We start from the raw sequence: 54,952 nt of genomic DNA on the forward strand, positions 1-54,952 counted from the left end.
TTATGCCAACTTTCAATGATATCTGACAAAGATTAATGCCAAAAGATAATACGTCACTGTCTATGCGCATGCATGAACATAAAATCTGTCAAAGTTAGCCGAAAATCGGCTAAAACGGTCACTGTGGACAGGATTTGACCTCAACAACACGTGCGTTGCAGGCTGACTGACATACGATGTATGTGCCTATGTACAACGTACAACGTACGTGCATGTACATGTACATGTACATTGTGGACGTCCTGTCCTGTGCATGTTTTGAAGCAGAGGTATTGTCAACGTGAAGTTTTAAGCGTGCGCAGGGTATGTTCGAGTTCGCTTATCGCCTCGAAACTTTAAAATGTTTTAGACCTACCCTTCAATCAACAATTAAAGTAAAAACAAATATAAAAACTGCCATGATTGATTTTTCAGGAATTTTCAAATGAAAAACGGTCTATTCATTATAACTTCCGGTCTGATGACGTCATTCGCCAAAAACTTTGCACACGTCTTAAGGTGGTCAAGGTTATTATATACACCAATATTTAGGCGATTCCGACAAACTTCGCCACAGACATCTATTCAAAATACATTTTTGCTAATTTTCAACCTGTCGCTAGAGGGCGCTCGAAGATTGCATGACGTCATTGGTAGATGATTTGAAAAATACTATTAGCCAAGAGACTAACACCGTTAAAAGCAAGTTCATATCTATTACCATTTTTAAATAATAAGACACTTCCGGTTTGGGCCTTTTTCGACCGGAAGCAAGGGTCACGTGATTTCACGCCCACTGAAAGAAATAAAGACCTTGACCTACTCTACCACTTGCCGGCAACAGAATGCTGCGGACGCGTACTGTTGATTTCTTATGCATTTTTAAATATTAAAAGTGTCACAATTTAATTGCCTATAAATAAACACCTGATGACGTCATCATGACGTCATCATTACACAATGTTGTTTGAATTAGGGACTTTGCTTTACCAAAGTTTGGTGTAAATGAATTACTGGCAAAGAGTCAAAAATGTCCTTTGAAAACCGACATTTTTTTTAAAATTTTGTGTACAAAGTCTATGGGAAAAATTAAATATTCAAAAATCTATAATAAATAAGTCGATGACGTCATCATGACGTCACTCTTCGGGGCACATCTCTGCTATAAGGACTATGACTATGCTAACTTTGAATGATGTATGACAAAGATTAATGCCAAAAGTGGCACTGAGAAAAAACGTGTACAAAGTCTATGGGATTTAGGCGACAAAAAGAAGAAGAAGAAAGAAAAACTAGAGGTCTATGTCTGTTTGCAACAGAACATAGGGCTTTTCCGCATTATGATTTTTTTGTAATCAATAATATGCCCTGAATATGCATGAACATAAAATCTGTCAAAGTTAGCCGAAAATCGGCTAAAACGGTCACTGTGGACAGGATTTGACCTCGGCAATACGATGTATGTGCGTGTGTACAAGGTCTTTGCTTGGACAAAGAGTCGAAAACGCACTTTGAAAATCGACAAATATTTTTTTAAAATTTGATGACGTCATCGTGACGTCACCTCGAACTTTGCATACTAGTATGATTAACTACCTACCCACCAAGTTTCATGACAATTGGACCTTTCCTGATATGAGTTTTGAAAAATCGCATTTTGATAAAGTCATGATGACGCCACACATTTTTCAAGTTTTGTGCGAATAGCTATTACATAACAGACCAAATGCAAAAAAGAATTTTGCATTTTGCATGTTGCGTTCGGGAGATATGGCTAAAAGGTCCAAAAAAATTAATATTCATATAAAATCTCAGGATGACGTCATCATGACGTCACCTCATTTTTAATCTATAACACATCCTGGTATAGCCACATACCAAGTTTCAACCCAATCGGACTTACATTTCTGTAGATATAAGACTTCACAATTATGTACGTAAATTTTCAAAAATCAATAAAAAAATTAGGTGATGACGTCATCGTGACGTCATAGTCTTGGCATAATTTTTGTATGAGGGTCTTTCTTGTCTGTAACTTTGATGACGATTCCAGATTGCCAAAATACGAAAATGGTGGCTTGAAAACGTGTACAAAGTCAATAGGTTAAAAATCACACAGCAGAAAAACTGCACCTTTAAATACGTGATTTTCCTTTAAACTGAAACATTTTTATAAAATATTACTTGCTATTCTAACTCTTGGGAATATTTTCAATCAAATGAAAGGCGTAAAAAAATACGATTTCTTTTTCCTTCTCATAGTAATTCTCAGCCGAAGTTCAGAACTACTCAGCAAGATATATCAGTGTTGTATAGGGAAAGACTTGTGGAGAGAGCTGTGTACAAAGTCTATGAGAAAAATTAATTATTCATAAATCCATAATAAATCACTTGATGACGTCACCATGACGTCACTCTTCGGGACACGTCTTGGCTATAGGGACTATGCTTATGGCAACTTGCAATGATATCTGAAAAAGATTAATGCCAAGAGTGCTATAATACGTCCCTGTCTATGCGCATGCATGAACATAAAATCTGTTAAAGTTAGCCGAAAATCGGCTAAAACGGTCACTGTGGACAGGATTTGACCTCAGCAACACGTGCGCTGCAGGCTGACTGACATACGATGTACGTGCCTATGTACAACGTACGTGCATGTACATACATGTACATTGTGGACGCCCTGTCCTGTGCATGTTTTGAGCAGAGGTATTGTCAACGTGAAGTTTTAAGCGTGCGCAGGGTATGTTCGAGTTTGCTTATCGCCTCGAAACTTTGAAATGTTTTAGACCTACCCTTAAATCGACAATTACAGTAAAAACAAATATAAAAACTGCCATGGTTGATTTTTCAGGAATTTTCAAATGAAAAAGGGTCTTTTTATTGTAACTTCCTGTCTGATGACGTCATTTGCCTAAAACTTCGCACACGTCTTAAGTGGGTCAAGGTCATTATATACACCAATATTTAGGCGATTACGACAAACTTCGCCACAGACATCTATTCAAAATACATTTTTGCTAATTTTCAACCTGTCGCTAGAGGGCGCTCGAAGATTGCATGACGTCATCGGTAGATGATTTGAAGAATACTATTGGCCAAGAGACTAACACCGTTAAAAGCAAGTTTATATCTATTACCACTTTCAAATGATAAGCCACTTCCGGTTTGGGCCTTTTTCGACCGGAAGCAAGGGTCACGTGATTTCACGCACACTGAATGAAATAAAGACCTCAACCTATTCTACCACTTGCCGGCAACAAAATGCTGCGGACGCGTACGGTTGATTTCTTATGCATTTTTGAATATTAAAAGTGTCACAATTTAATTGCCTATAAATACACACCTGATGACGTCATCATGACGTCATCATTACACAATGTTGTTTAAATTAGGGTCTTTGCTTAGACAAAGATTGGTGTAAATGAATTACTGGCAAAGAGTCAAAAATGCCCTTTGCAAATCGACAATTTTTTTAAAATTTCTGTGTACAAAGTCTATGGGAAAAATTAAATATTCAAAAATCTATAATAAATTAGTCGACGACGTCACCATGACGTCAATCTTCGGGACACATCTTTGCTATGGGGACTATGCTTATGCTAACTTTGAATGATGTATGACAAAGATTAATGCCAAAAGTGGCGTTGAGAAAAAACGTGCACAAAGTCTATGGGATTTAGGCGACAAAAAGAAGAAGCCAAAAAAAAAAAAAAAAAAATGAGAACAAAAACAAAGGCTTTTCCGCAACTTTGCGGAAAAGCCAAAAATGAGAACAAAAAGAAAGGCTTTTCCGCTTTTTGCGGAAAAGCCAAAATTCAAGACAAAAAGAATGCCTTTTTCGCAAAATTGCGAAAAAGCCAAAAAAGAAAAAAAAATCTTAACGAAAACAAGAGCTGTTTGTGGACAAACACAAGCTGTTTCGGATATTTGAAATACTCTGTGCACGTGATGAACACTTGATGAAGTCACTTCGAATGTCATCTGCCAAGTGAAAAGTCAATCAGACATATAGTGCCAAAGTATGATTTGAAGAAATACGTGTACAAAACCTATGGGGAAAAATGCATCTTTAATGTGAAGTAACCTTACACCTGATGATGTCAGGATCACGAACTTCTTCTAGGACCATCTGTGGGTGGTAGTCTAAGTGTGTACCAGGTCTAACGTCGATCGCATAATTTACAAAAGTGCCAAAGTGGAGTTTTTAAAACGTGTACAAAACCTACGGGGAAAAATCCATCTTTAATGTGACGTAACCCGACACCTGATGACGTCACGGTCACGAATTTCTTCTAGGACCATCTGTGGGTGGTGGTCTAAGTATGAATTAGGTTTAAAGTCGATCGGATTTACGAAGATGCCAAACTGGAGTGTTTTAAAACGTGTACAAAACATATGGGGAAAATGCATCTTCAATGTAACGTAACCTGACACCTGATGACGTCACGATCACAAATTTCTTCTAGGACCATCTGTGGGTGGTGGTCTAAGTATGTACCAAGTCTGAAATCAATCGGATTATAAAAAGTGGCAAAGTGGACTGGTGGAAGAAACGTGTGTTAAACCTATGGAGAAAAAGTCTGAAAAAGGAGAAGAAAAAAAAGGAAAAACTAGAAATGTGTTTGTGGACAAACACAAGCTGTTTCGGATATTTGAAATACTCTATGCACGTGATGAAAACTTGATGAAGTCACTTCGAATGTCATCTGCCAAGTGAAAAGTCAATCAGACATACAGTGCCAAAGTATGATTTGAAGAAAACATGTACAAACCCTATGGGGAAAAATGCATCTTTAATGTGAAGTAACCTTACACCTGATGATGTCACAATCACGAATTTCTTCTAGGACCATCTGTAGGTGGTAGTCTAAGTGTGTACCAAGTCTAACGTCGATCGGATTTACGAAAGTGCCAAAGTGGAGTGTTTTATAACGTGTACAAACCCTATGGGGAAAAATGCATCTTTAATGTGACGTAACCCAACACCTGATGACGTCACGATCACAAATTTCTTCTAGGACCATCTGTGGGTGGTAGTCTAAGTGTGTACCAAGTCTGACGTCGATCGGATTTACAAAAGTGCCAAAGTGGAGGGTTTTATAACGTGTACAAACCCTATGGGGAAAAATGCATCTTTAATGTGACGTAACCCAACACCAGATGACGTCACGATCACAAATTTCTTCTAGAACCATCTGTGGGTGGTGGTCTAAGTATGTATCAAGTCTGAGGTTGATCGGATTTACGAAGAGGCCAGAGTGGAGTGTTTTAAAACGTGTACAAAACATATGGGGAAAAACGCATCTTTAATGTGACGTAACCCGACACCTGATGACGTCACGGTCACGAATTTCTTCTAGGACCATCTGTGGGTGGTGGTCTAAGTATGTATCAAGTCTGAAATCAATCGGATTTGAAAAAGTGGCAAAGTGGACTGGTGGAAGAAACGTGTGTTAAACCTATGGAGAAAAAGGCTGAAAAAGGAGAAAAAAAAAACTAGAAATGTGTTTGTGGACAAACACAAGCTGTTTCGGATATTTGAAATACTCTGTGCACGTTATGAACACTTGATGAAGTCACTTCGAATGTCATCTGCCAAGAGAAAAGTCAATCAGACATATAGTGCCAAAGTATGATTTGAAGAAAAACGTGTACAAACCCTAGGGGAAAAATGCATCTTTAATGTGAAGTAACCTTACACCTGATGACGTCACGATCACAAATTTCTTCTAGGACCATCTGTAGGTGGTAGTCGAAGTGTGTACGAAGTCTAATGTCGATCGGACTTACGAAAGTGCCAAAGTAGAATGTTTTAAAACGTGTACAAACCCTATGGGGAAAAATGCATCTTTAATGTGACGTAACCCAACACCTGATGACATCACGATCACAAATTTCTTCTAGGACCATCTGTGGGTGGTAGTCTAAGTGTGTACCAAGTCTGACGTCGATCGGATTTACAAAAGTGCTAAAGTGGAGTGTTTTATAACGTGTACAAACCCTATGGGGAAAAATGCATCTTTAATGTGACGTAACCCAACACCAGATAACGTCACAATCACAAATTTCTTCTAGAACCATCTGTGGGTGGTGGTCTAAAAATGTATCAAGTCTGAGGTCGATCGGATTTACGAAGAGGCCAAAGTGGAGTGTTTTAAAACGTGTACAAAACATATGGGGAAAAAAGCATCTTTAATGTGACGTAACCTGACACATGATGAGGTCACGGTCACGAATTTCTTCTAGGACCATCTGTGGGTGGTGGTCTAAGTATGTATCAAGTCTGAAATCAATCGGATTTGAAAAAGTGGCAAAGTGGACTGGTGGAAAAAAAGGAGAAGAAAAAAAAAGAAAAAAAAATCTTAACGAAAACAAGAGCTGTTTCGGTGTGTACACCGAAACAGCTAAAAAAAAAAAAAAAATCTTAACGAAAACAAGAGCTGTTTCGGTGTGTCACCGAAACAGCTAAAAAGAAAAAACTAGAAATGTGTTTGTGGACAAACACAATCTGTTTCGGATATTTGAAATACTCTGAGCACGGGATGAACAATCAGTGACGTCACTATAAATGTCATCTATAACAGCACATTATACTATGTACATGTCAAGTCACAACCAAATCGAACATTTTAGTTTTGTAGATATAGACCTATAAAAGAATAAAATGCCCCTTTAAGGGACTTCACATGACATTGGATGATGATGTCGCTTCAATTTCCATCTATAACACATCCATGTGAATATGCATACCAAGTTTTAACCCAATCAGACTTGTACTTCCGAAGTTCAGTTTAAAGAAAAACGTGTACAAAACCAATAGGGAAACAATGCATCTTTAATGTGATGTAACCTAACACCTCATGACGCCACGATGACGAATTTCTTCTTGGACCATAAATGGGTAGTGGTCTAAGTGTGTACCAAGTATAAAGTTGATCAATTTTACGAAAGTGCCAAAGTGGAGCGTTTTAAAACGTGTGAAAAACCTATGGGGAAAATGTGCATCTTTAATGTGAAGTAACGTGACACCTTATGATGTCACGATCACGAATTTCTTCAAGGACAATCTGTGGGTGATGGTCTAAGTGTGTACCAAGTGTAACGTCGATCAGGTTTACGAAAGTGCCAAAATGGAGCGTTATAAAACCTGTACAAACCCTATGGTGAAAAATGCATCTTTAATGTGACGTAACCTGACACTTGATGACGTCATGATCACGAATTTCGTCTAGGACCATCTGTGGGTGGTGGTCTAAGTATGGAATAAGTTTAAAGTCGATCGGGTGTACGAAGATGCCAAACTGGAGTGTTTTAAAACGTGTACAAAACATATGGGGAAAAATGCATCTTTAATGTGTCGTAACCTGACACCTGATGACGTCACGATCACAAATTTCTTCTAGGACCATCTGTGGGTAGTGGTCTAAGTATGTATCGAGTCTAGGGTTGATCGGATTCACGAAGAGGCCAAAGTGGAGTGTTTTAAAACGTGTACAAAACATATGGGGAAAAATGCATCTCTAATGTGACGTAACCCGACACCTGATGACGTCACGGTCACGAATTACTTCTAGGACCATTTGTGGGTGGTGGTCTAAGTATGTACCAAGTTTGAAATCAATCGGATTTAAAAAAGTGGCAAAGTGGACTGGTGGAAGAAACGTGAGTTAAACCTATGGAGAAAAAGTCTGAAAAAGGAGAAAAAAAAAACTAGAAATGTGTTTGTGGAGTCTGAAAGTCTGAAATCAATCGGATTTGAAAAAGTGGCAAAGTGGATTGGTGGAAGAAACGTGTGTTTAACCTATGGAGAAAAAGTCTGAAAAAGGAGAGAGAAAAAAAAAAGCTAGAGATGTGTTTGTGGACAAACACAAGCTGTTTCGGATATTCGATATACTCTATGCACGTGATGAACAATCATTGACGTCACTAAAAATGTCATCTATAACAGCACATTATACGTACATGTCAAGTTATAACCAAATCGAACATATAGGTCTGTAAATATAGGCCTATAAAGAACAAAATGCCCCTTTAAGGGACTTCACATGACATTTGATGATGACATCACATGAATTTTCATCTATAACCCATCTCGGCATTGGTACGATCACGAATTTCTTCTAGGACCATCTGTGGGTGGTAGTCTAAGTGTGTACCAGGTCTAACGTCGATCGCATAATTTACAAAAGTGCCAATGTAGAGTGTTTTAAAACGTGTACAAAACATATGGGCAAAAATGCATCTTTAATGTGACGTAACCTGACACTTGATGACGTCACGATCACGAATTTCGTCTAGAACCATCTGTGGGTGGTGGTCTAGGTATGAATTAAGTTTAAAGTCGATCGGATTTACGAAGATGCCAAACTGGAGTGTTTTAAAACGTGTACAAAACATATGGGGAAAAAATGCATCTTTAATGTGACGTAATCTGACACCTGATGACGTCACGATCACAAATTTCTTTTAGGACCATCTGTGGGTGGTGTTCTAAGTATGTACCAAGTCTCAAATCAATCGGATTAAAAAAAGTGGCAAAGTGTACTGGTGGAAGAAACGTGTGTTAAACCTATGGAGAAAAAGTCTGAAAAAGGAGAAAAAAAAATCTTAACGACAACAAGAGCTGTTTCGGTGAGTCACCGAAACAGCTAAAAAAAAAAAAAAAAAAAATCTTAACGAAAACAAGAGCTGTTTCGGTGTGTCACCGAAACAGCTAAAGGCGGTGTGTCACCGAAACAGCTAAAAAAGACAAAAAAAATCTTAACGAAAACAAGAGCTGTTGCGGTGTGTACACCGAAACAGCTAAAAAAATCTTAACGAAAACAAGACCTGTTTCGGTGTGTCACCAAAACAGTTAAAAAAAACTTTAACGAAAACAATAGCTGTTTCGGCAGTTGCCGAAACAGCTAATGAAAACAAAATGGGCTGACCTTGTCTTGTTTCTGAGATATTTGGTAAACCTTTTCCATTTCCACCTATTTTATAGTGTATTTATTTTGTTCCTCTAAACATATAAACAGTTAAGTGGGCAGCAACACAAAGCTGATGGCCAAGTGTATAGAATACGTCTGCGTTGTCTACCAATCCCAAAGTCCAGAGAAAGACACACCCGCGGGCTTAGAGGTAAGGATCATTAAGTGCTTTCCATGCATTCTGTTCGTGTTCAGTAATAACGCCACTCACAATACAGAGAAGAATGTTCAAAGCCTGACCCTTTTTAAGTTCAAGCTCGGTGAATATTACACTTTTTGAGAAAACAGAGTGCATCCGTATACAACCTTTTGATACATGAAACATGATTTTGTCTACTGTTTCATTTCCGAAAAAAAATCAATCAATTGACTTCAATTGACTGATCGTTGCAAATCACCTATGCCTACTTGTCTTGAAATGACAGCAAGCTAGATGGAACAATTTCACAGGGTGGTTAGGCTAGTAGCAGTAGGGCCTACGATTTTTAATCCTGTTCTTAGCTTTTTTGATAGTAAATGGGTAGGTGACTTTTTTTAATAAAAGCAGTGGGCACCTTTAAAGGCAGGAAATAGCCTACGTGGCTACTGCAGTAGTGGATTATTCACGTAAGCCTCAAAACATCCTACTTTAAAGTGTTTCACTTTGTCATTTGGTCTTGTACAAACGACGGTCCTACATCCCTGCATGGTCCAGCACGTTCTAGGTTTGACATGACACGCCCTCAACCTCCGTTGGTTTTAGCTCCATGGTCACGCCCTTCTAAACCAACGGCTGCGCTTGCGTATGATTTTGTATGCCGATTGTTAGTGACTCAAATTATCCTTTTTCCCAACCGTACATATGAATCGAAAAATCAACTCTGAATGAAATATGTATTTACCAGTGGCGTCCGGAGTTGTTAGTGGAGAAAGGCAAGTGCTAGACCCACACTTTCCAATGCAGATTGTACCGCTATCTAATCGAACACAGCGCCCAAGCAGCAATTTAAGCACAGTTGATCACCCCAATACTAAACGTACATACCTCCCGCACCGTAGTGGATTCACAGCTAACCTATACCTTTATACCAGCGCAGCTTTGATAACCTTTTGGTTAATGATTAAAATAATTCATGTTCATCGTAATTGTGCGCACGCAAGGGTGTTTATTAAAGGACATTTTCGTCACAATCCTGTGTTTCCCCTAAAAGAATATCCGCAACATTGAACAGACCAAAAGACCAAAAGGTCAAAATGGAATGTATTCTGTACAATAACCGGGATATGCGAGTTTCCAAGCAACACGAGTAGGCCTATGACTTGTACTCATCACCGCCATATTTGTTTTCCTAATTGAGTCATTCTAATTTGGGGTCCACTTTCTTTTCTGTCCACGTTACATCATGGAAAACTATAGTTTTAGGATTCTGGTGCACTCCTATAGTTCAGTCGGAAAAGGGGGGTATCGTGCACCCTCGGAAATCAATTTCTAATCAACGTTTCTATGTCAGAAAAAAATGCGTAGAAAACGATTTGCTATGTTAAAAAATTCAAAAAATGTCCCACGAATTGTTTTTATGCAAATTAGTGCCGCCATTACCGAAAAATCTATTTTGAATTATATCTCAGCCAATATTGCAGATAACTGAACGAACTAGGTGTCTAAACCCATGTTTTCAAGGTCAGAGATCACAATAAAACTATTCTGGAAGTGACCACTTGTGTCTGTGGCATAGGAATATGCAAATTAGTGCTGCAAATACCGGAAAGTCATGTTTTTGGCATATAGCGGCCAATATAGCACATAACTACACCAGTAAGGTGTCTAAACCAATGTGTTGAGGGTCAGGTATCATTAAAGGATCATTCACGAAGTAACTATGTGTGTCTTTGGCAGAAAATATGTAAATTATTAAGTGTCAGTTTATCAGATATTTGATTTTTAGCCAATATCTCGGCCAATATTGCAAATAACTACACAAGTAAGGTGTCTAAACCCATGTGTTGAGGGTCAAGTATCATTAAAGGATCATTCACGAATTAACTATGTGTGCCCTTGGCAGGTAAATATGTAAATTCTAAAGTGTCAATTTATCAGAAATTGGATTTTTAGCCAATATCTTCGCCAATATTGCAGCTTATGTTGACAGAAAGGTTTTTGATAAGTAATAATTATCACAGTTTATTTTAAGCCATCATATTCAAAATAAACTGTACTATTGGCTGAAAATGAATATAATATTGGCTGAAAATCAATTTTTTGATAAACCGGCAAATTAAAATTTACATATTTTCATGCCAAAGACACACATAGTTACTTCGTGAATGGTCTTCTAATTATACCTGACCCTCAAAACATGGGTTTAGACACCTTACTGGTGTAGTTATGTGTTATATTGGCCGAGATATGCCAAAAAATGATTTCCCGGTATTAGTGGCACTAATTTGCATATTCCTTTGCCACAGACACATGTGGTGACTTCCATAATAGTTTTGTTGTGATCTCTGACCTTGAAAACATGGGTTTAGACACCTAGTTCATTCAGTTATCTGCAATATTGGCTGAGATATAATTCAAAATAGATTTTTCGGTAATGGCGGCACTAATTTGCATAAAAACAATACTTGGGACATTTTTTGAATTTTTTAACATAGCAAATCGTTTTCTACGCATTTTTTCTGACCTAGACACGTTGATTAGAAATTGATTTCCGAGGGTGCACGATACCCCCCTTTTCCGACTAAACTATTACTGCAATCGACCTTCAAGAGTGATTATGAATAGTAAACTAACTATACCCAAAAAATATAAACGTTAATTTGAAGTCATTCTTAATGATACTTTAGTGTATGGCAAAATGCAGACGTACCAATTCAACAGGGACAGATAAAGGTCACACTTTGGACCCTCATTAATTGATAAGAGTGACCTCATTAATTGATTAGTCAAAACATGGGTTTTTTCCCCCTCATGTTTGCTTTTTGGACTTACTATCATGATGTTATCATTGTTTACTTGATTTTTCATATAGTTTTATTAGGGTAAGTGTGTCAGTAAGTAACGTTGTGAATTTAAAGCTCATCAAAACTGAGGTTTGGCAAGACTACTTGATGATATCTGGGGAAAAGGTAAATGCACCTATGGGGTTGGAACTCGATAAATGCATTTACATAAACAAGACTATCATATAGGTAAAGATGTGACGTCATGATGACATCATCATCATCATTACCATCACCAGCCTTATTATTATAAAACAAACTCGAGGCAAAAAATGTATTAAGTTCTTAATATCCATATCCCCACATCATTCAATTTGTTACTTTGAATCCTTAATGGCTGCGCTCTTAGCAATCAACAACATTCAGTAATCATCACACATAAGAGAGGAACGGTATTTTGCTATGATGACAAGGTTGTATTCTTCTAATTTAAAATAATTGTTACCTAGAATTGAAATCGAAGAGTTTTAATAAAAATTGTTGTGAGTGCATGGGTTATATAATGTGTTTAAAACAAATAAAACTGCAACCTTGGAGCAGGTTACATGAACCCAAAAACCTTTTCTGTCCAGACACGTAAAAGGAAACAAACTTCTCTTTCAACATTGGTCAATTATTGATAATTGCTATCATCGACCTCCCATGACAATTTTAACAGCTTACTTTGTCAATTTGAAATGATGTAAAGCCTGAAATAAATGTGCATATAAACCAATTTAGCCAAAAGACATCTGAGTACAATAACAGTTTATGAAAGAGAAACATCGATAAAGAAATAGCACAAAAAGTAAATCAAAATAAAATTCATGTTAAACATTTTCGAGAAAGATCAGCCTGGCAATTTTGGTTCATACTGTCCAACTCAAAGGTTATTTATCCAGCTCTCATGTGTGTGCCTAGTAAAAGACAGCTTTTACTTAATAAGCCTAGTTTCCGTATCGACGTTCAGCTTATCGCGCAGACTACGCAGACTGCGCAGACAGTACGCGGAACAGTCGGCTGCGAGGTAGTTTGCGTCTGTCTGAGTTGTCGGCGACACTGAGTTGCATTTCACTTTGTGTTTCTTACGTCGAAATGGAAACTAGGCTTTACACTCGTGGGCTTGCTGTTGTACAATGAACGTTCTTAAAACAAAACATTATCTAGGTATACCACAGAAATGTCGAGGTACCACAGAAACATCCAGGTACCACAGTAACATCTAGGTACTATAGAAACATTTAGGTACTACATAATTGGAAGTAAATAATTCGTTGAAAAATTACCATTGCTGAACATCATTGACTATTAAAAACAACTTTCAAGTACCTTTTCAAATTTGATACGATTGAAAAGTGAAAGCATTAGCAGCTAGCAGGGGATGTTAAAAAAATGACATTTTATGACACACAAATAGACGTTAGTATCATAATCATAACGTTTTAGAAATACAAATTCAACTTATTTCAATTCAACTTATTTCAATTCATGTTAAGCATTGTCGGGGCAAAGCTTTTTTAAGTTGGGCCCAGGACACATTACACAGTGCTTAGTACTTTTGCTCTTGGGGTGGTGGGTACTGCCCCTGGGCCGGGCCTGGGTACTGCCCCTGGGCCGGTGGTCCTGGGTACTGCCCCTGGGCCGGGCCTGGGTACTGCCCCTGAACTGGCTGAGCTGGGTTCTGTATTTGGACCTGTGCTCCCGGGTTCTGCATTCCTGGGTTGGCTACCCCACCACCACTGTAAACCTGTGCATCATTGGAGAGATAACGAATAGATCAGTGTTGTTCCTAGAGTGTTGCAGTCGAGTCCATCACAATTAAGTCCGGTCACAAGTCCTGTCACAAGTAAATCCATAGTTAGACTGTAGGAATTTGACAAAATTTAAAGGTATATGGAACATTTGCTCATTAGCGAAGGCAGAGAAAACGCTTGTACAATTTGTGGGGTCTCATAACTGGATTTCGTTGCTATAATGCTAACGCTCATAGGCCTACATGGTAAAAAAATACCCGCGGGTACATTTTCTTAAACCAACTTCAATGATTGTTCCTTCTGAATGATACCATTACACTCGGAGTAATTTGATACCAGTCCTTTCTTCACTTTCAGAGGATTTTCTTGTTAAATTGGTAGGTACGTTTCCACGTAATTGCAAATGGTCCTGCGTGCCTTAAAGGGACATTTCGGTCTGGAATGCGCAAAATTGGGCTACAAAACGCGTTTTAAACCAAACGATATTAAACAAAAAGAGCATTTAAAAGTAGAATGTAGACGTCCACACAACTATCCTTTAAAAACTGGGACATTTGTTTCATTCTTGCAAGAAACATGCGAGAATGAATTTCGGGGGTCACATTGTTTTTGTCCCCCGAAAGAGCGAGCTGTTTAGTGCTATAGTTGTGATCCAGCCGCACAGTGGTTCTTGTTCTGCGGACGTGTATAAGAAACAACGTTTTTGTATTGGTGTTGTGTGTATTATGTACCACACACAACGTGTAGCGTACATTGAATAGACACGACTTGAAATACGTACAGTATTTTGCAGTGTAGCTGCACTGTATTGTAAACGAACTGAACTAATAAATTTGAGCAATACGAAGCTTTTGGTGAACTAGAAAAGTTTTTCAAAAAAAACCTTTTTGAGGTGCATACTGCAACGAAAAAAAAATTGGCGCTGAATATGTGAGGTATAGTAAAACAAATATAACATGGTTTGAGGGTGGACAGCCAATATAAGCTCCCCTCGGTATTCCCGAGGCGAAGCCGAGGGAACTAGTTTGTCAACTTCCAATACCTCGGGGAGCGAATATCGACGGTCCACTCTCAAACCATGTTATATTTGTATAGTGCTTTATAGGACTTTGACTGACTCGAACTGTTCCCCGCCATAGAGTGACTTTCCCGCCACCGCGCACTGCTTTATATAGCCGCGTGGTATGCATGCGTCACGGCATATATGAATATATTATATACAAGAGGGCGTCCTAACTTAGGGCCATAATTTCTCTACATTATGTTTGCGACGCTAATGATTGTATGTTACATGTTTGTGTAGTGCAATATTAACGTACCCCGCTGACGCAGGTAATGTCGCGGTTTGGTTTCGTTTTTCAAGCCCCAATGTGAGGATTTTAGTCATAGAGATTGGTTTTTAACCAATGCGGGGGGGGGGGGGGTTGGAGGGGAATCAGCTGATATGTACATAACCGCGACCAACATGACTTACCACAGTGCGAGCCTGCCTTGCAGTAGGTTTCTGGGTGATGCGCGCGGAGTACACAGTCCCAACGATACACAGTGAGAGCTCTAAGAGAGCGAGTAGAATGATAATGACGTCTAGAGCCACATCACCGACGTACTGCTCGGAACACAAACACACAAAACACAATACAGGGTGAGTCCAAAAAAAAGAGAGAAGGAAACCCAAATGGTACCCCCTACTTTTAAAGAAGTTCTGTCCATAGCGCATTCAAGATCTAGGATGTAAAAGCCCAATAAATATGTTTTGCTTAACAAAAGAATCGTTTATATCCCCCATGTACTTTTCAAGTTATGGACTTTAAAACTCGAACACAGTTTCGTAACTTTGTTCACGGATTAAAAAGGTAAGAGATATTTTAGCAAAAGGAAAATAATTTACACATACAAAAATTGATTAGTATCATTTTTAGTAATACCCCCTTTTTTGTTAGCATCATATAGCATACGTCACCGGCTGAACCGGGGGGGGGGAGGCCAACCCCCAACACCCATCTAGATCAGATACTTGATATTTGACCACAACTTTCCCAGATCTGTCTGCTCGACTTGAAATAATTTCAAAAACCCGTACCTGTAAATCAATTGGAAGTTCAACGGCAGAAACGTTTGATCTTTTGTTCTTATGACTTACATAATACTTCAGATACGTTAGATCCGCGTGGGTAATTATTGCACCGAAGATGATGACAATAATCGCGGCAACGATGCCAATAACGTTGAGCACCAGAGATGCGATCGCCTGTCAAAGGTGTAAAAGCATATACACGTATTTTACATACGCTAACATTTCAGCGCAGATTGCACCACAGAATGAAACATGCATAAAGTCTGTTGAATTTTGATAAAAGAACAAGAAGAATTGGAAAGAAAACTAGAGGTTTGAGTCTGTTCGACAGCATGATGATTTCTTTAATGAGTTTACACGTGAATGATAGTTTCGTGTCCGAAGTGCATCTCATGTAAAATTTTGCTAGTAGCAAAATATAAAATTTTAAGCATTTGTGACCAATCAGTCGATGACGTCATCTTGACATTATTTCCAATTTTGCACACTAGAAACAACGCTTAATTTTTGTCGAGACCGGCGTTCGAAAGTTACGCCGAACCAAATTGTTCCAAACATTTCAATTGCAGCACATAAAAATGTCGACGTTGCGTTAACTTGTTGCTAATATTTACCACTCCGCGGTTGCCAGTATTGCCCGCAATTATTCCAAGGATCCCGGCAGGAATGAAGAACTGAGGGTGAAAAAAAGTTTCCATTTTGAAGGGCATTCGGTGCGTTTTTGGTTTTTTGCTAATGCGAATTTCAATATTCATGAGCAAAAGTGTGATCTCACTTCAGGCAGAATTCTCAACGTTACAGCTATTTCAGCACCAACATTTGCTAGAATTTTGGATATTTTGATGACGTAAATGTTCTTTTCTTTGGTGATTAGTCGCTGTCAGTACACTGCAGTAAGCCTATGAGCCAAATTTTCTCACAGATGTTTTCAATGAGCATATTTTGGGATCAGAAAACCCCTAATAGTGTCGGCGTTTTTTCGCTAGGTAACATAGCTATTTTACCTAGGTTTGGGAAATCCGAAAGTGATGGACACCAAGCTGGATTGTGATTGGAAATTATGCCTAATTTGCATAAATCTTTAATACCTGTCGTGTAATATATTTGTTCCCATATTTGGGGTCGCCCCACAGGTCGGTTTAAGTACCGATTTTAGAATACTTACAAGGATACCACACCACACTGGTGCGGCGACTGCACTGTAGTAACCGGGAAAGGCGAGACCGCCGCCCCACAAAATAGGCAACAGTATTCCATCAACGATGTGAATGGCTCCGATCGTCTTCATCAAAGCTTTGTAGATGGCCATCTCGAACGTTTGAGCTCAGCACTCACCGTAATCCCAAGCTGTGTGTAAACTGCGGATTTTTCAAAACAAGACCCTATTGTTGGCAATCATTCGTCCATGAAAACAGTCCAACAGTAAAAAGCATTTGCTACCTGTTGACTAGTAAATGCTGAACAGTAAAGGAAAACTTTTATTCATAGGAAATCAAGCATTTGCTTTTCCTTAACGCTTGTACTCCAAAGTAAATGCTTTTACGTTTGGCTTAAATTTCCTAGCATTTACTAGTTTTTATTCATACGACCCATTGATTAACTGACTCACTCACTTTGAATAGTCACGCTTTAAAAAAATGGTACTTTAAAGTGTTTCACTTTTTCATTTGGTCATGCACACGCAACGGTCTTCCATTCCTGCATGGTCCTACGCGTAGGTTGGTCGCATGATCTGACACACCCTAAAGCCCGCCGCACACGAGAGTTACGTGCTGAGCAAAAAGTCATTCGAGGCCGTTTGCTCAGCACCTAGCTTATAAACTATCCCCGTGTGCGGTGAATTTGTGCAGAATTGTCTGCCTTGCAAGGCCCATGTTTGATTTCTCTCGCTTCGCGAGACGAGAAACTCAGCGTGTGCAGTCAAGTGGATCTACGTGCTGAGCTAAAAGGGTTAACTAAGCAATGAAAGCACATAACTCTTGTTTGTCGGTCGCGCGATTTAAAAAATATGGACAAACGCTAGTAGGCTTTTGAAGAGTTGCACAAAAATATCTTAAAATCACGTGTATAGAGTAGTACGGGATTTCATTGGCTAGTTCATCTTTTTAGCTCAGCACGTAGCTCAAGTTGTCCGCAAACGGTGAGTTTTTCGCCTCGCGAGGCGAAAGAAATCAATCAGGATAGATGTTTTCCTCACGGCCTCGCGAGGCAGAAAACTCAGCAAAAATTCACCGCACACGGGGATATTTCGTGAGCAACATGCTGAGCAAACGGCCTCGAGTGACTTTTTGCTTAGCACGTAGCTCTCGTGGGCGGCGGGCTTAAATCTCCTTTGTTTTAGCTCCATGAACACAGCCACGTATGATTTTACATTCCGATCGAGCTGCGTGCCCCGCTTTCATAGTGAAAAAGACTCAAAATATCCCAGGTGCCAACTGGACATAATAATGGATCAAAAAATCATCTGTAAATGAAATAGGCCTTTGTTTACCAATGGCGTCCGGAGTTGTTTGTGGAGGAATGCCAGTGCTGGACCACAACTTCCCAATGCTGGTGAAACCGCTATCTGATCGAACACAGCACCACACCAGCAATTTTGGCAAAGTTGATCGCCCCAATTCTAAACACACATACCTCCCTCACCGTAGTGGATTCTGCGTCACAGCTAACCTATACCTTTATACCAGCGCAGCTTTGATAACCTTTTGGTTAATGATTAAAATATTTCATGTTAATCGTTATTGTGCGCACGCAAGGGTGTTTAAAGGGAAGATACAACATTAGCAAACATCTCAAAACGAAATGATCAAATAATCACAAAATACCGTACTGGATAATTGTTAAATGACAGTCTAAAATGACAGTCTAAAAGCATCCTGTAAAATCGTGGCTCCTGGTGTGCCAACATTTTCAAGAAAAATTGTATTTTCCAACGTTGGTTGGCCGACCAGCGTTGGAGAAAACTGGCATTTTTTCAAAAACTGCTTGCAAACTCTTTGCTTCAAAAACTGCAAAAACTATTTGCATTTGATTACACACCTGTGAAGGGGTACAAGCCTGCTAGACTGATTCTCTGAACTTACCATTCCCCCAAAGTCTATAAATTCTCCGTTTCATCTTAAGTGGAGTTAGGGAACCAGACTACAAGAAAATGAATGATTTTCTTGGTTTTTCCAGCATCTACAAGCCCAAAACGTGAAACAAGTCATTTTAACAATTTTTGCTGTAACATACTAATCCTCCAACTTCATTTGTTTCTAAAAATTGAAGCAAAAGCAAATGTTGTACATCCCCTTTAAGGACATTTTCGTCACAATCCTGTGTTTCCCCTAAAAGAAGATCTGCAACATTACAACCGACGAAAAAGTAAAAATGCAATGTCTTCATTTCAATAAAAACCGGGATATGCGAGTTTCTAAGTAACACGAGTAGGCCTATGACTTTTACTCATCACCGCCATATTTGTTTTACTAATTGAGTCATTCTAATTTGGGGTCCACTTTCTTTTCTGTCCACGTTACATCATGGAAAACTATAGTTTTAGGATTCTGGTGCACTCCTTACTGCAATCGACCTTCCAGAGTGATTATGAATAGTAAACTACCTATACCCAAAAAATATCAACGTTAATTTGAAGTCATTCTTAAGGATACTTTAGTGAAAGCAAGGGCGGATCCAGGGGGGGGGGCCAAAGGGGGCCATGGCCCCCCAAAACGAAATCAATTTTTTTTTTTATGTGACATCGCAATAACGGCAGGCAATGAGTACACCACCATCTTTTCCTCAAACAAAAAAACATTGGTTAAAGTGGTCAGAAATTGCCTCGGATCGCACCACAGAACATCTAGAATCCAAAAATTTTTCGGGGCCCTTATGCGGGCCCCGAACCCCACGCCGTAATTTTTTTGGACCCACTTTTTGACATCGCAATAAAGGCAGGCAATGAGTACACCAGCATCTTTTCCTTAAAAAAAAATTGGTTAAAGTGGTCAGAAATTGCCTCAGATCGCACCACAGAGCATCTAGAATCCAACAATTTTTCGGGGCCCTTATGCGGGCCCCGAACCCTACGCCGTAATTTTTTTTACCCACTTTTTGACATCGCAATAAAGGCAGGCAATGAGTACACCACCATCTTTTCCTCAAAAAAAAACATTGGTTAAAGTGGTCAGAAATTGCCTCAGATCGCACCACAGAGCATCTAGAATCCAAAAAATTTTCGGGGCCCTTATGCGGGCCCCGAACCCCACGCCGTAATTTTTTTGGACCCACTTTTTGACATCGCAATAAAGGCAGGCAATGAGTACACCACCATCTTTTCCTTAAAAAAAAAATGGTTAAATTGGTCAGAAATTGCCTCAGATCGCACCACAGAGCATCTAGAATCCAACAATATTTCGGGGCCCTTATGCGGGCCCCGAACCCTAAGCCGTATTTTTTTTTACCCACTTTTTGACATCGCAATAAAGGCAGGCAATGAGTACACCACCATCTTTTCCTCAAAAAAAAAATTGGTTAAAGTGGTCAGAAATTGCCTCAGATCGCACCACAGAGCATCTAGAATCCAAAAAAAAATTTGGGGCCCTTATGCGGGCTCCGAACCCCACGCCGTAATTTTTTTGACCCACTTTTTGACATCTCAATAAAGGCAGGCAATGAGTACACCACCATCTTTTCCTCAAAAAAAAAATGGTTAAAGTGGTCAGAAATTGCCTCAGATCGCACCACAGAGCATCTAGAATCCAACAATTTTTCGGGGCCCTTAAGCGGGCCCCGAACCCCACGCCGTAATTTTTTTGACCCACTTTTTGGGGGGACCAACAATTTTTTTTTTTTGCCCCCCCCCAAAAAAATTGTGTTCTGGATCCGCCCTTGAGTGAAAGGCAAATTGCAAAGGCAAATGGGCTGACCTTGTCTTGTTACTGAGATATTTGGTACACTTTTACCATTTCCACCTATTTTATAGTGTCTTTATTTTGTTCCTCTAAACATATAAACAGTTAAAGTGGGCAGCAACCAAAAGCTGATGGCAATGTGTATAGAATACGTTTGCGTTGTCTACCAATACAAAGTCCAGGGAGAGACACACCCGCGGGCTTAGAGGTAAGAATCGTTAAGTGCTTTCCATGCATTCTGTTCGTGTTCAGTAATAACGCCACGCACAATACAGAGAAGAATGTTCAAAGCCTGACCTTTTTTTAAGTTCAAGCTCAGTGAATTTTACACTTTTTGAGAAAACAGTGTGCATCCGTATACAACCTTTTGATACATATAACACGAATTTGTCTACTGTTTCATTTCCGAAAAAAATCAATCAATTGACTTCAATTGACTGCAATTGACTGATCGTTGCAAATTACCTAGGCCTACTTTTCTTGAAATGACAGCAAGCTAGATGGAACAATTTCACAGGGCGCTTAGGCTAGTAGCAGTAGAGCCTACGATTTTACATTCTGTTATTAGCTTTTTGATAGTAAATGGGTATAGTAAAAGCAGTGTGCACCTTTAAAGGCTGGAAATACCCTGCGTGGCTACTGCAGTAGTGGATTATTCACGTAAGCCTCAAAACATCCTACTTTAAAGTGTTTCACTTTGTCATTTGGTCTTGTATAAACGACGGTCCTACATCCCTGCATGGTCCAGCGCGTACTAGGTTGGTCGCATGACACGCCCTCAACCTCCGTTGTTTTTAGCTCCATGGTCACGCCCACTATACCAACGGCTGAGCTTGCGTATGATTTTGTATTCCGATTGTTAGTGAACAAGACTCAAATTATCCGAAGGCCAAACCGGACATATGTATCGACAAATCAACTCTGAATGAAATATGTATTTACCAGTGGCGTCCGGAGTTGTTAGTGGAGGAAGGCCAGTGCTAGACCCACACTTCCCAATGCTGATTGTACCGCTATCTAATCGAACACAGCGCCCAAGCAGCAATTTATGCACAGTTGATCACCCCAATACTAAACACACATACCTCCCGCACCCGTAGTGGATTCTGCGTCACAGCTAACCTATACCTTTATACCAGCGCAGCTTTGATAACCTTTTGGTTAATGATTAAAATAATTCATGTTAATCGTTGTTGTGCGCACGCAAGGGTGTTTATTAAAGGACATTTTCGTCACAATCCTGTGTTTCCCCTAAAAGAAGATCCGCAACATTGAACAGACCAAAAGGTCAAAATGGAATGTATTCTGTACAATAATAACCGGGATATGCGAGTTTCCAAGCAACACGAGTAGGCCTATGTCTTCTACTCATCACCGCCATATTTGTTTTCCTAATTGAGTCATTCTACTTTGGGGTCCACTTTCTTTTCTGTCCACGTTACATCATGGAAAACTATAGTTTTAGGATTCTGGTGCACTCCTTACTGCAATCGACCTTCAAGAGTGATTATGAATAGTAAACTACCTATACCCAAAAACTATAAACGTTAATTTGAAGTCATTCTTAAGGATACTTTAGCGAAAGGCAAATTGCAGACGTACCAATTTAACATGGACAGATAAAGGTCACACTTTGGACCCTCATTAATTGATTAGAATGACCTCATTAATTGATTAGTAGAAACATGGGGTTGATATGCAGGGGTGCAGTTCACTATGATAACATCTATGGGTGTATGTGTTTGTGGCTGTGCTTTTAAATTGACAGTGTTTCATAATAGTCAGGTGGCTAATGGGCGGAATCGTTACCGACTACTCCAAAGCGCCAAATTTGCAGACTTGTATTCGAGTCACCAAACATCGAGTTCAAGTCCGAGTCACCTCTCCCGAGTTCGAGTCCCGAGTCATGCAGGGAGTCGGGTCCGAGTCACGAGTCACAAAGATCGAGTCCGAGTCACGAGTCACGAATCACATATAATATGTATTGGAAGTACCCTTGAGGCTTAAAACCTCAAGTGTAAATGTTTCCATTTTTTCAGAGTTTTTCTCTAATTTATTGAACTAGAAATACATGTATTATATAACAAGTCAAATAAGGCCAGGCAGGATAGTCTGATATCAAACACTATCAAGCTTGCATTTACGCAGTGTCAAGTGTGAACGCTGGGGTACCTGATTCAGTACATTGATTTCCCAATCAATATATCGGGGAAAAACTCAGAAGCACGCGCTGTGCATGCACAATACACCTACCTAGCTGCGTTTTTTCTGCACCGCACATAGTTATCGCTCGCTCAGGAGACGATCGTCTTCAAAAAAATATATTGTTGAAATAAATAAGTGATTTTGTGTTAATTTTGGTCGAGTCCCGAATCACGCTGTTAGAATCCGAGTCCAAATTCGAGACCGCAGGGTAGAGTCCAAATCATTTGTCATCGTGACTTGAGTCCGAGTCTGAGAACGGAAAAAAAGGAACTCGAGTCACATGTCGTACAAGTCTGTAAGTTCGGCATGCATGCATGCTTTGTGTGGGGAAATCTCCCAAGAGAAAAAAAGAAAAGATGTGTCCGTAAATTGGGCTAAAACAAGGCGAAGGCTTGCCTGATGTGGGGGCTTGAATAAGTTCAGAGCAATCCCTGTCAGAAAACTGTTGGCATTGACATCAGTATAAACAACCATAATCTCTTATTTGGGGGGATTTCTTTGAACTTGTTTAAGTCCCCCATGTTAGACAACCCTTCGTCTAATTTTTAGCCCAATTTACGGGAACTCTTTTTTCTCCTCATGTTTGCTTTTTTGGACTTACTATCATGATGTTATCATTGTTCACTTGATTTTTCATATAGTTTTATTAGGGTAAGTGTGTCAGTAAGTAACTTTGTGAATTTAAAGCTCATCAATACTGAGGTTTGGCAAGACTACTTGATGATATCTGGGGGAAAAGGTAAATGCACCGATGGGGTTGGAACTCGACAAATGTATTTACATAAACAGGAATATGTTATAGGTAAAAATAATGATGTAACGTCATGATGACATCATCATCATCATTACCATTACCACCCTTATTATTGTAAAACAAACTCGAGGCAAAAAATGTATTAAGTTCTTAATATCCATATCCCCACATCATTCAATGTGTTACTTTGAATCCTTAATGGCTGCGCTCTTAGCAATCAACAACATAATAATCACACATAACAGAGGAATGGTATTTTGCTATGATGACTAGGTTGTATTCTTCTTACATAATTGTTACATAGAATTGAAAACAAAGAGTTTTAATTAAAATTGTTGTGAGTGCATGGGTTATTTAACGTGTTTAAAACAAATAAAACTGCAACCTTGGAGCAGGTTACATGAACCCAAAAACCTTTTCTGTCCAGACACGTAAAAGGAAATAAACTTCTCGTTCAACATTGGTCAATTATTGATAATTGCTATCATCGACCTCTCATAACAATTTTAACAGCTTACTTTGTGAATTTGAAATGATGTAAGCCTGAAATTAATGTGCATATCAACCAATTTAGCAAATAGACATCTGAGTACAATAACAGTTTATGAAAGAGAAACATCGATAAAGAAATAGCACAAAAAGTAAATCAGAATCAAATGCATGTTAAACATTTTCGAGAAAGATCAGCCTAGCAATTTCGGTTCATACTGTCCAACTCAAAGGTTATTTATCCAGCTCTCATGTGTGTGCCTAGTAAAAGACAGCTTTTACTTAATAAGCCTAGTTTCCGTATCGACGTTCAGCTGATCGCGCAGACTACGCAGACTGCGCAGACAGTACGCGGAACAGTCGGCTGCGAGGTAGTTTGCGTCTGTCTGAGTTGTCGGCGACACTTCCGGATGAAATGCTTCCATATGCCTGTATTGTTGGTCCTGTTTGCATTTCACTTTGTGTTTCTTACGTCGAAATGGAAACTAGGCTTTACACTCGTGGGCTTGCTGTTGTACAATGAACGTTCTTACAACAAAACATTATCTAGGTATACCACAGAAATGTCCAGGTACCACAGAAACATCCAGGTACCACAGAAACATCCAGGTACCACAGAAACATCCAGGTACCATAGAAACATTTAGGTACCATAGAAACATTAAGGTACTACATAATTGGAAGTAAACAATTCGATGAATAATTACTATTGCTGCACATCATTGACTAAAAAAACTTTCAAGTAGCTTTTCAAATTTGATACGATTGAAAGGTGAAAACATTAGCAGCTAGCACGGGATGTTAACAAATGACATTTTATCACACAAAAATAGACGTTAGCATCAAAATCATAATAAATGTTCAGTTAGAAATACAAATTTAACTTATTTCAATTCATGCTTTCGAGTTGTTATTTAAGCATTGTCGGGGCAAATCTTTTATTTAAGTTGGGCCCAGGACTCATTACTCAGTGCTTAGTACTTCTGCTCTTGGGGTGGTGGGTACTGCCCCTGGGCCGGTGGGCCTGGGTACTGCCCCTGAACTGGCTGAGCTGGGTACTGTATTTGGACCTGTGCTCCCGGGTTCTGCATTCCTGGGTTGGCTACCCCACCACCACCGTAAACCTGTGTATCATTGGAGATATGAATAATACATTAATCTTGTTCCTTGTGTTTTAGACTGTTTCCCGCCCCCCCCCCCAAAAAAAAAAAAATAAGTGTGGGGACCGGTAGCTAGCTCCTATTTAAAGCCATTGATTAGATCACCACCTATGCGCACGCATCTTGATTGTTTGTTTTCAAACCGCTGTTTAGCTCTGTGCATGCACGGTAATTGAACACATGACTATCAAAAAGCCTCACTCTTGTCTTACCACAGAAAGTACACAAAATCATCAGTGTCTCCAGGGAGGTAACTTTCAAGGATTTCAACTGCATAGGTCTTAAATACTGAACAGTAATTTCCCTCTCTATATTGATATTTGCCAGAGACACTTTCGAATTCAGCAAAAATCGAAGCTCATCACCTCGGAAACTGTGGTGCGGCCTATTGCCATTTTGCGGGCAAACATGACCGTTGTGATTTTCAATTCAGGAGGCGGGATTCAGACCTGTTTACGTCATGCATTCATTTGCATACATCGGGAGGGATGCCTCATTATGTAAGGAAGATTAACCGCTAGCTACCTGTCCTCATATTTGAAGTCCGAATGACAATGGGGACAGGGAACCAGACTAAAGTGTTGTAGTCGAGTCCATCACAAATTCCCACATTAGAAAGTCCATTGTAAATTCTTGAGCCTAAAGTCACGTCACTAGCTATTCAAACGACTGTAACAAACGCATCCCTTTGATCATTGTTCATCCCGTTACTTGTGATTGACTTATGAAAAGACTTTGTGACTGGACATAAGGATTTTGTGACTGGACTTGTGACTTGACTAGTGAAAGGACTTGTGATTGACTTATGAAGGGATTTGTGACTGGACTTGTGAAAGGATTTATGAAAGGACTTTTGACTGGACTTGTGAAAGGACTTGTGATGGACTTGTAAGAGCACTTGTGATGGACTTGTAAGAGCACTTGCGATGGACTTGTAATGGACTTGTGAAAGGACTTGTGATGGACTTGTAAAAGCACTTGTGATGGGCTTGTGAAAGGACTTGTGATGGACTTATGAAGATACTTGTGATTGACTTATGAAGGGACTTGTGACTGGACTTGTAAAAGGATTTATGAAAGGACTTGTAATGGACTTGGGAAAGGACTTGTGATGGACTTGTAAAAGGACCTGTGATTGACTTATGAAGGGACTTGTGATTGACTTATGAAGGGACTTGTGACTGGACTTGTAAAAGGATTTATGAAAGGACTTGTACTGGACTTGTGAAAGGACTTGTGATGGACTTATGAAGGGACTTGCGACTTGACTTGTAAAAGGATTTATGAAAGGACTTGTGATGGACTTGTGAAAGGACTTGTGATAGGACTTGTGATGGACTTGTGAAGGGACTTGTGATGGACTTATGAAGGGACTTGTGAGGGACTTGTGAAAGGACTTGTGATTAACTTATGAAGGGACTTGTGACTGGACTTGTAAAAGGATTTATGAAAGGACTTGTAATGGACTTGTGAAAGGACTTGTGATGGACTTATGAAGGGACTTGCGACTTGACTTGTAAAAGGATTTGTGAAAGGACTTGTGATGGACTTGTGAAAGGACTCGTGATGGACTTGTGAAAGGACTTGTGATGGACTTGTAAAAGGACCTGTGATTGACTTATGAAGGGACTTGTGACTGGACTTGTAAAAGGATTTATGAAAGGACTGGTAGTGGACTTGGGAAAGGACTTGTGATGGACTTATGAAGGGACTTGCGACTTGACTTGTAAAACGATTAATGAAAGGACTTGTGATGGACTTGTGAAAGGACTTGTGATGGACTTGTGAAGGGACTTGTGATGGACTTATGAAGGGACTTGTGAGGGACTTGTGAAAGGACTTGTGATTAACTTATGAAGGGACTTGTGACTGGACTTGTAAAAGGATTTATGAAAGGACTTGTAATGGACTTGTGAAAGGACTTGTGATGGACTTATGAAGGGACTTGCGACTTGACTTGTAAAAGGATTTGTGAAAGGACTTGTGATGGACTTGTGAAAGGACTTGTGATGGACTTGTGAAAGGACTTGTGATGGACTTGTGAAAGGACTTGTGATGGACTTGTGAAAGGACTTGTGATGGACTTGTGAAAGGACCTGTGATTGACTTATGAAGGGACTTGTGACTGGACTTGTAAAAGGATTTATGGAAGGACTTGTAGCGGACTTGGGAAAGGACTTGTGATGGACTTGTAAAAGCACTTGTGATTGACTTGTGAAAGGACTTGTGATAAACTTATGAAGGAACTTGTGATTGACTTATGAAGGGACTTGTGACTGGACTTGTAAAAGGATTTATGAAAGGACTTGTAATGGACTTGTGAAAGGACTTGTGATGGACTTATGAAGGGACTTGCGACTTGACTTGTAAAAGGATTTATGAAAGGACTTGTGATGGACTTATGAAGGGACTTGTGATGGACTTATGAAGGGACTTGTGAGGGACTTGTGAAAGGACCTGTGATTGACTTATGAAGGGACTTGTGATTGACTTATGAAGGGACTTGTGAAAGGACTTGTAAAAGGATTTATGAAAGGACTTGTAGTGGACTTGGGAAAGGACTTGTGATGGATTTATAAAGGAACCTGCGACTTGACTTGTAATGGACTTGTGAAAGGACTTGTGATGGACTTGTAAAAGGACTTGTGATGGACTTGTAAAAGGACTTGTGATGGACTTATGAAAGGACTTGTGATGGACTTATGAAGGGACTTGTGATTGACTTATGAAGGGACTTGTGACTGGACTTGTAAAAGGATTTATGAAAGGACTTGTAGTGGACTTGGGAAAGGACTTGTGATGGACTTATGAAGGGACTTGCGACTTGACTTGTAAAAGGATTTATGAAAGGACTTGTGATGGACTTGTGAAAGGACTTGTGATGGCTTTATGAAGGGACTTGTGATTGACTTATGAAGGGACTTGTGATGGACTTATGAAAGGACTTGTCATTGACTTATGAAGGGACTTGTGACTGGACTTGTAAAAGGATTTATGAAAGGACTTGTAAAGGACTTGTGAAAGGACTTGTAATGGACTTATGAAGGGACTTGTGACTGGATTTATGAAAGGACTTGTAATGGACTTGTGAAAGGACTTGTGATGGACTTGTAAAAGGACTTGTGATTGACTTGTGAAAGGACTTGTGATTGACGTATGAAGGGACTTGTGACTGGACTTGTGAAAGGATTTATGAAAAGACGTAATGAACTTGTGAAAGGACTTGTGACTGGACTTTGTGACTGGACTTGTGAAAGGACTTTGTGTATTCGTTAGGACCTGTGATAGACTCAATTTTACTTGACTGTCCCTTTTCTAATAAGTTTCAAAATAATTTTGCCTCGAAGACAGAACATTCTCAGTCCTGTTTACAGAAGAGATCGGTATTGAGGGTTTGAATTGAACACAATTTTTTTTTTAATGCAAAGGAACATTTGCTATGTGTGCATTTTGTCGATTGAAGCAACAACATTGCTCAAAATTTTAAGGGTACTACACAACTAACTTGTTGACGTTTCAACTCATTGGATACCATACATTTTGTGAAAATTGGTAGTTTACGTTTCCGATCCTTTAAATAACCAGTTTATGTCTGTCAGCAATACCTTTCACCAGGTGGAGCGTTAAACTGTTGTGACGATCATGGTCATGCAATGTAAAATGATGTTTACACCGCTAACGGTAAAATATGGGTGTTCGCGTTTGTGCAGGGGTATGTAATGCATCTATCAAATGTTGCCCTAGCGATGGCCAAGGTCTGATATCGGGGTTTCGTCACCGATGGCGGAGACTTTGGTCACCGATGTCATAGATGGACTGGCAGTCAGTGTAGGGCGCCACACCCGTGCACGCTGGAGATTGTCACTGAAATATTGCCCCGGGTTGGGGATTGGCAATCCCAACATCTTGGGTTGGGCAGCCTGGGTGGGGTGGGGATGGAGCTGGGGGTAGGGGAGACAATGAATAGATACATATCGGCCGATCAACATGACTTACCACAGTGGTTGCCTGCATCGGGATAGGGGTTTTGGCGATGCGCTCCGAGTAGACACCCGCAACAAGACAAAGTATCAACTCAAGGCCACCGAGTATGCAGATGATGATGTCTACTGCGCCACATCAGCATAGTACTGCTCAAAACACACAAATCACTTGTTTGTTGATGGTGTAAATCGAGGATTTTCTATTGTTCCTCTTCCCTTTTCTTTTGTTTATACTCCTCTTTTTTGCAACAGCTCTCATTGGTTGTGCACAAGTTTTCTAATCGAGGTTGTCCTCGGGTTGGTTCCTGTCCTCAATTCATCGACGATGTACGTTTCACGTGTGTGTCCTCGATTCATATCATTAACAAGCACAAACAAACACTACATGTACTATCGAATGTTTTCCACTGATTTAAAAATGAACTGTCCCGGCTATTTTCGAAATTGCTATTTTTTTTCAAGCAATACAAAAGTTAGTGACTTTTGAATGACACATCGAATCGAAAAAAAAAATAATTGGGCCACGTTTGGTTACGCGCAAAACAAATGAATTTACAAATTTCGATTTATTTTGGGGCCGACGATGATTCAGTTTTTGGATACAGGTACACTCGTCCCCAAATCAAAACCAATGATGTAACGGCGGGGAATCAGTCTATAGAAGGGCAGATCTGTGTGTGTTCAACCTCGTTCCCCATGGGTACGTTCTTGCTGCGCCATGCTGTTTCCCATCACGCCTTGCGCGATCAATGATTCCAATCAACAAAAATAAAGGGTACAATAAAAAGTGTATTTTATCAGATGGTTGCTGACGCCCAAAGTAGAACACAGTTATATTGTAACATTAACAATCTGTACAAGGCTAGTACCAGATGTATGGACAACAATGTCTGCCGTTACTTTAATACCTCAATTTCTTTGTGTAGCCTCACCAAGTAGGGCCACTGACCGTACAGCGGGTTAATATCATTGCTTATTTTGAATAATTATATACCGGGCACTACACTAGATTAGAGCCCTTAATCCTGTCTACAGGGATTAAGAGCCTTTGAACTCTTAAGTAGATTAGAGCCCGCGCCCTGTACGTTGGGTTTGGGATGTCTATTGTTGAGCAAACACTTTCACAAGCGGGTCAAGTGGGTTACTTTTTGTTAGTAGGAAATTCTTTTAATTGTTAGCTCCTTCACTATAAAAACCCCTGGGCCTCTTGGCCGCATGTGGACTTTCAGACTGGGCGTTGGCCGTTCATGTTGTTTGGTAATTTTATGTATATGTATATACCGGTAGATATAGGCCTACACAACTGCGGCTAAATCTGTTAACATGTAAGTTTCAGTTAAATCTCGTGCAGCTCCTCTCCGACTGTTAAGTATATATTATTGCCATTAATAAATTCTGGGAAATCATATTTTGCTTTCTAGTTACAGTTTCTTTGGTTGTCCAAGATGGGGCGCCATTACAGTGTTTAACAAAAGAAATGCAAGTTACAAATTCGTCAGAATGCACAAATGGTAAAAAAAAATTGTTGCAAGTTGTTACATTTAGCAGTCTCCTGATCTGATGCATTCCACCCCTGCATTCCATTGCATTTGGCAGGGAACGTACTTGGTACCAAGTGTACATGAATTAGTTCACTGCCTACTGTTGCATTTGGCAGGGTGCCTAGAGAATACCTCGTGGGGCTTAGGGTTTTAAATTAGGTGTGCCTAACGGTGAGCTTATAAACGCACATGTACATGACTTATGTCCCCAGTATCTTTTTTCTCAATTTTCATACCTTGAATATTATTACCCAACTGTCCCAGATTTGTCCGCTTGACTTGAAATAATTTTCAAAAACCTATACTTTAACAAACAATCGAAGGTTCCATGTAAAATATTTAATCTCTTGTTCTTTTGACTCAAATAATAGCCCAGCCCCGTCAAATCTGCATGAGTGACAATGGCGCCGAAGATGATAATAGCAATCGCAGAAACAGCCCCGAAGCAGTTGAATACCACAGATGCCCAGGCCTGTCAAAGGTAAAAGTATATTTGCTTCAAACCTATATTGCATATGGGTATAACAGATATGGGCATATTTTTTTCAATGGGCCAATTAGGCCAAGCTTCCATGTAATCCTCACCCCTACTATACACCACAAGCCTGTAGACTCCCATTGGCCAGACACTAGCCAATCCGGAGTAATGAGTGTTGAAAGACAGAAGCCAAGGTGGCGCCTAATGCCTTTGTGCAGTAATGGGAGATCTTAGTGGCTATCCCCTAAGTGCCGCCGATCCCTTTGTGTCAACCCCTCGTGCCGCCCAGAGCTCAGACAGGTTGTAAACAATCCCTGGCCATGTGAATTACCTATATCTTGTGCATGTACAGGCATGCTAGGATTAGTGACCTATAAACACATGTGGTGATAAAATTCTCCCCGTGGCCATTCCGTGTAAAGTTTTTGGGCTTGATCCACGAAGGGTTAAGCTGACCAAAAGAACGAGATTACTGCATATCCGGGCACCATGGAAAATCGACAAAACTTCCTATTTGTTTCCATGTATTTTGTGTCCAGACTGAGTATATCCAATGAATGGGATCAATAGATACTTTGTAGAACAGGAAGCATTTTAGCTTATTGAAAATCTTTCGAATTAATGACTGTTAAAAAGAACATATAGTTGACCTAATGTTCTTTTCCATTGTTCACTCGCATACCAATTGGGTAAATTCAAACACGGTGTCTCAGACTATTCAGTTTTTGGTACCAAGGCGTTCACATACGGATAATCACCAACCGATAATGTCACATAAATTAACCGATACTGTATCACTAACCGATAATGTAACACAAGTCACTGTTTGTTACATTATCAGTTGGTGATACATTATCCATTAGTTACTACATTATCAGTTGTAACACATGCTCTTTACTAATTGCAGATTGCAAACAACACTTGTTGTTTATTTGTTCTTGAAGCTTTTGGCTTCCATATAGCAAAAACTGGGAGGTAGTTTTTTTTAATTAATGATATATCATATACAACATCGTCACTTATGTAATAGCAGGACGATTCCTCTGCTGTGAATAAGTCATTTGTATTTTCCCCACGGCGGTGTGAAACACGCCGTGGGCTTGAGCTCCTTATGCTGGTGGGTGGGTGGGTGGGTGGGTGGGTGGGTGGGTTGGTTGGTTGGTTGACAGTTTACTCGGGTTTATTATACCTACAGCTCTGTGACACTGATGCGCATGCGTCTAATTTGCATATTTGATCACGCCCTATTGCATTTCAAAATTCGCGGTAGTACTGTACTGTTCGTGGAACCGCCGTGTTGTACCACGTGGTACTTGTTTTTTAGACCGGCGTTACACTATTGCACCAAACCAAATTGTCAACATTTCAATTGAGCACATAGTTCAACAATGTGTGCACTTGTTTGCTGCCACTTACCACTCCTCGGTTGTTACCAGCGCCTGCAACTATTCCAAGGATCCCAGATGGAATGAGGAACTGAGGAAAAACGAAAATGTCAATAGAATATGTTTCGTTTGCTGGATTCCGACCGTAAACTTTTTTTTTTTTTTACTTCTAGCTATGAATAGTTGGTCGCTCATTTGGGGAGTGAGCCAGTCACTCACTCACTCACTCAGTCGGTCCGTCGGTAAGTCGGTCAGTCAGGCACACTGAAAAATTGCCTTGGTAAATTTTACCCAAGAAAGGTAAAAACTGGAACTACCCAAACTTGGGTTGTTCTATAACCAATTGCTAGGGTTAGAATTTCTGGTAAATTCAACCAAAACTTGTGTTCATTCAAGACCATTTGGTCTTGTATAGAACTTTTGACTACTACTTTTGGTTGAATTTAACATAAATTCTAACCCAAACAAGTGGTTATAGAACAACCCAAGTTTGGGTAGTTCCAGTTTTCACCTTTCTTGGGTAAAATTAACCCAGGCAATTGTTCAGTGTAGGTGCTGCCAGTCAGTCAGTCAGGCAGGCAGCCGATCGGTTTGGTTCAAGAACCGAACATGAAATACTTACAACGATACCACTCCATGCTGGCGCAGCGATTAAAGATACATAAGAGGGGAAGATAAAGCCCACGCCCCATAGGCAAGGCAGCAGTATCCCATCAATAATGTGAATGATTCCGATCGTCGTCATCAAGCACTTGTTGTTGGCCATCTTGACTCTTGTACGGGAAGGCCTTGTAACAGTAAATCTGGCTCTGTATACAGACTGCGGAACTTTTCAAGGTACATGTACAAGATTATACTTCTGGGGTAAGATTGATATAAAGTGAAACCAATCGGAGGAATAAATCATGAAATACTCGGCGGAGGGTTTCAGGGTCACCGAGGGCCCCAGAGCAGCATAAAGCCCTGATTTTTAGTCGATTTGTCCGTGAAATAATATCGTCAAAATGCATCGAAATCCTTTTTTGAGAAAAACATACCTTGATGGATGTATGCAGTAGGTCTTTAACTACCTTAAACAACTTTGTTTGTTTGGATCAGTTGTGGTTTGCCACTAAAATTGCGAATTTTCTGAAGCCCTTTTTACGGCCATCGTTCGCTGGCCTCGCGTTGCTGTCAGTTGTGTGGACGAGAAAATAGAGCAGCTACACGGCTCTATTTTGGTAAAATGTATCTCACTTGAAGGACATTTTGAGAAAAAGTGATTCAAAGATTGAAATGTTGCCGTTTTGGTCTTTTGGTCTTTTAGACTGTGAAGCAGTCATTTTCTGATGTCTTGGAACCATTATTTTGTATACTTACACAATTTACTAAATTTCGTGGATATTTCTAGAGATATAGAATTTTTGGAAGATACATCATTTTACTAAAAAAGACTTCCAATGGAAAGCTTGGATTTGTTACGCAGTAATAATGTATGTGTGTACTTATCATTTGGAATAATCATGAAGAGACTTAAAAACAAAACAGTCTGCATTTAAGCCTGTGAAAGGGTAATTTCGTTTAATGATGAAAATAATGCAAATGACTTTCCCCAGTTTACTTACATATCAGGGGAAACAAATGGGATATGCATGAATTCAAACCAACAGTGCTATTTTGGTAAAATGGTGTATGTCTGGCATGCACAAACAATTAACGAGACTTTAATTACCATTTTACCTTGTTTGTGAGATTTGCAAACACAGATATATGTCACGTATGTCAGACTTGCATTATTTTTCTAAAAAAAAGCTGCACTAGTTAAGTTTTCTACGGTGAGATACATATAATATCTTTTAAGCTCTTCATTTCTTGACTCTAATATTTTCTGAATCGGAAACAGCGCCCTCACTTTACCAGGCTTTGACTCTAACTCAAAATCGCCCGAAAATCGACTTACATCATTTTACGAGTGACACGGCAACTGACTAGTCATTATTGTCATTGTTTGAAGAACTATACGTGACGTAGACTTGACTGGGGGTTGGGGGTTGGGTTCATGGGTCCGTCTTACCATAGAGCTAGGGTCTTACAATACTCTACTTTGCTTTGTTTACATGTGCGCTTTCAGGACTATGAGAGCCTGATGGCACGCGTCGAACCAGCTTAAATGTAAACAAAACGTGGCGTCGCGTCGTAAGGATATAGGTGCATTATTCACGCGCATGAAACGATGTCCAGTGAATAGCTATTCGGGGACCAGCTTTTCTTAACTTGCCCAGTCTTGTTTCTGAAATTATTATTTGGTAAAAACTTGACCTTCGAAATCTCAACAGTCAACAGATAAGATGGACAGGAACATAAAGCGGGCAAGCTAGGTATACAATAGGTTCGTATGCCTATTATCTACCCAGCGTAAAGTCCAGTGACCGGTCCGCCCAACAAATTGCGCTTGGCCCAAGGGCGGATCCGGGGGGGCCAAAGGGTAAACCAAAACGAAACCAATTTTGTTTATTTTTTTTATGTGACATCGCAATAAAGGCAGGCAATGAGTACACCACCTTCTTTTCCTCAAAAAACATTGGTTAAAGTGGTCAAAAATTGCCTCAGATCGCACCACAGAGCATCTAGAATCCAAAAAAATTAGGGGCCCTTAAGCGGGCCCCGAACCCCACGCCGTAATTTTTTTGACCCACTTTTTTGGGGGGCCTAAAAGAAAATTTGGTCCCCCCAAAAAATTGTGTTCTGGATCCGCCCTTGGCTTGGCCTCGGCGAAAGGTGGTAGTCAATGTGTGGTGGGTTAAAAGGCACATAGGATCATTTGCTTTCCATGCCTTAAGTTCGTGTCCAAAAACAACACCACTCCAAATCCAAAGAATAATTTTCAAAACCTAACTTCAAGAAAGCCGGAGAGTTGAAAACCCTGCACAATTTTGGCTATATACAACTCTTTATTTCCAAATATTAGTCAGGTGGCCCACATTTCTGAGTGGATCATTAACGCCAGCCTTAAAACAATCCTACTTGGAAGTGTTACCCTTTTTCATTTGGTCTTGTAAAGCGGCGACAGTCCTACACTCCTCCGTGGTCCGCTGCGCGTAGGTTGGTGGCACGCCGCACCGTAAACCTCCGTTTCTAATAATACTCCATGTATGGAGCCCTAAAAGTGTACAACCCAATTTTCTCGTTTTCTGCTAGCACCACCCGTTTTTTAAATTGTCTACTTTGGGCTGGCAGAATTAAGATTGTACTTAGACACTCTGTCGGCGTACCAAAAGTATTGGCCTACTGGGTGAGTCAAAAAAGCGGAACCATCCCTCCAAATATATTTCATATTTAAAAGATATGTAGCACCAAACATAATAATGACAGGAAAGCCAATTTCATAAGCTACTTTTAGATGAAAAAAATAGTGAAAATGCTCAATCCGTTCAAAGAATATATCAGCATTTAAACGCAATGACCCGAAAACCTCTTTCGTCCAAATATGCGATTTCAAGAATCGTCGTCACAATTGTCTTTAAACATCACTAGCGAAGTTAGTTGAAACCAGTATTCTGTGTCATTTTCTTTGTTGTTCCAAACAGTCAAAATACACACTTATAGTGCTTCTTCTTTTTTGGACGAACAGGTCTTAGGGTCATTGCGTTTAAATGGTGACATTCTTTGAACGGATTAGGAAATTTCAGTAATTTTTTTCATCTAAAAGTAGCTTATAAAATTGGCTTTCCAGTCATTAATATGTTTGGTGCTTCATATGTTATTGGTTTGTTTTTTTTTTTTAAATATGACATATATTTTTGGGGGTTTGGGTTCCGCGGGTTTTTTTTTGACTCGCCCTGCATAACAAAAAAAACTCACATTCCCATTAGCAGAAATAGGCAAACATATTTTGGGGGGTTTGGGTTCCGCTTTTTTAAACTCACCCTGTATTACTAAAAACCTCGTATTCCTATTTGCAGAAACATGCGGTTGAAACGTTCAATCAACATTTCTTCTTATGAATATTTGAGGTTTTTAGTAATTGGCCTATACTTTTGGGGCGCCGACAGAGTGACATCTTGAACGTTAAACAAAGTAACATCTTATACTGCAGATATTAAAATCTCCTATTTCGTGCTGGTGGAAATGGTCGTCGACCGAACGTGGACAAACTAAAAGTCTAATTTTCTACTTAGAAAAGGATTGCAGATTTTATAGAAACCAGAATTTCCTATTTTTCTACAAGCAGGAACTGGGTTTTAGACTTGAAATTTGGGTGTGTTTTTTAATTAGACACGATTTTGCACTCCTAGCCTCCGTTTTCAGAGTTTTTCATTATTTTGGAAATTAGTCCACTCGTATATTTGCGACGGATCAACCCACCCAGGAAATTTCTAGTTTTTGAGTAAAGTCCATATATCTATTTCGTGTAAAAATTTGTGGAAATTGCCCTGTGGAGCTGTATACAATCTTTTGTTCCCTATTGTGCCCATGTCTCCAGAGGGCACGGTGTATCAGATCGTTACAACAGACCAACAAGTCAAAATACAATACGGGGATATGCGAGTTTCCAATCAATACGGGCATATACAGGGTGTTTCCCTAAAAGGATTACCCAATAAGGGGATTTTTTTTTTCAAGCTATTTACAAAGTGCATATAATGACCACGATTACGGTTTTATCATAAACTAGGAACATCAAGCTTTCCATTGTATAATATCTTTGGATGCATACCTCTGGTCATGCATCAGTGACTTTCATCATGTTTAAAAAACGCATGTGCAAACCTTTGTACTTGAGGTTAACCATTGAGAGCACATCGAGGTTCACTGAGGCATTTCCATTTATGAAATCATGAACAAAACAATATTTGTCAGTTGATAATATGAACCATTCAAGATTCAACACATCACCTCCCACGTGTCGACCTCCCGTTTGAACACAAAGGCGTCAGCGGTCCCGCATAATCTTCCATGGGCCATCTCACCATTGCAGGTTGATTAAGTAAATATTATCCACCTCGTGCCAAAATGCACGCCTGCAATGTTAGGAAATGGACTGCTGAAAAAAAGGGGATGGATATCACTTGGAGTGCGTTCGATTACCTCCCCAGCTCACTGGCGCCTGGCTCCTCGCGTGATGACGGACATGCGCAGTGGACGGTTTCAGGTAAAGTTTCGTGCAAGAACTTTGACGTGACAATGAAGCTGCATCCGAATCAACTGTCTAAAGCTAGGTCTAGGTCCACGCCCATTAAAAATACGCGGGGACGCGCTGACAATTTAGAAGTAGCCGTAGTTCTAGCCCGTTTCGGACACGGCCTGAGGCGCCCACCGGACGTCACGTTGGCAGCCATGTTTTTGCATGGCCTTATGGGATACTTACCCAGGTAGTTGGTTACTTGGGCCAGGGTCGAGTAAGCGCGAGAAGTCACGTGAGAAGTAAATCGAACGATGTCGGGCTTGCACGAGTACGCGCGGGGAAGTAATCGAACGCACTCAAGAAGTCAGCTTCAGCTTCTTGGAGGTCATTCCACAGCATGATTCAGTAAGACTATATTTTCCTGTGTCCCCAAAATTTCCAGAAAGCAATTCATGACAGCAGTGAGTCCGTGAGCTGGGGCATGGTCTTGTGCCAAGCCAGCCAGTGATGTTGGAAGATACCGTTACCTTGATTCATTTCCTTGCTGGTTGGAAATGCAACTCGCGATGTGGCACAAACTCATGATGGAAATCATGTTTCGTTCATGTTTTATCAAATATTCGTCTTCTGTCTGGCTGTGTCCACAATGTTTTACGCAAAGTGTCCCAAGAAAAACCATTTTCCAAAGCAAAGGAAATCAGTAATGCATGGCATACTTAGGCTTACTGCTTGCAAGTTATAATGGTCATTAAGTTGAGTTCATAGTTTGTTCGTGTTATGCCTTCGTTTGTGGTTACCTTTTTTTGTGGGGACACCCTTGAATATAATGACTTTTACGCAGCAGAAAAATATGTTGTCTAATGATTTTGTTGATATTTGTTTGGGTATTATGTAGTAGAGTATCCAATCATCACTCTTGGATGACAACTGCATTATTAAGGAGTACATCAGAGTTATAAAAGTCATAGATGTCCTTGATGTAACATGGATAGGAAAGAAAGAAGACCGTACATGTAAAAAAAATGTCTCAATTAAAAAAACAAATGTGGCTTTTAATAGTAAAAGTAATGAAATCATTATAGACCTTCTTTGATGGCAAATTATAAAGTATCAAGCTGGGGACAGGAAATATTTCACATTTGGACCATACATTTATCGAATGACCTACTTATGAAATCATAGATGCACATGTACATGTACATGTTTCCCCAGTACTTTATTTCAATAATTCTGATATCAACATATCTCACGAACACAACATGCTAATATCAAGATTGTCTTTTTTAATAGGATTGTTGTGAAAAACATGTGATGTCATAATAACGTCAGACAAAATGCAATTGTTAAAACACATAGAGGGGTAGGTCCGATCGTCATGAAACTTGGTTGGAAGGTAGATAATGTTACTTGAATATTTGAAATGACGTTAGATGACGTCATCAACTGATGTTTAATAAATGTTTTAAACTTAAGCCTATATATTTCTTTGCTACTAGCAAAATGTTACAGTAGGTAGCCCTAACAGTCATGAATCCCCCAATTTTAATATGATTTTGCACACCCCCTACGGAGTCAAAGTTAAATGCACTTTGTACATGAAATTATCACTTAGGCCCACAAGACTGTACTCATCGCCAAAAAAGCAAAACCTCATAAACAAATCATAATGCGCACAAGCATCTGTTCATCGAACAAAGTGCTAGTTTTTCCATCTCTTTGTATTTTTCCCCATATCATTTATTATTCTTCGGAAATAAATTGGGTACCCCAAGAGTATCCGCCACCCCCATCCCCCTACCTACCGGAAATGGTGATCGAAATATCACCGCCGGACACTGAATCTTATCGCTATACGACAACAACAAAGGGCAAGTATTTGTGTACATAATTACAGACGTCAGATACCGACGTGAACGGACTTGATGTACAAATTACATAGTTTTTTTTTGTAAGCGTAGATAGCCCGTGTATTCCTGAAGGTCACTTCTGTTGATCACAACTCTTTTATGATGATCAAGTCAATATGCGAATGCAACAACTCCTTATAAATATAAAAATGTCTATTAATATTAAATGATCACCTGCTGCTTAGCTGCTGGATTAAAAGTTAAACCCATAAAGCTCGATAACAATTGATTTGATAAGATGTGATATATAATATACAAGAGACAAATATATTTATTTCCGAGACATCGTGTACAACACAATAAAAAATTATGACAAAATACTCGTGAAATAGTTGTGAAGACACACTGATTGACACATAGTAATTATGTTTAGCTCTTCTGTGAAGTTAATTACTTCTTTTCTTATGAAAAAGTGGAGCAGCAAAGGTTCTGAGATATTGATCTTACATACTTGTCGATCTTTAGGTGATGCACAGCTGATATTTCATCGACAAAACATTATAAGAAAGACAAATTTATCTATTTGAAACCAAGTAAATCAAATGAATGAAATTCCAGCCAACGTACAATGTACAAAGTACAATATTAATCCCTAGACTGAATCTACATCAAACCGGCAGCTAACGTACACGTGATCAACAGTATTCAACACTTTTTACAATTGTCGACGAATTGTCCATTTTGCCTTTTTGTTCATACGGATCATTACTCAAATAACATAAGTAAAACTAAGAATTAGAAATAAAGAATACTAAAAAATTTGAATAAAAATAGAATATATAGGGAGAGTATTTTATACTATTTCGCTTTCAATCTACAATCGCCACCAAATTTTTTTTTAAATATCAGAGCCGCAAATTGAAAAATGTAAAGAGGAACAGAATTGTAGACACAATTCAAGAAATAACCGAAATACTAACATGCAAAATTACAGTAGTACACTGTAAAAAAATCCCTTAAGGCGAAAACTTTATGGAATTACTTCTAGTCCGAAAATTTGGGACCCTTCAATACTGTGTATGAGACTGTGTGTTGAGAGTCCCAAAATTTAAGGTACATGTGTATTGAAAACGTGTAATACAAGAAAATAGACTAGCACTTGAAACAACCAGTCCAACACCGCTCAATACTGCATCAATCAGCTGACTGTGCCAAAAGAAATATCTAGGATGTCGGGTACTAGGTCGCTATTTAATTATACATATTTCTCCATACTCGGGCACCAGACTAAGGACAATGAATGTAGAAGTCAGTCTTGTCAAACAATTGGACCATGGATGGACATGTACAAGTCTAGTCTTTAGCCTCATTTTGAAATCACTTGACTTCCCTCTCATGTGCAAGCCACTGCCAAATATTGAAACACGGTCTCCTTTAAAAATTGAATTGATTCTTTAAACTTGGTTGGTGAAATACCGAGGACCGTTTCTTTGCCCAATGAAAGTTTTGGAGAAATTTGCTGGCTGAAGAGTGAGTAAAGTTGGCCTGATCTTATTTTGCATCGCTTTGAGCATTTAAGGTCCAAACGTTTGTTTCATGGCCTGTATGAAAAAACATGTACTGTAAATGATTCCCTCAATGTGCGGCCAAAAAATATGTTGTTATATAAGAGTCAGGTTCATGAGAAATTGTTTTCCAAATATCCAAAACTCGTACATTTGACATTATTTTACAAATTAATCCCATTTATGCATGGAATTGTTTGCAGGGACTATTCACAACAAAACCTATAGATTCACAAATAATCTTCGGTTGACTGTGCATTCTTTTAAATTGTAGTAACTTTCAAACAAATTTCCTTTTTTTCCCCTGAAATTTAATTTCGGAACTTTCAATTTAAACCGTGTACTGAATGTGATTTGCTGTTTTCAAAGAGATATTGTTACACAGTCCCACAAAATAATAAATGCTTTTAAACACAGTAAATAATATGTAAAATCCTGAGTCCTCGTATAAAATTGTTTATTCAAATTGAACACACACATTCATTTGCTATAGTAAACAAGACAGTTTTGTCGTACACACTGTACAAACTCTATGTGCCTTCATCCATTCCGTAATTTCATCTTATGGCGGCGGTTTCCGGCCGAGCAGTACCACGATCGGCGCCTTAAGCCGGACCTTGGTCTGCTCAGTCTGTGTCTCAGCCCCAAGGATTTCTATCAGCCTGCAGGGAATGATAGTACATTATTTAGAAATAAAAAGGTTCCCACAGAAATGTTAGTTGAAATTCCATGACTTTCATTTCTCTTCTTGGACTAAAATATGCTTTCGATGACCAACTCCTACGTTGATTTTGCATCTTAGGAGCCTATTTACAATAAAGTTGCCAGTCATCACACTGAAAATAAAGATGTATGTAGTATGCATTTACATCAACAAGAGCATTGTAAAATAGTGGGAAAATATCTGTTGGAAAAAAAATGTGGCAAATTCTCCATTAAAAGGCTTGTCTTTTAAATACAGTTTGGGGAATTCTATTTGTAAGGGAAATCAGTTTCTAACTAACAGAACTGCTTGGTCAGGCATTGCATAATGATTAGGAAGATCAACAAAGAAAGGCTGGTACAGCTGGTCCTATACAGCGCACAAAAATTCTACGCAACTGGTTCAGAATGGCTATTCACTTGACTTTTTTTCATGAGGGTCTACACAATGGACCGGATTTAGCCCATTTCTTGGTGTAGCGCGGTAGTACTATTCGATAGTACTGCCCGGCTCACAAGTGATCATCGGGGAGTCAGTCAGTCAGTCAATCAGTGAACCTGTCAGTGAGTAAGTCTGTGACATAGGTGCATAGAGGACCCTAGGCAGGCACCTCGAGGTCCAGCAAAAATCTGAGACCAACCTCTCTTGGAATCCAATTAGAGGGTTTGGACTGTCGGGGTTCTTTCGTAAAAAGGCGCGCATGGACGACCAGGAACTGATGTAACCAATATACGATGGTACAGTGATCTCCTGAACCAATTGGAAGCTGTCGTCTCTGTGAAAAAGACAATGTGTAGTAAAGCTAGTACCAGAGCACACAAAAGTCCAGTCAATTAATACAGAATACCTATTCACTAGAATTCTTTGCAGCTGTTCAGTTTTTACAATGGGCTGGATTCAGCCAACTCATTTACGGTAACTGGTAATCCTATACGATAGCACTGCCTGGCTACCAAGTGAACTCAGTGGGCGAGTTGTGAGTGAGTCAGTGAGTGAACGGTCGGTCGGTCCGTCGTTCCGTCGGTCACTCAGTCAGTCAATCATGTATAAGGACTATAGGACCAGCACAAAGAAAAACTGCATATGAAACTGAAACTGTAGACGAATATTAAAAAAAAAGAAGGATAAAGCTATATATCAGAATCGTAACAAAATATGTTAGACTATTTGTTGATTTCCAAGTCACTTTTAATGTTAATCAAAAGGACAGCTATTTCCCCTTCTTGTTGAAGTCAAATAGGAGTCTAGGAGATCAAAGTGTACGTATGTAAATAATACCCAAGGCATACAGTCTGTTGCAATTTTTTTTGTTATGTTTATTAATTTAAAGTTAGTTCAATATTTGCCCCATTTGCCACCCATGGGTACATGTACGTCCCAATTGTTAAATAGTTACAGTTACATTTGGGTCTGGACGTACCTGATGCTCCCTTCATATGGTATGCTGAATTCAGCATAAACGTTGTCGATGTGCCTTCGGCGATCGTCCCAGTATGCCCCCATCAAACCCTTGTAAAACTAAGAGAGAAAAAAGTAACAGATTAATCTTTAGAAAGGCAAAACCCCAGAGCTTGCTATGTAGTAAAGCTCAATACACAGGAATAACAGTATAACTGCCCTACAAAAAAAGTTAAGTGTTCTTTCAGCATAAACGAAAACATATCACATAGGATGTGTGTGAATTGTTTTTGTTTGCTGCAAGAGCGCACACCTTTTTTGTGATCTGTGGACAGAACTTTAAAACGGTGATTGTGTTTACAATTCCTTAAGTTGAAATGTACATGAGTGATGTAAATGATTCTTGTACTAAAAGAAGGCTTATGAATTGGGCTTTCATATCCTACATTTTGAAAGTGCTGCATGCCGAACTTCACTAAAACAATGGTCCCGACATTTGGGTTTCGTTTTTTTTTACTCACTCTGTACCTGTAGTCAATGGAGCAATACATGGGTCTGCGCATGCGCAATAAGAATGCGGAACGATGTCACTCGTTTTGTGTGGGTGGAGTTTATGCGTTTTGATCAAAACTCCGTTTGCCCAAAATATCTGTGAAATTATGAATGAATCATGATGCCTATAATAACATGTATGCACACCCATACTGAATTTGTTTCCTTGTGGAGTCATTTCTTTGTTCTCGTGTACTAAAGTTTTCAAGTTTGAAAGTGTACTTTCAAAATGCTCCTGTTTTAACCAGAATTAATTTCCTGGGCTGAATTTCGGACGTAAGATCCCTTATCGTATATACTTCAATTTGCGACGGATCAACAAAACTTGGAAATTCCTTGTTTTTGAGTAAAATCCATTTATCTATTTCGTGATAACTTGTGGAGACGTATTCACCTATAGAAATTGCCCTGTGGAGACGTACACAATCTTTTGTTCCCTATACTGTGCACATGTCTCCACAGGGTACCGTGTAACAGATCGTCGTGGACGTGCACTCTTTACGACTGTGTAGTCACTTCGGACTTGAACAGTTTGCAGCGCGGTGCGACTCTTAAGTCGCGGCGCAACCGCTAGCCAAGGAATAGTGGAACGACTAGTCGTGGCATAACAACTAGACGACTAACTTAAAACTGATAGTCGTGACTACCAATGCCTTATCATTGGTGACTAGTCGAGAAGTCCCACATGCCTATTCTGGATTTCTGTAAATCATTTCTTACATTCCAATGGAGCTGCTGCATTTTTTTGTCTTTTGTCAGATCGCCCTCGCAAGTCTCAGGGACAAAGTTTCCATAAGCACAGACGGCCAGACAACCCGAAGGAAGCAAGACGCGATCGACGTCTTTGCAAAAAGCCGCGTAGTCAAACCAGTGGACAGCTTGGCAGCAAGTCACCAAGGAAACGGAGTTATCCGGAACAGGAATTGTCTCGCCTTGTCCAGTTCTGGTAAGAAAAATAACACAATTTTAGTCTCAATTAACACAATATTGCGACTGTTACTTTCCTTTTCTTACTCTTTTTTTTTAAACAATCAATCCATTTTATTGACATGTTTATTTATTTAGCTTAAAAAAATGTGAAAACCAATGCAATTTAAATTAAAATTACCAAACAAAAGAAATCCCCGAAAACCCACAGGGGATAATTTTTAATCCATTTTTAAAAAAATAAATTTATTGTTGGGAACTCTCGACTTTTATTAAAGAAACTTATTAACATTATGTGATACAAACGTAAAAACACAGACCTCACCTTAAGTAGAAAATCAACAAACCCAAACTACTTTTTCAAATTCCTAGCCTATTTGAAATAGGGTCGACACAAATATGAGGCCGGTATTTTGTTTTGCCATTGTCATTATCCAAAATTACCACAAATAACTAGTGCCCTCCTAGTGTGTGTGTGTGTGCCAAATCTATAAAATATAAAGAAAAGGCTAATGAAGTATCTGACAAAATATTTTTACTATACCCAAACTATAGCAGTGGCCCAAACTATAGTTGGGAACTTGGGACCATGACCATCCTCATGATAGTTGGGACCACACCAATTATAGTTATGACTGTCCCAACTATAGGTGGGATGATGTTACAGTTTGGGCATAACATCTTTAACACGCATCCAAATAAGACCGGCCAGTGGATTAAAGAAGTAGGCTACAGCAAGTGATCATGAGCTCACCTGTATTCCACATTGGGCGGATTATCCGTCTGCTTGACTGCCGCTTCTATCTGTGCATCACTCACGTCAACACCGATGACCTTTTCAAAATGTGGGGCCAAAGGTCGCGTACTCTGTCCTGGCCCGCACCCCACATCGACCGCAAGCTTGAAAGGCTTTGATTTCTGGGGAAAATCAGTTCAATAAACCTTTTCGATCTTCGCAATGCATCTTGGGATTGGATGACAAACCAACCAGCAATTTGTGTGCAAACCAGAACAGGAACCAGTCAAGCTTTAAAGTATTTTTCTTCACTATTTTTGCAAGATTAAGTGATCACCAATTCACCTATAAATGCGTAGAATTTTAGAAATTGATTTGCAAATAAAATTCACTTCAACTTTAGAAATAAAGATAAGAAATATTTTTTGAATTTATGTCAGGATACCAGTCGTCAGGCACAGTGACATGGTTGTGATTGGTCAGTGTTTGGAAGCATGACATCGATATCTTGATTGTGATTGGTCAATATCATGATATTAATATTCATGTGTAACAAAACTGGTCTCCAAAAGGGATTCCCCGAAACCGTCTTCGTTCTTCTTATAATACTAGTAACAGGCTTTAAAGAATGATCGTTTTTAGACAATTATATGGATATGTCAAATTACCAGTGCAACAATGTGTGAAAAGATATTCACTAAATTCCTGATATAAAATGAAGAGGAATTAAATGAAAGTTGCAACTGGAACTTGGCCCCATATAGGTTTTTGCACAAATTACCTGGTTGGTTTGTCATTCAATCCCAAGATACATTGCGAATATCGAAAAGGGTACGGCGCATGAGAAAATAACGAAGGAAAACCTAAGTGCATAGTAGTGGTGTTCCCTAAACGTGACGCACTTCAACGTTTACCCCGATTTTCCTCATGTAGTGTTGCAAAACTTCTTTGTTGACAAACTTCAAATTCATTCAGTGAAATACTGGTACGTTTACCATATGAACGCTTGCTATTTAACCTCTGTGAACAATTTCGGTGTCATGAAATTAAATCCGAAATTCAAAAACAATGGCGTCCGGAAATTGGGCACAAAAACGGCTGAGTGTTCCTTAATTAACGTGGCGCTCTTGAATAAATCTCGGAAAATTCCAAATTAACATTAAGGTCATTTCTGTAACGTTGATCAATTCTGACAAACCATTAGTGTCTCTACTTAGGCCTACATAGCCAACAAGAAGTTTTTCAGAAAATGATTTTCTTATTGGGGGGGGGGGGCAATTTTAAAGGGTTGACTGCCAACTTCGAAATAAAATCGGAAAATCACACCGAAATACGTTTTTTTTTTAAGTTTGTAACGCCTCGCGATTTAAGAACGGGAGTGTTTAGAACTTGATGAAATCTCACTTTCTGTGAAATTACAATTAAAACGTTTGCTCTAGCTAGGCGCCACTATTTAGGCGAAAAATCAAAGTGTGCCATTTTAGGGGCCACGCCACGTTTAATAGTGAGTAGGCCTAATGAAGAGCATCATACAGTAGTCCGAAAATTCCAGACTCTCAATACTGTGTGGATCAACAGTACACACATGTACAACCATAGAGCTAGCTCTATGGTACAACCATGACAACAGTAGGCTTTGCTTACAAGTTACATACATGTACATGTAGTACATGGCATATTGTTTTGGCAATAAACATGATCTGTCACTCAGTGCCGACTGATTCTATACACCGTTTACACGGTTGATGGAGATCCACAACATGGTGTTTTTACAATGCCGTAACGATAGCACTTGCAAGCGGCTGCCGTAACAATAGCCACTGCCATGACCGCCTGATTTTCATCATGTTTGGCATCGAATTAATTTCATGGATAAATCGATAATTTCCGACATGCCAAGACAGTTTAGGTGCCTGGGAAAAAAAGAAACGAAGTGGGCATACTTTCTCTTTTAAATACTCCACGATCCTTTCGAAGACTTTCTGTGGTAACCTTGGCCGGTATTTCAGATAAACACTTGCATGAGCCGCCTCTTCGAAGAGCTTGATGGGGGCTGCCATTTTGTCAGCCTGATAGCGCCCTCCATCGTTGTAGACGCACCTTTATTTTAGACTTGTTCTAAGTCTGACCAGTTCTTCCTCCGTGGTCTGCTGACCCGCTGATCTGCTGACCCGCTGATCTGCTGTATTATAATCATAGAGTTATATTTTTTTAAACAATTTTCTCCATAATTATAATACATGTCAGTGGCTTTATTATCGTGGCAGTAGAACCATATGCTGAATTAATGATGATTGTATGCTTTATTGCCAAACATTATTTTATTTGAGGGCGAACTTCACTGAGTGTGAGATCACGTCGAGAATAACATTTTAATCAAAAGTGACAGAGAGGTTGGAATTTTTGGCCTCAGTCATGGGCCCACGCGGCCAGCATTTTTTTCTAGAGAGGGCAAAGCACATTATTTCCCCAAATCCTTCTCTAGCATATTCTCAAGTTTTTGAGTTTTGGCGGGGGGACATATGATCTCGATCTACTTATATACCCAACTAGAAGTTTGTCAGAAAATTATTTCCTCATTTTGGGGGGATATTTTCAAAGGGTTTACCCATGCACTTTGCAATAAAATAGGAAAATCATGTCGAAATAATGTTTTGTTGGAACTTTGTAACAGGAATCGGATTAACTCGTGATTTAGGAACGGGAGTGTTTAGAACTCGATGAAATTATACCGGTTTTTGTGAAGGTTCAGTACAAAACTGTTGCTCTAGATAGCGCGACAGACGAACAAGCAAAGTACACCACGTCAGTGGCGGCGCCATGCTATTGTAACGTCTCTCTGGGGTGAGAGACATTATCAAATAAAGAGTCAGATACAAATATCTTACACACACACTCTAGTACTTTATTCGGGATTATTTACATCTCAGGTCAATAGAGGGCGCACTATATACAATGTAAAGTTAAGGCGTACATGTGTACATGTCAGGAACTCTGTCGGGGTCAGAGCCCAGAGCAACAATCTAATGCGTCATATGCGGGAGCTCTGTGTAGGTCAGAGCTCAGGTCAGAAATCTACTGGGGAAGAGCCCAGTACAACAATGACCAGAACTGCCATTTCTGCGCGCTTTATATACACTTTTGGGTGCGCGTCTTAGCCAATGGGAGCATTGGATTCTGGTGGTTATGAATAATGCATCCGTGTACAAAGGCATGGGGAAAGTTCTCTATGGGAGATTTGTACACGACTGACTTAGACATTCTAGTGGGAGAAAGTCCGAGAGCAGTGGTTAGCGGGCGAAGTAGGATAACTCGTGGGTACCTTACGGGGAACTGATCCTCAAGGAAAAGGGAAAGGGAATAACTTCTCGGTACATAGGTTTGTGTACAAGACTTAGTCTCTAGACTAGGTAAGAATCTACACACTAATGCTATGGAGTAAAACTATGAGACGAAGGACGTAACCTGACCTCTAGCTACCGTAGGTCTCGGCCAGTGGGTAAGCGGGACACACTCGCTGGGGTGTACGGGGTCACTGAGGGGTGAATACACGGGTAGGTTTTAGAGAGCCACATTCGCTAAATGCTTCGGGTCAATGTGGGTCAGATGCGAGGTAAGGTGTGTGAGGGGAATTCGCATCGACTCCGGGGAAAGGTGGAGGGAAAATGGCTAAGTCCTAAGTACATGTCCCATGGCGGTACATGTTCAATAGCTGTGAGAGCTACATGCATTGCGCGCTATACAATAGCGTACTGTATAATGTGCTGCACACTTCTACGTGTGTCTAAAGACTTCGTGGTAAAGCTTCGCGCTGTGTGAGGGCACACAGGATCGCTGCAAGCATTACGCTGTGCACGGAGTGGAATGGACTGGTTGGGAAAGAAGTAAACTACGCAATTTGCGGGAACGCAACACTATGTTACAGCAAACATCAACAAATATCTATTTATGCCTTGAATATGGGATTTAATGGTAATTCCACCAGTCCAGTTAAAATGCATAGAACAACAATTGATTGTTTGTTGGTTTATAAAACAGGTTTGACAAATGATCAGTAATAACAGATTAATTAATATAATAACGGCCGGACCATTTAGAATAACCATAGAGCAAGGAATATGAAAACATTAAATCTTTTACAGTTTTAGCTTGTGTAAGCATGGAGGTGTTCCTTCCTCCATGGTGTAAGTAATCTCGCCGTCGGTTGAATATTCTCTCCCAGAACTTGTCTGCACGGTTAACATGCATGTATTACAACTCCAGTTCTCTTTCTCAGTGGGCGCTACATTTCAGCATATTCTCGTTTAGATTATCGTTTTCCAAGTTGTATTTTTCTATTCCTTCCTCCATGGTACAACCATAGGTCCTTGCTATACAACCATGTCCAAGTAATATACTATAGTGCATGCAGCAAACCTCAATGTCTGGAAATAGAAGCAATTAATATAAGGTTTCAACTGTAAAGTGTACGTTACATTAACATATTAAGATAGCATGCACATGCATGGCCTTGTGCAGGGCCAGAGCCCTGACCACAGTTTCCCCACATACACTTTGTTACGCAACGTACGTTACGTAAATCTCACTGATAGCTGAGCTAGGCAAGGTCACTGGGCCGATGACCACCAGTGATTGTATGCTCTCTCATTGGTTGTATCTGTCAGTGCACAAACCATCGGCGCTGTTGTCTTATAGGCTCATTCTGGTTTGTACACGAACCATCGGTACCGATTGTTCGTGTACATTCAATTAAAGAGTGTCCGAGCATGGTCCGAGTAATGAAAACTGCAGCGTAAGCTAGTATCAATCGGCCGTCATTGCGATTTCGTATAGGCCCTGTAACTGTCAATGAAACTGCCGTAGTGGGGGCTGTAGAGTAACGATACAACTCAACTCATCGGTTTTCAACTATCATTGTCATTGTCGCTTTTGGGGGGAAAAACCCAAAACATCCGTGATGCAGAGTGCATGTCATCAGCCACGAGTCATGCTGTGGTCTGTGCCTCGGTCATGTACTACTGCGGTCCTACGTGCAGTCAGCAACATCGAAGGTGGTGCGTTTTACCATGAACCCTACTCTTGTGCTCTCTACTTTGGCCCAGAGAAGAATAGGTCGTTTTTTCCAGACCAGGAACCTCTGCCTGAAGATGTTCAGCAGCCATGGCCAGAACTGGCCTACGCTTCGTCGATTAACACCTTTGCCTGGGTGAAGCAGACTTTAGAGTCTGAACACGAGGAATCTAGTCTGGTATTTGCCAAGGACTTCGCTTGCTCCCTGGAAGGTAGATTGGAGCGCCTCCCACGCGGATACCAACACACCTTCCTCATCAGAAACCCAGAGAAAGTCATCCCATCTTGGAGAAATATGATCCAGGACCTTTTTAGGAAGTCTGCGCGGCCCATGGACGAACAGTCCATGGAAGAATGGCAAGACATCGATATGGGGAAGCATGCTGGTTTCAAGGAGTTAGTGGAACTGTACGAGTATGTCAAAGAGAACCTGGATCCTAGTCCGTTTGTCATGGATGCTGACGATCTGATTGCTCAGCCAGAAGCCGTGATGTCAGCGTATTGCAAGGCGACTGGTATCCCCTTCAGCAAGAAGCTGATTGAATGGGAGAATGATGGGTTACCAATGAACTCGTTGATCACTTGCCGGGATCAGCTGCGGTGTTTTATGGGTGAACACCACCTCAATGCAGGGAATAGCCGTCGGTTTGAGAAGACTGATAGCTTGAACGGACCAAGTCCATCATCTCCTGAAACAAACCAAAAGGTTCTTGGCCTAATTGAACGCGCTATGCATTTTTACGATCAGCTTTATCAATTACGCTTCGTCCCAGAAGTAATTACCAAAACTTAGTTTTCAGCCTTTATAGTTTTACAGGGTGATCAAACAAGAAAGTGACTAAGTTGTAAAAAAAGGGTAAAAAATAGTCTATGTTAGTGACTAGTAACTGTGCAAATGACAAGAAGCACAATAAAGGAGGCCACTTTGCATCCGTCACGTTAGCAGTTTTTTCCAATGGTTTTTTTTTTTTTTTACAGTACCTGAAACCACCCAAAAAGTTTTTGAAAAGTGAATGGACATGTAGGCATATCATACATTTTGTGTTGAATCATTTCTTTCTTTCTTTTTTAATTTTTAAAATCACCCTCAACTTGATTCCATCAAAAATTGACAGAACGATTTACCTTAGTTTTCCGTTCACTTTTTGATGGAAATTGAGGATAATGTCAAAAAGCAATATCAATAATCAACTCAACTTTAGCGAAAGGCTGAAATTCTTTGGTTTCATTCAGGTGTTTAACAAAAAAATACTGAATAAAACTGCTAACGTGACGGTAGATAAATGGCCCCATTTATTGTGTTTCTTGTCAAATCTCTCGTTATTTACATACCCTATTCACATAGGTTTTTCTTTTTTAAATTTTAATAATAATGTTACAAAATCCAGCAGTCCACCATCGATCAATTGCCGATACACATTGATGAATACCCTTTACATTAATGAACAATAAATTTCGGTTTTGCAAAGGAAAACGCAAAAAAAATCACCACCATCATTTAAAAAAAAGACTTGATTTGTTCCTCATATATACAAACAAAATCTGACAGTAAAAATGTTTCAGTCTTGACTCAAATGAGTAAAATCACCTTTGTATTTGGATGGCTGTGTGCAATCTATACTCAACTCAATGGTATTCCATCGACAGCTGTAAAATGGGTTCTTTTAGTAAAACATGCATAACATCTGATAACATGCATCAATTTCATTATTTTGGTCACATGAGTGGAAGAAAACGATCTTTGATACATGTTTCATTGGTGTATCACATGTAATTGCTTTTTAAGGGGGAAATCATTAATCAGGTCACTTTCTTTTTGAATCACCCCACCAAGAGTTTGGTCCCAAAATGTCCCTCTTGGGTGTGTACATAATTCTCGTAATTTATGAAAACAAAATTCACATTCAATGATATAATTGATGAGCCCAAACGTTTTCCATTCTTGTGTGAAGTGTTTGTTGGATTCGGTTCAGTGGCCACTCAATGTAAAACAAAGGCCATTAATGTAACACCAGTCTATTTTGCTCCATGCCAAGTTTGACAATACACACTTTGAAGCGTCCTGAACCAATTTGAACTTTTATAACAGGTGTTGGAGACACTCCGTTGATATAAAAAGAAGATATGCAAATAACAAATAGCCACAGTCAACAATGAGAAATGTCAACAATAGTATTCCTCCTGTTTACTATAGTAATTTTATCAAGAAGCCAATTTAAGCCAAAAATTCAACTTGGAATGGTGAAAATACATGTAATACTGTGTTACATAATAGCCTTTATTTGGAAAACCGGTGAACCGAATCCGATGGAACTTTTACAGAAAATAGTAAAAAAGTAGAATAAAATAACATTTTGGTTTTTCATATTCTGCTACAACCCTGCATGAGAGGGGCATTCTTCTTGGGGGGGGACCTGTATTTTCAAACTTGGAATTTAGCAAAATTGACTAGTGTTGCATGAGTGGCCATTGTTTCAAAACTAAATAACTGAATCCAACAAAACCTTCACATACGAAAGAAAAATGTTTGGGCTCATCAATTCTGTAATTGGATTTGATGTATACCCTCCAGTGGGACATTTTTTTTGGACACCTTGTAAAATGACCTTGTTCAAACTATGCTTTCTAGGCTTGAAGCTCATAGATGCAAAATCGCCATGCATTATTACGTTACATCTTCGCAAATGTACAATACAATGACGTTAGTCTCACCATAGATCCTTTAATTGATTGCATGTACTGTTAATCATTTTCATCGATACTCTTTGTACATCTTTGTCCATTTGTTTGTCTTCATAATAATGTTACAGCAATATACTTTCCTATGTAGTTGTAAGATACTGAATAAACTGATGATGATATGATGACGATGATGATGATGCATTACCAAAAGATAATTTGGGTAAACATTTTAGAAATTCTTTTTGTTTATAATTATAGTTGATTCTATGGCATACCTAAATTCTTTTGTCAAGGACTCATTTCACACACCGCAGTGAAACTGTATTTTTTTTTCTCAATTGGTTAAATCCTCTTTCTCTTCTGGGAGCGAAGAGGAAAAAAACACGTTTCTTCGCTTTCTGAGCTACGTTCAGTTTGGCTGCCGGCTAGCAAAATTTTACATTAAATGCACATTGTATCCGAACTTATCACCGAGGCCTACAAGACTGAGGCCTACATTGACAAAAAAGCATATACTTATAAACAGATCATAATACGGAAAAGATTTTCTTTCATCAGTTTATCAGAGTCACTGTGTTCAATGTTCGAATTCCGACAGTGACGAACGTACCTATGTATACGACCTAGACTTGAAATCAAGTCGGTAATTGGACGGGTCAGTTCGCCCACCGCGCACCTCGTTTAGTACTAGTGATGGAATGGACCCGTTCATGCGCAGCAGATTCGGCGATGAATAACAGTGCCTGCAGAACAGACTGAGTCTTGTTGACCTCAAGATTCTGATCCCATTCAACAGTTGTTGTATAGGCCTTTCTTTTTTTTGTAAACATTCGCGCCATTTCAGTCATGGGCGTCGCCAGGATTTGTTTCTAGAGGAGGGCAAAGCACATTATTTCTCAAGTTTTTGAGTGTTTTATTATTATTATTATTTCCCAAGTTTACCCGCCCCTGCGCCCCACCCCCATTTGACACCGGGCCTGCTGACGCCCTTGTCCCCCCCCCCCCTTGCCCGCTGAGTGTTTGGGTCCTTACATTGCATTGCACAACACACGGGACCTGCGGCTTTACGTCCCATCCGAAAGACGACCACTAATGGTTAAGTGCCTTGCTAAAGGGCACAAGACAGTGTCCAGACCCGAGCTCGAACCCACATCTAGTGCATTCTGCTCTGAAACACCAGAGCATGAGTCCGGTGTGCGCGGTGCTCTTAACCGCTGCATGCTGGGCCATGACACTTAAAATTATCGAGGCAAGCGGAATGAAAACAACACGATACAACGTCGTGGTAGTAAATATTGCATCACTCGGACACTCTCGATAGAAGTGACAGTTAGTACAAACCAGAATGAGCCAATAAGACAACAGCGCCGATGGTTTGTGCACTGACAGATACAACCAATGAGAGAGCATACAATCACTGGTGGTCATCGGCCCAGTGACCTTGCCTAGCTCAGCTATCAGTGAGATTTACGTAACGTTGCGTAACAAAGTGTATGCGGGGAAACTGTGGTCAGGGCCCTGGCCCTGCACAAGGCCATGCATGTGCATGCTATCTTAATATGTTAATGTAACCATACAGTTGAAACCTTATAATTATTTGCTTCTATTTCTGGACAAAGGTTTGCTGCTTGCACTTTAATATATTAGTTGGATATGGTTGTACGGAAACTTGGAGAACGAAAATCTAAACAGGAATATGCTGAAATGTAGCGCTCACTGAGAAAGAGAACTG

At 39.7% G+C, this 54,952-nt stretch overlaps 2 protein-coding genes and 1 long non-coding RNA gene across 4 annotated transcripts; 1 reads left to right on the forward strand and 2 right to left on the reverse strand.

Moving 5' to 3' along the window:
* The first annotated feature begins 9,012 nt into the window (after positions 1 to 9,012).
* LOC119732070 lies at positions 9,013 to 44,650 on the forward strand. The gene is made up of 3 exons (XR_005271510.1): positions 9,013 to 9,108; positions 31,145 to 31,254; positions 44,565 to 44,650. It is a non-coding gene; the product is annotated as an uncharacterized LOC119732070 (long non-coding RNA).
* Positions 12,989 to 21,721, reverse strand: LOC119732068. Its single transcript, XM_038205439.1, has 6 exons — positions 21,584 to 21,721; positions 16,912 to 17,104; positions 16,361 to 16,420; positions 15,813 to 15,920; positions 15,147 to 15,278; positions 12,989 to 13,665 (listed from the first exon to the last, which is right to left on the reverse strand). The coding sequence occupies exons 2-6, from the start codon at positions 17,053 to 17,055 to the stop codon at positions 13,468 to 13,470; spliced, it is 642 nt and encodes a 213-aa protein (XP_038061367.1). The 5' UTR covers positions 17,056 to 17,104; positions 21,584 to 21,721; the 3' UTR covers positions 12,989 to 13,467.
* Positions 39,009 to 50,037, reverse strand: LOC119732067 (putative methyltransferase DDB_G0268948). 2 transcript variants are annotated; one of them, XM_038205437.1, is made up of 7 exons: positions 49,609 to 50,037; positions 47,412 to 47,650; positions 45,487 to 45,650; positions 44,526 to 44,748; positions 43,276 to 43,373; positions 42,496 to 42,630; positions 39,009 to 41,814 (listed from the first exon to the last, which is right to left on the reverse strand). In XM_038205437.1, the coding sequence occupies exons 2-7, from the start codon at positions 47,526 to 47,528 to the stop codon at positions 41,715 to 41,717; spliced, it is 837 nt and encodes a 278-aa protein (XP_038061365.1). In that variant the 5' UTR covers positions 47,529 to 47,650; positions 49,609 to 50,037; the 3' UTR covers positions 39,009 to 41,714. The 2 variants fall into 2 exon arrangements, with proteins under 2 accessions (XP_038061365.1, XP_038061366.1); XM_038205438.1 differs by lacking the exon at positions 42,496 to 42,630.
* Positions 50,038 to 54,952: the final 4,915 nt, after the last annotated feature.

The sequence above is a fragment of the Patiria miniata genome, unplaced genomic scaffold (assembly GCF_015706575.1).
Source record: "Patiria miniata isolate m_02_andy unplaced genomic scaffold, ASM1570657v1 HiC_scaffold_24, whole genome shotgun sequence".
NCBI lineage: Eukaryota > Metazoa > Echinodermata > Asteroidea > Valvatida > Asterinidae > Patiria > Patiria miniata.

Coding starts and splice junctions, on each gene's coding strand:
- LOC119732067 (XM_038205437.1), bottom strand. CDS start 47,528: ATGGCAGCCCCCATCAAGCTCTTCGAAGAGGCGGCTCATGCAAGTGTT. Junction 44,749..45,486: donor CCGCCCAATGTGGAATACAG/GTGAGCTCATGA, acceptor TTTTCTTACCAG/AACTGGACAAGGCGAGACAA. Junction 41,815..42,495: donor CTAATTGGATTCCAAGAGAG/GTTGGTCTCAGA, acceptor CATTCCCTGCAG/GCTGATAGAAATCCTTGGGG.
- LOC119732068 (XM_038205439.1), bottom strand. CDS start 17,055: ATGGCCATCTACAAAGCTTTGATGAAGACGATCGGAGCCATTCACATC. Junction 15,921..16,360: donor ATACTGGCAACCGCGGAGTG/GTAAATATTAGC, acceptor CACCTTTGACAG/GCGATCGCATCTCTGGTGCT. Junction 13,666..15,146: donor CAAGGCAGGCTCGCACTGTG/GTAAGTCATGTT, acceptor AATGATGCACAG/GTTTACAGTGGTGGTGGGGT.